General features: G+C 39.2%; 1 protein-coding gene across 2 annotated transcripts; it reads right to left on the bottom strand.

Moving 5' to 3' along the window:
* Positions 1 to 16,936: 16,936 nt before the first annotated feature.
* On the bottom strand, positions 16,937 to 34,217 carry LOC148027481 (uncharacterized). 2 transcript variants are annotated; one of them, XM_087689197.1, is made up of 5 exons: positions 34,061 to 34,217; positions 32,735 to 32,841; positions 18,121 to 18,199; positions 17,961 to 18,025; positions 16,937 to 17,284 (listed from the first exon to the last, which is right to left on the bottom strand). In XM_087689197.1, exons 1-4 carry the CDS (start codon positions 34,061 to 34,063, stop codon positions 17,978 to 17,980), a joined length of 237 nt encoding a protein of 78 aa, XP_087545323.1. In that variant the 5' UTR covers positions 34,064 to 34,217; the 3' UTR covers positions 16,937 to 17,284; positions 17,961 to 17,977. The 2 variants fall into 2 exon arrangements, with proteins under 2 accessions (XP_087545323.1, XP_087545322.1); XM_087689196.1 differs by lacking the exon at positions 16,937 to 17,284 and having other exon boundaries at positions 17,660 to 18,025.
* Positions 34,218 to 66,382: the final 32,165 nt, after the last annotated feature.

The raw sequence follows: 66,382 nt of genomic DNA, 5'->3' as shown, positions 1-66,382 counted from the left end.
TAAATGGTATAGTCTTGAAAGGAATAATTGATATATGTAACAAGCAATATAGAGTTGCATTTTACAGAGACTGTAAAGCATTTGCAAGGGTTATTATAAATGGATGCATAACTTCAATCCATATGCAATCATAATCAAATGAGGATGAGAGAGAGCAAGAGAAAGAGAGAGAGGAATGTATACATATATGTGGTTTTGCTCATGTGTACACAATTAAAGTATTAATACATCAGGATGTAAGTATAAAATACATGCAAAGAATTAAGAGAGGGAGGCGGGATGTGAATGCAATATCACTTGTGTATGTGCAATTGAATCACTAACATTATGATAATATGATAAAAAATAAGCATATAAGCTAAGTATAGTGATGTAAAGAAATTAAGGAGAGAGAACTACAAATGTGTTGAGAGAGAGAGAGAGAGAGAGAGAGAGAGAGAGAGAGAAGGAAAGAGATGTTATTGAGGGGGATGTAGGTGTGGTCCCCAACATATGAGAGAGAGAGAGAGAGAGAATTGGTACTTGATGTAGTTAAAAGGGGAAAAGAAAGAGACCAAGTGTTGGTGGTATTGTTGATTGTGATACTAATGTGACGAGGGGGTAAGTAAGATGTGCTGGTGGTGGAGAAGGTGATATAGTGGTGGCAGTGGAAGAATAGCATTGATGTTTGATATATACCCACAAGAAAAAGAGGATTAAGTGGACTATGTAGAATAAAATTGGAGGTTGCCAAAAAAAGCTCACTCCAAAGGCTCGCTTCTTGCACATACTCCCATAGATAAAAAGAATTTGCTATCACTTGTTGCACTAAGATTAGCTTGATTGTGAAGTTTGCTTATAATAGATATATAGTTCATGATCTCTCTTGTGTTGACACAATTATTGCATCTAGTTCACTATGCCATGGATTGTATAAGCTCAATAACTATGGGAAATGTGTGTAAGACATCACATATGATAGGGTTATACAAGTGAGGAGTTAGATAAGTATTAAGGATATTTTGAGCATGATTAGACATCCTCACACTTAAGACATAGGACATAAACCAATTGAACCAACTTATCGATGCATGCATGATTGGTCATCAATGGGCCAAAGAGTTTTTGATAGTGGATAACATGCCTCTTAGATCACCAAATGTGGTGGAAGGGATCATGAAACACTAGAATTGCCAATCAACAAAGAAAAATGGTTATATAAGAAGAACTATGTACTAAAAGCTACTCACCATACCTTATCATGCCTTTCATTCTATTATGAAATATGGGTATGACAAAATGAGTGTAGGGGACTAGTTAAGTTGTAAAACCCACATTGGATGTTCTTAAAGAGGAAAAATGAATTGCCAAAGGGAGCAAGGTTATGTATACTTCCTGTTAGAGAATCATTGTTGAAGTAAGTAGTGAAGACCTTTTGACCTTAGCTATCACTCATTGTGATGTAAGAATACGTATGCAACCCTCCCAATCATCGCTTATTGGAAATTTTATAGGGAACCCACTCTCATGCCTAAAAGAGGTCAACCAACATTGGGATAGGAGGAGTATGCCACTATGCATGATTGATAGTTCATCGATGTATGATACCCTAGTACCGGCACAAGTGCAAGTATTAGAAGGCAAGGGAGTATCATAATGTAGTGCATAGAATAAGAGGTGATGGCTTGTCTGTGTGTGTATAAGGATGTAAGAATATATATAACTCCATCGTCAAAATATCCCTTAGCCTCACCATGGTTGTTTGAAAAAGTATTAGTCATGCTCAACCCCCCATTGTCTTGCAATTTGTTTAAGAATATTGAAAGGTAACACAATTCATTACATATTGTTAACCTTATTCAAGGTCTAACACTACTCCAAGTGCAAAAGCATGTGAAGGTGGCAACAATATAAAGCTCAATGAAAATAAAAAACCAAGGTGCAATAGGAATCAAAGAGATCGAGAAGGAGGTAGTTGGGAGTTTTTCAAGAAAAAGCACTCTCAAATGACACAAAAAATTTCTCACCTCATATTTTTTTCACTTTTTTTGAAAATTTCAATTTTGATTTTTTTCCCTCTCACGAAATCAATTTGACCCAAAAGTTGAGCAACAAACCACTTGCCCTCTCTTCTCTATATTGGTGAACTTTCATCTCCATTGAAGCTCACTGGTGAGAGTAATTAGGGTTTTGAGCATTTTACTTACCTTTGCACTTTTATCTCCGTGCAGCTCTAGATTTTGGGCAAGACACAAGTGCCTCTCTCTCTTTGCATTTTCTCTTATTTGCTATTTTTTCAATAGGGCTTGATGTAATTTCTTACTGTTATTGTTATTTTATTGCAAATGTTGTTTTGGGCAGGACATATAGGTGCTCCTCTCTCTCTCTCTCTCTCTCTCTCTCTCTCTCTCTCTCTCTCCTTTCTTCCCCCACTCTCTCTCCTTTCTTCCCCCCTCTCTCTCTATTTGTTGTTTCTATTTTCTGTTGTGTTATCAATAGAATTTGATATTGGTTGTAATTGTTGTTTTCTTGCAAAGTTTATTTGGAGCAAGAGGCAAAGGTGTTAATCTCTATGTCTCTCTCTATTTGTTTTTTTTTGTTGCTATCTTTTCAATACATCATGATGTTAGTTTTAACCCTTGTTGTTTTATTGCAGAGATTATTTTGGGTGACGTTGCATATGTGCTTATCTCTCTCTCTTTATGTTTTTTCTTTTCTAATGTTTTTTTAGTATACATTCATATAAATACTAACTCTTACTATTGTCTTTTGCAAATATCAATTTAGGCAAGATTGGATAGATGCTCATTTCTTTCTCTCTCCCACATACTCATACACTCTCTTTCTTCCTCTCTGAGTTTTCCCTTTTCTACTATCTTTACAATAGCGTTTGATGTTAGTTCTAACTTAAGGATCAATTGTTGTTACATCACTTAACATAAGGTAAAGCAAAGATTTTGTAACTCAATTTACAAGTAAATCTACCATATTTTGTGATGCCAAAATTTATTCATTTAATTAGTGACTTTTATGTTTGATGGGATCGATGTTTTCTTTTGTCCATCATTTGCAATGGGTTTTGATTAGCAACGATTCAATCTTATCTTCAATAGATCAGCTTATAGGTAAATTGACAGTATTTTGTATTGCTTCATGCATTTTTTTATTAAAAGAGATTCATGCATGTATTTTTTTGTACATATAGATATTGTACAAGGTTTAGGTGAAGTACATAATTCTTGATCGACTATTTTGTTTTAGTGAGTGATTCCTTTGTGTTGGATGATATGGATTTGCTGAAAGTCGATGGTTCAAAAATCCTTTGCTTTATTAGTCCTATGTGTCCATTTGGATCTCCATGCCAATTGGTAATAATCCATGAAACTCTTGTATCATATCATCCATATAACGCACAATGTATTGAGTCATAGAATATCTCAAGTGTCAATCCAATGTGCCTATTAAGATTTGCATGCCATGTGGCTGCTATCCTTGTAGCAACTACTTTGTAATACCCACGTTTCATTCAATGTATTGAGTCAAATCATACTCCTATTCATTATAATGAAATTTATTTTGGCAAAATTCTCTGAGTATTCTTGTGCTATTCTTTCTATTATATTTCATGTAAATGGTATGATTAAAGTGATGCCTTGAAATTGAATCTATACTTCGTGTTGATGTACATATCACATGCATTTCGATATCGATGTTTATGTCTATTTACAAAAGTGTAAACATCTCTTAATGCCATGTTAATTTATATGACATATTAGTGATCACTAATATGTCATATTAGTAATCACTAATATGTCATACAAATCAACATTAATACATACTTAAAATGCTTATTGTTTAGGGATTAATACATACTTCTTTACATCTAATGCTTAGGTTATAATGTGTGAGAGAAGAACAAGAATTCTCTCGATAGAAGCACATAACATAAAAGATGAAAAAGGAAATTGGATCACTAATATGTATCATTGCTTGTCTTGGGTACATATGCATCCAAGTATGAAGGGAGCTTTCAAGGTAAAAGCATCTACAATTGCAGATGTATTAAAGCATTGGAAGCATAAAATTTTAGCTCTCAGTGGCTCCACATATTTTATAAATTGTAGAGTCTCCCTAACAATCCCAATACCACAAGTTGTAATATCCAACAATTGTAAATTTTTGATTTTTTTTCCAATGGAATATTGACACTTGCAAACTTATAATATTTAAAAATTAAGGTATTTATGTAAAATCATACACTTGATGTACACTTTTCACATTGATACATTTACATATGCATGTGAACTTTACAAAGACGTTAAGTAAAGCCATAACTAAATATCGTATACGAATAGTCCTTAATGGTTTAAAACTTAAGGTTTTTAAGATGGAACTAGTCTAGTTCTTGAAATATATCACACATGAGTAAAATTATGCTCAATAGTTTATACAATTCATATAATTTTAAAATATTGACTTAGTACTACGTACCATGTAATGTGTGTGATAGAGCTTTTGCCCCACGCTTCCACCATGTTTTTGTAGAAGCTGCTGGGAATAAAGGGCCATAGTGCCTTTTATATGTGCATGGGTGTGAACATACTCTTAGCACATTTGTACTTTCATATATATATATATATATATATATATATATATATATATATATATATATATATATATATATATATATATATATAAATTTAAAAACCTAAATTGGTAGACTTGAACATCAAGTGTCGTGCTCACTCTTTCTTTTCTATTCACTGCTCTCTCTCTACTCTGTGTGTGTGAGTTATCAGTCATATTCACTCTCAACTCCGCGTCAGGCTCCATCAAGCTGGTATTAGAGCTCATAGGTTGTGCATGCTTTCCAGAGTCAGTAACAATTGTTAGGCTGAGTGATAGATGAGTATGAGATTTAGGCACCAGTCGTCACTATTTGGCAGGTGCAGGAGAGGCAGTTTGGCATGTGCAGGAGAGGCAGTTGGACAGGCGAGCAGGAGTTGCAGATGTCCAGCAGGCGGGACCAATCTAGCGGGCGTGACAAGGCAGCAATCGTGGCACAGGGCAACAAGGCAGGGCATGTGTGATGGTGGCTGGCAACGGACCAGCGAGGTAGCAGTCGTGCAACAACACGTTGTAGGCGTGGGCGACAGCTGACGCGCGTGTGGCGACTTACACGATGAATCAATGGACCCCCCCCGTCCCCCGGTTACTTTTTTTTTTCAAAAAAATCAGTTTTTTTAAAAAAATCCCTTTTGCCCCCCTTTCCTTTGCGGGCGTTCGTGTGTGAGCACAATTTAGGTTTTTTGGGTAGATTTGTGCAAAAAATTTGAGGATTTGTCCAGATTTTATGCAAGCAAGACACAACAATGATATTTGTCTCAGAAATTGTACGGATTTGTGACATTTTGCCTTTGACATGTGGGGCTTTTCATGTACATGCAAGACTTGGACTGAAATTTACACAATTTCTCGACGTTGATGTACATTGGACCCTGTGCAATTCAGGGCTTTTGCTGTTGGGGGAAAATTTATGCACCATTTTGGTCATTTTATGTCTATACGGGTTTAATTTCATTCAATTTGGACATCTAACACTTGAAAAAATTTGAGATTTTACTAAAATTGCTTTATTTTGGCAAAATTGGTCTATTCTATGCATGTTAGAGATAATTCAGATGTATAATTGATGTTTTGAGCACAAAAATTTTGGGGCTTTTGACCCTGCTTGTCAAATTTTGTGCCCCCATGGTGCATGTACAACAGAAATTGCAGCTAAATTTTGAGACTTCTCATGTAATGTGATGTATTTGTTCTTGGAACATCTGTAATCAGTTGTGGAGTACTGTAGCATAAGGTTTAGTGCTTCTGAAAATTTATTTGTAGGTCTGAAATTTTTGCTTTTACGTGGTCATTTATTGATGGTTGATACTTGTTTGTACCTTAGTCACTTGTGTGACAGTTTGAGCCTATATTTGCTAAATTTTTTTGTCACATTTGGGTTGAAAATCATGGCTGGCAGCAGTGACAACAGTAATCTCATGCACATTAAGAAGCTTCAAGCAGCACATAACTTTGTAGTCTAGCAAAAATAGTACTATAATATCCTATTGCAGAAGAAACATGCAAAGCCGATTAAGACCAACGGGGCAAAGCCAGCAAATATGAAACATGAAGATTGGGATGAGCTAAATGAGCTTGCATGCTCAACCATTGAGCTATCGATTTTTTATGCCTTGTTGTTTAACATTGATGGTTTGGATTCTATCTATGCTATTTGGACTCTCGACTAGAACAACCGTATGCATAGAAGAGTGCTACAAGCAAAGTTTATTGGTCGAAAAAGCTTATGGATTTGCGTATGAAAGAGGATACAACAATGTTTACTCACTTGAGTGAGTTTAACTCCATTTTCAGCCAGCTGGTTTCCTTGAAGTTCACGATTGATGAAGAATTTAAGGCTACATTTTTGCTTTACACTCTGCCAGAAAGTTGGGATACATTCAAGACCGCTATGAGCAATTCTAATGTGATCCTCATGTATGTTGATGTAGAAAGTGCTCTACTCATGGAAGAAATGAATCGGCAAAACAATGCATCCAGTAGGTCTTTCAGTGGTTTGCATACTAGGGGCAGATCACAGCAGAAAGGCAAATTTGATAGCAAGGGACGTAGTAAATCACGTGGTAAGGATGTTGAATGCCATCGTTGTGGCAAGAAGGGTTACTTTAAACATGATTGCTACAAATTGAAGAAAGAGGAAGGAAAGGGCAAGAAGACAAATGATAGCAAGGAAGAGAAGAAAGTCAGCCTAAGAAGAGCAGTGTCAAAATTGAAGAGGTAAATGTAGTCACTCATGACAGTGATAGTGGAAATGACGTGCTCTTTGTTTCTTCATGTTTTAGTACACATGCTTTACTTGCAGATACGAATGATGACATGCATACTTGGATTCTAGATTCAGGTGCTTTCTTTGATGTCACCCCTCATCAAGAGTGGTCTTTTGGCTATACAGGGGGTCAAGAGGCTTTAGGTTTGCACCATGCTTATCATGTAGCCATCCTTCAAAAAGCTAGAATCTTCATTAGCTCTAGCTTCTTTGTAGATACATGGTAAGACATGCCAAGTACTACTTTAGTGTTTCTTGCCATCATCCCAATTAGGATTCTTGGCAAGTGTTTATCTAAGGAATTCCTCACCTATCTCAACTCTTTTTCTTTGCCCATTTTAACTACTACTTTTTTACAGTCTTTCTCATTGTCCACTAACAAGGGCAAGTTAATCATACCTAAGATATCTAGTCTCGCTCATCATAAGGGATATATTTTGTGAGCAGGTTATAATTGGGAGTAGTGTTCATATCACCTAAGTTATGATATTACAGGTATTGGCAGTGTGCAATTGCAGTTTGAGCATGGTTCTGTCTTCACACTTCAGCATATACAGCATGTACCTCAGCTCAAGAAGAGCTTGATTAGCATATAAGGCAACTAGACAGCGATGGGTTTCATACCACCTTTGGTAATGGGAAACGGAAGATCTGCAAGGGATCTAGAGTGATTGCCCGAGGTTGTAAAAGTGATACCTTGTATCCTCTCCATGTATCTAGTGTGTGTAACCATATTGTTGCCGTGACCGAGCATCTAAGTGTTTCTTTGTGGCATGGCCGATTGGAACACATGAGTCAAACAAGAATGAAAGTGCTCTCTTGTTTGGATTACTTGCCTTGTCTTCGCTATGTTGATTTTGAGCATTGTGATCATTGTGTTTATGGTAAACATGCACATACGTCTCATAAGAAGTGTCTTTCGCTGAAATCTTCTCCTCTAAAGTTAGTACATTCCTATGTATGTTAGATGCCAGGGTTATCTTTAGGGGGAAGGAGATACTTTGTCGCCTTTCTCGATGATGCTACACGGAAGGTATGGGTTTACCCTATTCGTAGCAAGGACGAAGTGCTTGACAAGTTTAAAATATTCTTAGCATTGGTTGAAAATCAGACTAATAAGACACTTAAGTGTCTTCGCTCTAACAATGGTGGGGTATATGTGTCCAATGCTTTTCATGCATTTTGTGACAACAAAGGGATAAAGAGGGAGCTCACTACCCCTCATAATCCACCCCAAAATGGAGTTGCAAAGTGTATGAATCCGACCATATAGGATAAGGTCCGTATGATGCTGTCTCATGCTGCATTACCCCATGGTTTTTTGGCAGAGGCTGTTATGACAGTCGTACACTTGATTAATCGGTCACCAAACAGGTCTTTGAGGGGGGGGGGGGGAGAGTTCCCCAAGAAGCGTGGTTGAGCAAGCCACCTTCGTATGCACACTTGAAAGTGTTTGGCTACGAAGCATTTGTGCACATACGTAAGGAAAACCACAGCAAACTTGAGCCAAATTCCTGTAAATATATTTTCCAAGGATATGGTGATGAAGGTGAAATGGGATATAGATTATGGGATCTTGAGAAAAGGAAAGTAGTATGTAGTAATGATGTTATCTTCTGGGAAGATTCCGGGAAAATCGCATATATAAATAGCTGGAGAAGACTGAGAAGGTCCGTAGGGTTGTATTCTGAGAAGAAATACCTTTTGGATAGCAAAATGTGCCTATTGTACAGTAGCAAATACCTACTGTAAATGAACTTGCAAATGCAAAAAATAATGCTGGAAATGATGAGCTACTGGATGTGCAGGAACAGCCAGGACAACAAGATGTTAATGTTGATTTGCAGGCTGAAATGCCAGGACAGCAAGCTGAAAATGGAAATTTGCAGGAACAGTCAGCAAACAATGATGATTGGGTTAGGAGATCGTCTAGGGCTACTAGATAACCTGATAGATTTGTTCATGGTGCAAACAATGTGGCTGATTATGTCATGTTGACAGACTGTGATGAACCGTCTTGCTTCAAAGAAGTAATGGACGGACATGACAACAAGAAATGGTATAAAGGCATGTTGTCTCTCTTGAGAAAAATGACACTTGGGATTTGGTGCAGTTGCCTAAGGGGCAGAAAACCCTTCCATGCAAATGGATTTACAAGATGAAGGTTACTTTTGGTTCCTTGCCAAAGTATAAAGCAAGATTGGTTGCAAAGGGGTATAAGCATGAATATGGAGTTGAATATGGAGTTGACTTTGATGAGATATTCTATCCTGTAGTCAAGATGACTACATTGAGAACCATTTTGGGCTTGGTTGCAGCTAAAGATATGGAGCTTATACAGATGGATATAAAGACTACATTCTTACATGGTGATCTGTATGAAGACATATAGATGCAGCAACCTGAAGGGTTTGTGGCAAAAGGGAAAGAGAAGATGGTATGTAAACTCAAAATGAGTTTGTATGGGTTGAAACAAGCACCAAGCGAATGATATCATAAGTTTGATACATTTATGCAGTCTCAAGGTTTTCATAGAAGTCAAGTGGATCACTATTTGTACACCAAGAAGGGCGCAGATGGTAGCCTGATTATCTTGGTTCTGTATGTTGATGACATGCTGATTGCTGGCAAGGATACTCATGCCTTGGAATCACTGAAGCAAAATGTTCATGGTGGCAGCTTTGACATGAAGGATCTTGGTGATGCAAATCACATTCTTGGCATGTGAATATTTAGAGATAGGTCAAAAGGATTACTCTATCTATCTCACAAGAGTATATCTCCAAGGTTTTGCAACGTTTCAATATGGAGGGGGGAAAAACAATTGGAGTTTCATTACCTCCATATGTGAAACTCAGTGTAGAGGACAACCCTACATCGGATGATGAGAAGGCTGAAATGGCCAAGATACCATATGCTTCATTTGATGTATGCTATGGTTGGTACACGTCCTGAAATTGCCTTTGCAATGGGAGTGATTAGCAAATACATGGCAAACCCTAGTAAAAAGCATTGGGAAGCAGTGAAAGGTATTATGAGATACCTCAAAGGCACAAAGGATTTGTGCATCTACTTTGGAAAGCAAAAGGCATCTGTCGTTGGCTTTACGAATGCAGACTATGCTGGTCAAGCGGACTGCAGAAAGTCCACTTCTAGGTATGTGTTTACCTTCATAGAAGGAGCAGACTCTTGGATCTCCATACTACAAAATTGTGTTGCATTGTCTACTATAGAGGCAAAGTATGTGACTGCCACTAAGGCATGCAAGGAGGCTTTATGGCTTTCACGTCTGGTGTGGGAGAGCTTGGTGTACAGAGTTACCTGTTCTCCATTATAATAGTCAGAGTGCTATCATGCTAGCACGGAATCCCATCTTTCATGCAAAGACGAAGCACATACAGGTGAAGTATCACTTCATTAGAGATGTATTTGACACCAAGAGCATTGAGCTTGTCAAAGTGCATACAGATGATAATCCTGCAGATCTTCTCACGGAGGGTCTTCCAACAGAGCGGTTTGCTCATTGCCGAGAGGTAATGGGAGTTGGATAGATATATGTATTTCAGCTTTGTACATACTTAGACTTAGCTGATTCTTTTCTCCCCTTAAGACACATTGCCTTTAGGTGGGAGGTTGTTGGGAATAAAGGGCCATCATGCCTTTTATATGTGTATGGGGATGAACAGACCCTTAGCACATTTGTACTTTTATATATATATCTATCTAAAAACCTAAAGTGGTATACTCGTCATTGTATCGAACATCAAGTGTTGTGCTCACTTTATCTTTGCTACTCACTGCTCTCTCTCTACTGTGTGTGTGTGAGTTATCCGTCACGTTCACTCTCAGCTTCGCGTCAGGCTCCATATCAGAAGTTATACATAACATCTATAAATTCTTATTTATCTTCATTGTTAAATACCATCTTGCGAAGTAAGGGAGCCAATTTGTTAAGACTAATCCAAACCTTAGCTTTGGCCAACCTTGTTTTTCTTCCATTACTTCGATCAGGAACTGCAAAATGCAACTTTTTCCACCCATTGTAGTCTTGCGGCCTACCCAAACCCAATCTTCACACTTTTGAATATTTTTGAGTAAGTCACTGTGCTAATACCAGCCTTGTCACAAGTGGATTGTGTATCCATAGCTAAGAAGTCATTTGACACATCTTTTAATGTGCACTCAATTACATTTTCCTTCACAACCTTAAACTTAGGATTGCTCAAAGCGTTTTTCAATGTACTTGCCTTCATCAATTTACTAATATATGATCCAACCTCACCCTCACCTAGGTTCTCATTCTGAGCTACCTTGCATGCTTTGATACGTCGCTTCCATTGGCTGCTTTTCACAATTAACTCATTGATTGGCTTCTTCTTTCGTTTGCGCTCCTGGGTTAGCTTGTTGTTGATCTTTCTCAAGTCGTCCAATTGTGCCTTTGCCTCCTCATATGAGATACCAATGTCATGGATAGTGTCCTGCATTGTAATAATTTGAATGTTTTGTTAAATTATAGTATCATTTAACTGTACTACTTATCCTATGAGCTATTGCATATGAAGTTGATGTGCAACAATCACATCATGACAATTTTTTATGGTTGCTTGGCAAGTTGTAAATACTTTGAATGACTGATCGTTGAGTCGCCTACTATAACCGAGCAACCCATTTTCACCCTTACATGCATACTTCAACAAATCTGTGATTCCTGAGAAAGTTAGAGTTCTGCTGTTTAAGGGATCAATTGGGTAGATTCCCCCATCAACCCATAAGTCCACATGTTTCAATCCATTTTTATGTAACTCTATAGAACCTGAGGGTTGACATTTGTACACTGGGTTCTTTTGAATAATAGGGCGTATTCAATCTCTACCTTAATATGCAACTCCTTTCATGTATTCATTTTACTTATTAATAGAAATGGGGAGCACTTGGTTGTCACAGGAGATAGAGTGGAGATGCAAGGAGAGGCACACAAAGGTGCCAAGGAAAAGGAGAGTGTAAGTAATTCACTTTGTTAATGAAGGTTGCATAAACACAGTGAAAGGTCACAATAGCACCATGAGAGAGTATGGATATGGGAGAAAATAGTTCAGAGAGTAGGGATGTCCAAGACCTTTCGTATTTTAGAAATTTCTATTTTACCTTTAAAAATATCTCCAAAAAATACAAAATTTAACCAATTGGTTAAAAAAAAAACAAATGCTAGAATATGAAAAATCCCCAAAATATCTTAAAATGAACTTTCAAAATTTCATTTTCCTTGTTCTTGATTTTTAAAAATCAATTAGCTCATATCTACTAATCCTTTTGCATTGGAAATGAAGCACCGCACTTCTGTAACTAACTCCTTTTAATATAAAATTTGGTTGAAAATGACTTCTTGAATTGTAGATAATATAAAAAAGGTAAAAAGAGATTGCAAAAGTGGAGAGAGAAGTATATTATTTTACTATTCTTCTCTCCTCTTTTCCTTGTTTTAAGGAGCAAAGGGGGGGGGGGACTAAAAGGCCCAATTGCGAGTCCTTTTTTTTCCTAATAAGAGTGGGATTTCAATAGAGAGAGAGAGAGAGTGAGTGAGTGAAAGTTACTCATGTCTAGCTTTAGAGAACGTAAGCGGATGAGTCAACTACTTGCACATGAGCTCTTAGAGACGAGAGTCCAAAGCATCGGCCAACAGGATCAATGGAGCTTGGGAGCACACTTGAATCACTTAGCCTACAACTCCACGAGTCCCCTTGCCTTGTCTAGTTTCTTTTTGCTTCATTTTGTTTGCCAGTGCATCCATAGAGTAGCTTCGTGGATAGACTAGGTGAGCAAGATAGGCACAACATGGATGTTTATGGTGTGAGAGGCCATAAGATATCGAAGAGTTGAGAACACAAGAACCATATCATGATTTTGTTTGAGTCTGGGATCTCATTGTTAGATCCTTACAATACCTTCTCCAAATTTTGTATGCCTTATGTGCACTTGAGGGTACAACAATGCGTCCCACTTAATGCCAACATACAAAGTGAAGACAAAAGGCCAAGGAGCCTTATAGTGCAATCTACACAACAAAGTAAGAGGATCATTTCATTGAGAGGCTCAACCCATGTATGCAAGGTTCATCATTCACACATCTTACATCTCATTGATTGAGCGAGAAATTGTATCTCAAACCCCCCACCCCCGATCCGCATATCTCTCACATCGATGAATATAGAGGATAATCCAATATGCACTACTCTATCCATTAGGGTGAAATTTCACATGATTCACTTGATTATCAATGTGGACATCATCATTGATGAGGGTAGGTGAGGGAAATAATCAAGGAGAAAAGGCGCATTCAAGGAGATGTTCTACACGTTAGGGAATCAAAGGGGTGGATTGTCATAGAGCTTTGTAGCATACAGAGGAACACTAGTCCATAAACAACATACGATGCAAAAAGGGAGATATAGAAGGATATATTTGGTTACAATCCGTATACATTACACTAAGGAAGATAGCTAAGGAACTATATACGCTTTTGCTACTAAATACTCACACCTAGGGAGGGTGATACACATGTTTGAAAGGAAGGTAACATGGGAGATTGCAAAAAGGGTTTGAACTAAGGGTATTCCTAGTGGAGTGAGACCTAATATGGCAAGTAATGACTTTCTTCCATAAGAATGTGTTGTTTTCTTTTTTTCTCTCTTTTTTATTCTTTTTGTTTTATCCCATGTCTTGAGGATGTTTCTACATTTTCTTAAAATAGGGGTCATTATGACAAGGATGGTAGTCATTTCCTTGCATGATTTTATTTTATTTTCTTTTAAGCAATACAAATCATCAAAGCCATCCATGCCATAATTACAACATTAAGGGAGGGGATGGTGTAACTACAATGGGTGTTGCAGATGAAGATCATGTGAAACTATGCTTCACAAAAATAAAGACAAAAATAGAAACCATTAGAAGGATCAACAATGTGTATTAGTTAACTAAGGATATAGAAGACTTTGATTGTTAAGAATCCTAGGGTAAGTTAATATTTCTTCAGGTATAGTTGTTCACTAGGAATGGATCTTCTCATAGACCAAGTAGTTGAACTTCAATTGAACCATTATGATTAGCTTTGAGCAAATATGGAGTACATTCGCAATGCCTAATCTTGTACACGTCATTGAGCCCTTCCATAAAATTGTTTGAGCAAATATGGAGTACATTTGCAATGCCTAATCTTGTACACGTCATTGAGCCCTTCCATAAAATTGTTTGGGGGGACTTGTGACCAACGACCACAATTGTATAGTCCTTCTCTTTGTCAATTAATTACCATATATGTATACACCATGAATCTTGATCATCCAATCAAAAGACTAGATAATCGATGTTGTGATGAGGTACTCTTTTAAGGTATGGAAGACATCTTTACATTCAAAAGACCATGTGAACTCTATGTATTTCCTTAAAAGCTTACGCAAGAGAGCTAATTTGGTTGCACAGGGAGCAATGAACATTCCATAGTATCCCATATGGCTTAGGAACTTCTTGACTACTTCAAAGTGGTTGGCGTTGTTGCAACAATCTTCTTTATTTTGGTTGAATCATACCTTGGGCAAATACAATGTGGCTAATAGTATACCTAACAAGACTCCAAAGACACGTGTAAAGGTTGAGAGAAATGCTATACTCCTAACATTGATCAGACCATTGTTGCATATACTTCTAATGCTTCGACTTTAAGTCGAAAATGCAAAAGCCATCCCCAATAGACTTTGAAAATTTCATGAACTTGATTTTGAAATGCATCCACCATTACTTGTTGAAAGTTATCATATGTATTGCACAACCCAAACATCATTTTTCAATAGGCATGCATTCTGGATTTAGTTGTGAAGATTGATTTGAACCATCCATTAAAAAATGCATGTCGCAGTGTACAATTGTATCAAGCAATTGACATGTAAAGGGGATAGGAAAATGTTTTTTGAAAGTCCATAAAAATGCAAAGCTTCCCATTCTTCTTGGGCACTATGACAATGTGGATGGAACCCATTCACAATCCCATTGGATAGATAAAATTAGCATCCAATAGTTTTAGCAAATTTGTTTTCACTAGACTAGAATAGCTTTGATACATCTAACATTGGTGTTGGTATACTAGCTTGACATCAAGCTCCAAATCAACATGGTATTAGCAAATGGTGGGATTAACTCCTACCTCCTTAAAGCTACGCAAACATACCTAGGTTCTCTTGCAATAGGTCACAAAAGACCATCAATTTATCTTCTGGTAGGCTACAACTCAATTTGAGGTATCAGACACTTCCAAATTGCTTCATTGTTTATTAATGCTACAACTAGCATAGACATTAACATCTATGACTCAAGGGAATCTACCTTATAATTAAATGACACAAGGGTGTCCCATTGCCCCACTAATGTTTGGTTTGGTAACTCAAGGACTTCTAAAGTACTTGGAAGATAAAGTAACAAAGAGCTCTATCAAAGCCTTGAGGCTATTTAAAGATACGGTTTGTCACCCAATGTTTGTGGATGACAATTTGAATATTGGGGTAGCAAAGGAGAAATCGACGAGAGCACTTTGAATATTTATAAGGAGTTTCCCAAGTTACATAACTCCCTGATTAGTAGTCAAAAGATAGAGTTGGCCTACATTGGCTTAGTTCTGAAATTGATGGTGAGGCTTTAAGGTGATAGACTCGAGAATGTTCTTTACATATTTGGGATGTTCCTTTGGCGGGGGGATCAATATAAAAGGGTGGTTTAACTAGAGTTGCAATAGATTGAATATCAATAAATGAGAAAATTTAATAGCTTGTCTTACTAGAAAATTAATGAATAAAATTTTCTAAGAGTACCTGAATAGATATGTAGATCTATGTATTCAAAGAATATGTTTTTTTGCTACCTCTATATATTCTTCTAAGAACACCATTTCAAGATAGTTTTAATGTGGATTCTCAGACAAGAAATACATTTGATGCTATGGCCATCGATACCACAGACCTTTCTTGCTCCATCATCAATGTACTCCTCAATATTTCCTTTCACCAAATTGAATGGAGGGAGCCTAAAGAGGATGATGCGAGACAATCTAAAAATCTAGATCATATACACAATGGCCAACAATCTTTTGCGACTAGATCTTTGCACTAAAGGAGATAGGAGGAATTTGGCTGGAACACTTGGAGAATAAAGCTCAAACATTTGTTCTATGTTGCTTTTGAAATCTTGCAAGTGTAGAACCATGAGCTCTGGTGCTCAAAAGTTGGATTGAGAAGGCAAACAACCCCAAACAAATGAAGGATCTAAGTTGAGCCAATAAGGTACTTGGTATTCTAAAGTTCAATGTTAAGTAGCCAAGCATAGCAAATAAAAGTTGAAATCTACCTTAGCTAAATCCACAATGGAGAAGTCAAGAAAGGAGGAAGGGAGAAGCATCACTAATGCAATGCATATGGCTACACAGAGCAACATAAAACAATAAAACTCTATTAGCAATGGACACAATTCTCAACCAAATGAAGGGCATTAAAAATGGATAAGACTTACGATCATAACTCGCTAAAACTAAAGAGTATAGTGGTTGCAAGTTGCCTCAAGGAGGAGCAAAGAAGATTTGCTAACCTCATGCTATGTAAGTGAGGATAATCCTTCCAAGAACTGGATTATTGGCTATGTGGAAATACTTACACAAAGAAGCTCCGTGACTTGTAATAGGTCCACTAGAGGTGAATCCTAAAAAAGTTTTTAACAAGTGGAAGGGTCATAATGTGGAGAAAGATATTTTAAAAAGTCTAGAAAGTGACACCTTCCTCCAAGTTAAACTTGATGTGGAGCATTGGCTTGTTGCACACACACACACACACACACACACACACACACACACACACACAGAGCATAGCCCACTTATTTTAAGGCTATCCAAAGGTCAAAACACTCTAGATCAAGTGTTCAAGGCTATGGACAAGGCAATTGTTCACCATCATCAAATATGTAACACATGCTTTTGTTTTTTTTTTTGGGGGGGGGGGGGGGGGGGGTGTATAGAGAAAGATGAATGAGGAAATTAAGAAAAATCTGGAGATGAGGACCGATAGTGCTCAAGCATATGTGGTACAACAGGAATGATATGCAAGTGGTTTGCATCAAAGGGGCAACCAGCATGCTCTCAAACAACAACTAACTAGCCTTAGAAACCTTAAAGATTAAAGAAGATGCCTAAAAGTGCTCTCCCAGGGAGAGCTGTCTATCATAAGGCCTCTAAAATTCTTTTTTATGGATGGCACCAAAGCAACCTCGTAAGTGCTTTTTAAAGTCCATTCCAATGGGTGCCCCCCCTCTCTCAAAACCGGGCCATTGATGTGCATTCTTTCCAAAGCTCGTGACTGTCACAATTTCTATGCGCAGGTTCTGGAACACAGACCACAATAACGGCCATGAGAAGGGTGCGAATACACATCTTTTTTTCTTTTGGGTAGCGTATTTTGATGATGCTAAGCCACCCATATTATTGCATTTCTCATCTTGCCATGAATGTGAGCAAATCAAGGCAGGCACCAGTAGACGTCACTGAACCACCCTAGCAGCTTAGAAGCAAACATTGAGCCAGCTCATCTCTCTCCTTGCAATCAACTCATATTTGATAAGATGAAGACAGGTGATGCATTCTATATTCCATGTAAAGCAATATGATACGGTTGGGAGTATCACACAGAAATCAGATTTGTTGCCACAAACTATGACCTACATTTGATGTTTGACAAAAACTAGCATCATAACAAGCAATGACTAAATATCAGTTATATAGATTTGCTTTTGTGGAGTCAACTCCACACAATATCACAACATTCCTGATTCTGTCTTGGGAGCACAATATCACTACAGAATCTGGTTGTGTACAGCAAGCTGGGAGTATGCTAGAAAGATTATCTGTTAAAAACATTACTTCCAAATATGGGGAAAGGCCCCATTAGAAATCTTCCGCTGATGTCTGTGTCTAACAAAAGTTGCCCTATTTAATCGGAAGTTGTAACCGCACATAGGGTCTTCTAAGTTTTTCAAGTTGGTGTGCATGAATAATTCTTACCAGCCTCATCTGAGCCTTTAGACGTACACCCCTGTCCACAAAAGTAGAAACAATGATCCAAATCCCTGCAACAAGAAAATTTTGTATCAGGACTCTCCAGTGCTATGTTTGTAATAGCCCACCTTCTAAGCCATTCATATCAAGTAGGAAGTACACTGACCAGGAAAAAAGAGGCAACAGTGCCTGTTATCAGCTCCCGAAGAAAACTGCGACTGAACTTTGATGTGGTAACTTCATATCTGCTCCAGTAACACATATGGTCGGTTTATAGCCATATGAAAAACTAAGTAATTAAACACCCTAAGCTGTGTTAATTCAAGAGCAAAGCAGAGAAATGAGCAAACTATGGCAGAGCCTGATTTAAATAATAACATGGGAAGCCAGCCAATACAGGATAATGCCCTAGTTAGCAGAAAATGGCAAGCAGCTGAAGCTAGCAGTAGATTAAACTTTTTGAAAGAGAGGTGTGTGCCTCCACATTAACAAAATCACAACTAAGCAGCCAACAGTGAACCTTTTTCTTTTGCTTATCCCCAGGCTTGAATGTGCGGATTGAATGCTGGGCTAAGTTATGACCACAACTGTCTCTAGTTCAATCACAGCTTCCTTATTGAAACTCAGAACTTAAATGGTGGCTAGATTCAATCTCACTTTTTCTAAGACCTTATAACCTATGCATAGGCTCTTGTTAAGTGCCAAAACAGATTGTCTGAAGACCAGGCCATGGACTGATGATCAAGGCCTTCATTGAAGAGGGAACATTCATAGCAAACTACATGATACACCTAGCCTGGTTATAACCAATGCCCTGATGCCTACCACATGGATACACCACCACATCCTCACCCTTGGGCAAGAGACGGCTATGCTGGAGTCAAGATTAGAACCCCTGGTTTAATGACAGCAGTGACCCCTTCCTAAGGACATCATCACTTAATGGAGGATCGTCTGAGTGCTGTCCGTCTGTCAATGCAGCCTCCATCAGCAGACAACCCTGACGGTGGACACACTCCTAGGCTAACATCTTCTTGGTCCCTTAGGATACACTAGGCTAGTACATCCTTAAGCTAGTCTAGCACTTCTTCCACTCTTAGCTCCTTAGGCTATTCAAATCTGGCCAGGTGCCCCAAAAAATCAAGGTTTTGGGGGACCACTGAAACTCCCTTGAAACATGCACCAAATTTGTGTTTTTCATTAATTAAGCATGTTTTGGGGTTGTGTACAATTGCTAATCAATTGTAAAGTATGTTAGCACAACAGCCTCAAATAATAGAAGAACTAACATTCAAACTCGTAGAAGCTTAGCAAGTGGGGCAACAAAATGATGTGCTACATAATGTGCAAGTGCTTTGGAGGCAACTTCTTTAAAAAAAATGTAACCTGATTGTCGTTTGACTCTAAGGAGCCATTAGTAGCAAACTTAGCATGTAACTACCTATATTTGGCCACCTTAACTTTCAAGTCCCAAAGACCCTAAGATTCCAGCACTTGTTGCATTAAGTTAGACCAAGTGGTAAAATTTGACCCACTAAAACGCGTCTTATCTGTGAAGGTATTCCTAGCCATAGCAACAAGAGTAGCAATGCTCAAGAAGGAATAGAATAAATAGGGTGGATAAAGTAGGGGAGTAGAGTACACTTGGGGATTAACCATAAAGTGCCCACCATGCACGCAGAATGTGCACACAATGGATCCAAAAGTGAATATGGACTTATTGGGCATTGGCATTGTCATGAGAATGTGAAATTTTATTGCTTTGCTTAGCATTCGATTAAAAGCTAATCACATGTGCAAATGTGACTTGTACATGTGAGGAGCGCGTCAATTATTTCACAATGTGGAACCCGAAACCCTAAGATATCACTTGGTACCAAAGGCAAAAGTTGTAATAAGTTATGCCTAAAAGGTACTAGGTGATACTTCGTGTTAAATTGGGGCCTAGATAAATCTATTGGCCACTAATGTTAGTGGTGACATTAGAGAATAGGCATTAATTAATTGATTAATACCAATCTAAGGGTCAATAATTACTCAAGGAAACTAGGGAGACAAATTGGCCTAGCTAATTTTATTATTGACTAGTGACATTATTGTTTTGGATACTTAAATAATTATTAAGAGCAAACCGCTCTACTGAAAGACCCTTCATGAGAAGGTCTGTAGGATTATCATCTGTATGCACTTTGAAAAGCTCAATGCTCTTACTATCAAGTACATCTCTAATAAAGTGGTACTTCACCTGTATGTGCTTTGTCTTTGCATGAAAGAAAGGATTCTATGCTAGCATGATAGCACTTTGACTATCACAATGGAGAATAGATAACTCTGTGACGCCAAGCTCTCCCACCAAACGTGAAAGCCATAAAGCCTCCTTGCATGCCTCAATGGTAGCCACATACTCTACCTCTGTAGTGGACAATGCAACACACTTTTGTAGCATGGAGATCCAAGAGACTGCTCCTCCTGTGAAAGTAAACACATACCCGAAAGTGGACTTTCTGCAATCCACATGACCAGCATAGTCTGCATCCGTAAAGCCAATAACATATGCATTCTGCTTTCCAAAGCAGATACACAACTCCTTTGTGCCTTTGAGGTATCTCATAATACCTTTCACTGCATCCCAATGCTTCTTGCCAGGGTTTGCTATGTATCTGCTAACCACTCCCATTGCAAAGGCAATGTCAGGATGTGTACCAACCATAGCATACATCAAACTGCCAACAACTGAAGCATAGGGTATCTTGGCCATTTCAACCTTCTCATCATCATATGTAGAACTATCCTCTGCACTGAGTTTCACATATGGAGGCAATGGAACCCCAATTGTTTTCCCCCCCTCCATATTAAAACGCTGCAAAACTTTGGGGATATACTCCTGCTGGATCCCATAGTCTATACCCCATTTCACCCTCATCGGCATATCCTAGAAAAATGCATTTACAGGACTTTGGCTCCAGCTTGCTATGTTTTTCTTTACGAATGTGCACAAAAGCCTCGTAGCCAAACACTTTCACACGAGCATATGAAGGTGGCTTGCCCGACCACGCTTCTTGGGGAACTTTCCCCTCCAAAGATCTGTTTGGTGACCGATTAATTAAGTGTACGACTGTCATAACAATCTTTGCCCAAAAACCATGGGGTAATGCAGCATGAGACAGTATCGTACGGACCTTATGCTCTATGGTCCGATTTATACACTTTGCAACTCCATTTTGGGATGGACTATAAGGGACAGTGAGCTCCCTCTTTATCCCTTTGTTGTCATAAAATGCCTAAAAGGCCTTGGATACATATTCCCCACCATTGTCAAAGTGAAGACACTTAAGTGTCTTATTTGTCTAATTTTCAAACAATGCCAAGAATTTTTTAAACTTGTCAAGCACTTCATCCTTGCCACGAATAGAATAAACCCATACTTTTCGTATAGCATCATTGACAAAGGTGACAAAATATTTCTTTCCTTCTAAAAATAATCCTGGCATCTGATATACATCTGAATGTACTAACTCTAGAGGAGAAGATTTCAGCGAAAGAGACTTTTTATGAGACGTCTATGTATGTTTGCCATAAATACAATGATCACAATGCTCAAAATCAGGATAACGAAGACAAGGCAAGTAACCCAAACGAGAAAGCACTTTCATTCATGTTTGACTCATGTGTCCCAAGCGGCCACGCCACAAGGAAACGTTTGGCTGCTCGGTCACGGCAACAACATGGTCACGTACACTAGATACATAAAGTTGATACAAAGTACCACTCTTGCAACCTCTCGCAATCACTCTAGATCCCTTACAGATCTTTCATTTTCCATCACCAAAGGTGATATGAAAACCATCATCATCTAGTTGCCCTGTGCTAATGAAGCTCTTCTTGAGTTGAGATACATGCCGTACATGCTGAAGTGTGAAGACAAAGCCCTACTCAAACTGTAACTACACACTGTCAATACCTGCAATGTCACATGCATAGTTGTTCCCAAGATGAACAACACCATGTCGACCTCCTGTATAGTCAGAGAACCACTCACGATGAGAGGTGACATGAAAGGTAACACCTGAATCAAGAATCCAGGTATGCATGTCATCATCTGTATCTCCAAGTAAAGTATGTGCACCAATCAAGAATCCAGGTATGCATGTCATCATCTGTATCTCCAAGTAAAGTATGTGCACCAAAGTGTGAACAAACAAAGAGTATGTCACTTCCACTATCACCGTCATGAGTGACTACATTCACCTCTTCAATTTTGACACTGCTCTTCTTAGGCTGACTTTCTTATCTTCCTTGCTATCATCTGTCTTCTTGCCCTTTCCTTCCTCTTTCTTCCATTTGTAGCAGTCATGTTTAAAGTAACCCTTCTTGCCACAATGATGGCATTCAACATCCTTACCACGTGATTTACTACGTCCCTTGCTATTAGATTTACCTTTCTGCTGTGATCTGCCCCTAGTATGCAAAGCACTAAAAGACTTACTGGATGCATTGTTCCGTCGATTCATTTCTTCCATGAGTAGAGCACTTTCTACATCAACATACATAAGGATCACATTAGAATTGCTCATAGTGATCCTGAATGTATCCCAAGTTTCTAGCAAAGTGCAAAGCAAGAACGTAGCCTTAAAATCTTCATCAATCGTGAACTTCAAGGCAACCAACTGGCTGAAAATGGAGTTAAACTCACTCAAGTGAGTAAACATTGTTGTACCCTCTTTCATACACAAATCCATAAGCTTTTTCAACCAATAAACTTTGCTTGCGGCACTCTTCTATGCATACGGTTCTTCTAGTTGAGAGTCCAAATAGCATAGATAGAATCCAAACCATCAATGTTAAACAACAAGGCATCAAAAATCAATAGCTCAATGGTTGAGTGTGCAAGCTCATTTAACTCATCCCAATCGTCATGTTTCATATCTGCGGGCTTTGCCCCTTGTGTTTTGATCGACTTTGCCTGCTTTTTTTGCAACAGAATATTGTACCACTACTTTTGCCAAACTGCAAAGTTATGTGCTCCTTCAAGCTTCTTTATGTACATGAGATTACTGCTGTCACTGCTGCCAGCCATGATTTTCAGCCCAAATGTGACAAAAAAATCAGCAAATGCAAACCTAAACTGTCACCCGAGTGACCAAGGTACAAAGAAGTACCAACTAGCAATAAATGACCACGGAGAAGCAGAGATTTCAGATCTGTAATTAAATTTTCAGAAGCACCAAACCATGTGCTAAGCATTCCACAACTGATTACAGCTGTTCCAAGGGCATATGCATCACATTACATGAGAAATCCCAAATTTTTAGCTGCAATTTCGATTGTACCACGGGCATAAAATTTGACACGCGATCAAAAGCCCCAAAATTTTTGTGCTCAAAGCATCAACCACACATCGGCATTTTCTTTGTCATGCATAGAACATGCCAATTTTTCCCAAATAGAGCAATTTCAGCAAAACTCCCAAATTTCACTGACCAATTGGTCCCAATTGCATTAATACATGTTCCGGAAAGTATAAAACGCGCAAAAATTTTCAAAATTTCACAAAATTTTGCAAAAGCCCCAAATTTTCCGGGTCCAAATGTGCACCAATGTTAGCCAATTTATCTCAGCTGAACAAAATTTCACCAATACAGCGAAAGCCCCAAATTTTATGGATCCAATGTGGAGAAATTTCACTCAAATGAGCAAAATTTCAATATTATTTCTTGGCTATTTATAGCCAGTTCCTGTGGCACACTTTATTATTCACTCTTCAATGATTTCAGATTCTGATCTTGAAGATCTGTTGGCTAAGACAGACTGTGCTTGGGCTGACGGAGATCAAGGTCATCAAGTCGGAGACATACGCAGATATTTCCTCTGCCTCCTTGTGTATTTCTGCACTCTTATACAGCATATTACACCACAGATTTTCTGTGTTTACACTGTCTCCTTTTCTCTCTCTCTCTCTCTCTCTCTCTCTCTCTCTTCTCTCTGTGTTCACTCTCTCTCAGTCTTTGTCGTATGCTTCCGCATCGCTGCACTCTGACACTATTAGCTCATCATGTCTACTATTCTTCACTACAACTTACCTTACAGGTTGAATACTCGGATTTCAAGGTTGATCTTCTCTCCTTTGCTCCTCTTTCGCTCCCTTTAGGGCTTAAGAGGAGGTGTTGAAAAACCAAGTCATTCAATACATTTTCCTACTTCATTTCTATTTTGGTTTCCATTTACAGCCCCAGAAAAGTTTTACTTGGATTATTATTATTAAGTGTCGAGGTGACACACAAGAGAGCCAAGGTATCATCCAAGAGACTTCAATGGGCACCACCCGAGAGAGTTGAGGCACCACTTGAGACAGTCTACGTCTATAAATACGGCATTGTTTCCCCTCATTCCTCACTCCACTACATCCCACACATTCATTTCTTCTAACAATCCGTCAACTCTCTTCCGAATTCTTCTCTCCTTTCTCCATCCTCTCCACCATTGTTCATACCCCACGAGAAGAACATTATGGTCCGTGGCTTCTGCATCCATCTCCACATGACGTTTTGCAGCCTACATCATCTAGTTTCAACCCTCCTCACCTAGTGTCATCATCACACTTGCATTTGCAACAGTTTCAAGCCATCTACAATAAGTTACACCCTCTTTACCAACCCTACATCAGAGACCTCCATTTTTTAGTTTTCTTTACTCCTAAAGGGCTATCCAACAATCGCCTATTTGCAACCACTTACACAGAGATCTTCATCAAATATTCGTGTTTTCTTCTCTAATCGATTGCCCATTAGTCGACTTGATAGCAACCATCATCTCTGAGAGATTTCAGCATATCCTTGATCTCTAATAGCTCAAGATGACTACATTTCACTCCCTCTACAACTGGCTGTCCTTTCCTTCACCATTCAGCATTACCTTCGATATCCCACTACCAGAGGATTGCATTTCGCTCCCTTCATTGTGTTGATTCCCTTAAGTACTGCCGCATAACCAAACAAGACAATGCAATCATCTTCAAAACTTCAACTCCACTATATCACCTTGATTCACATAGCACGGTTTAGTGATTCATGGTTCTTCTTCTTCGTCTTCTACATTTTCTTTGAGTTTCTCCTTCTCTCAATGTTTATCATACACTATTTCGCCACGCAAACCCTACTATCTCTCCAATATGGTATGAGTGCATACCATTCTATCACTATTTTGATATGGTATCAAAGTATACCTACTATTTTGACAAGCCCATACTAGATTTGGGACTTAATTTGTCTTTTAAGGAGCAAAGTGAAAGTCAATCCCCAAGCAAACCAAGGGGCAAATTGGCTTGAAGACTTGTTGGTCAATTTTTATAGCAAGAGACACCTGGATTAGCAAAGGAGATCAAAGAATCTCAGTTGTACTCCATCCATTTGCAATAAACGCTAAATAAATACCGCAAGGAACACCAATTTTGGGGCCAACAATCTATCCATTGTTCAAGATTAAAGTAGTAAAGTGTACATTTTCAATTTATGTGAATTTTATGCTTGTTGTAATTAGTTTAAATTAGGTTATTTACCACCCTCTCTGAGGACAAAGGCTAGTTTCACCACTGCCACGCAGCCAATGACTAGCTATTATACACGGCTGTCTCATTTTGGTATATGTCCTGAGCATATCTTTGAGTACTTCTCTTGCAATGTTCTTTTGTTTTCTTTGGTTCTCTCCTCTCTTGTGTTATGCAATCTATCACAATAGTTGACTATGCTTCCATTGCTACACCCACTTAACAATTCATTTTCTCTTGTATTGTACAATGTATTACAGTAGCCGTCTACACTTTCATCACTGCATCCACATTTGACAATCAGAGAGGTGGCCAACCTTACCGACCAATCTAGGTGTATTAGAAGCAAGGTTTTTAAGAGTTTAAGAGTAGTAGCAACAACCATACCTAATGCACAAGTATTCTTGAAACTCCTCTGTCACGAATCATGTATTTGGCCAAGAAGAAGGTGGAGGTGGAGCATCATCTTCCTCATTGAGTCCATAATGCCTCTTTAGGGTTTCTAATGATGGAGAAGCTTAAAAAGACATTGTGGAATACCGAGAAAAAGGAGCCTTAAACATTGTAAATTAGTAACCTATTGTTCATGTATCTTGCACAAAACCAAGCTCTCCACAATAGCCACAAGATACTCTTTACAAGAGCACCAACTCTAATATCATGTGAAGATATGCTAGGGTTTGTACTTAGAAAACACAAAATGTACAAATACAACTAAAACACAATAACTCGGACAATAACATAATAAATGCAAAACGCAAATACACAAACACAAACAAAGAAGAAAGAGGAAAGAGAACTTTTAAGTAAATAAATCAATGGTGTAAATGGTAGAGAGGATGTACAAGATGTTTAAAGGCACAGCAATGGGTTTAGTTGGAGTGTAACATCCACCAAAAATAGATCCTAAGTGCTATAACCACTAGCCAGAGCTGAAACAGTGCTGAATGTGGAAGGATAGAAAGCTAGAAACCAAAACACAGCAGCTTGGAAGCCAAATCTAGCAAAATGCAGCAATGTACCACCCGAATGTGCTGGCAGCTGATCATCAAAAGGGTGGCAAAAGTAAGGCAAGAGCTGAGAGAGGAAGTGTTGATAAAGGGTGGCCTGCTCACACTGAAAACGCCAGATGTGGCAGCAATCATGACAGCTAGACAGCCACTAGAGAGAAGGCTGATGGTAAAAATCTACAATGGAGAGTAATGACCTGCAAAACTGGGAAAGGCTGAATGGTGGGCAGCCTATCTATTTATAGATGTAGAAGAATCTTCCGTAATTAGGGTTTTGCTTATGGGATACCAAAAACTCTCTAGGAACACATTTCTTTTTAATGAAAGTTTGGTAACATTTGAGTTTTGGGTGTCAAAAGATGACATGCTAGCAAGACAGTAGGGTTTGCGGGGAGGAACACGGAGTGAACTCGGCAAACATGGAGAAGAGAAGAGAAGAGAAGAAACTCCAATGAATGGAATGAGGAAGTTTTGAATCATGGAGTGAATGTGATACAAGGGAACAAGGGTGCTGTAGCATAAGGAAGATGATAAAGACAGCCACGAACCACGAACCGCAATGTCCTCGTGAAGGGGTGTGAGGGTAGTGGAGAGGCTAGAGAAAAGAGGTGACGGACTGAATGAATCAACCGCGAGGAATGAATGAGAGAGTGGCCTATAAATAGGCACAATCAGTCTAGGATGGCGCCTCTTTTTGGGGCTGCAAACCCTAAACGCAAAATGCAAAAACGCAAAAACGCAAACTGCAGGTGAAGGGTGAAGGGTTTCTCAACACCCCCTCTCAGGCCCAAAAATGGAAACAAGAGAAGAGTGAGGTGGAGATGCAATGCTACATGCTGAAGAATGCTCATGGAGCAGGTGCCACTTGGACAGTGTCCCTCGTGGGGAAATTGTTCACTTGCCCAAGTGCCCTAGTACAAAGATGATGAAAACATACAATGAATAGGAGGAATGTCAAACTTTATGTGGTGCCGAGTACCATAAGGATATGCCCGTACTCAATCTTGGGAGTTGGCCCCATGCTGACCAAGTGACCAAGGCAAAAAGAAGAGGAGGAAGAAGATGTAGAGAATCCCAAAGATCCAAGATCTCCACCGGAAATGGAACCTGTAGTAAAGAACAGTAGATAGAGTGAACTAGAGAACCCGAAACTCAACCTTGGGAGAGAAGCCACTAGCTCCATGCATCCATGCTGGAAGGAATACGAAGACCTCGTCACCAAGTCGCGGCTGAACCTTCGAGGTCCCAATCTAGGTGCTACTTGAAGATCCTAGGTATCAGCAAAAGAGATGACTGGTCGAAGACAGCCACCCCAAGAAAGTAGAGGATGGGTGAAGAACATGTGGAGTAGGTTCCCCCTCTGAGGTGGGAGGTGGAGGGGCTCCTGTTGAAGTCGAAGAAGTAGATGCCCCCTCTGAGGGCAAAGAAATAACATCCCCCTCTGAAGTAGATAGGAAATCCAACAACTCATGGATCACGGACTCCAACATGTCTGATGATGAATAAAGTGTCGCCGGTGGTGTTGAAGAAGATATCTGGGGTGCCGAAGAGCTCCTAGAGGTAGCCTCTCAAACTTGAGTAGTGGGGAAGGGTGGGGCTCAAAATGAGCAAGAGGTGGGCAACAGTTGTTCTCTCAGTGGAGTGGACTGGGTAGCCGAAGAAGAGTACGGAGTCGAGCAGCCACTGTCTCTCGAAGGAGTTGATTGACGAGGAGACACTATCAAATAATCACTGTCTCTCGGTGGAGCGGATTGCTGATCCATAGGTCGTGGAAACCACTGTACTTGAAAATAAGTGGGAGAAGACTCCCGCTGGCATTGCAATGATCTCTAGGAGGTCGTAGCGCCGATCGATCCTCCATGTGCTCGAAAGGACTCAGTACGCATTGGATGCGTCTTATTGCCTTGAGCATAGTACTCTGATAGCCGATGCAAAACAATCTCTATGGCCCAAAAAGGAGAGGTGGCACAAGGAGTGCCTAGTGAAAGACGCATGCACTCCGGGGGGGTGGGGAACAAAAGTCGAAGTCGACAAGCATCGGTGGTGTGTCCGGTGATGCCACAGTAGGAGCACCCAGTAGTCTGGACATCTATTGGTAAAGAAGCCATGGATGTGCCTTGCTGAAAAAGGAAGAGATCAACCACCATGAATCACGAACTGCAATGTCCGCCTCAAGGGGTGTAAGGGCAATGTAAAGCACGAACCGCAATGTCCGCCTTAAGGGGTGGGAGGGCTAGAAGTGAGCTGCCAGTGGGAGGAGGATGTGACCAGCAATAAGAGGTTGCAACCAGTAGAAAAACACATGTGAGGAGAGAGAAAGACTAAAAGCGTAGGCAAGACAGCCTACAAGAGAGAGAAAGACTAAAAACGTAGATAGCAGGTGAGAAAGACTAAAAACGCAGACAGGACAGCCTGCAGGAGAGAGAAAGACTGAAAACATAGAGAGCAAGAATGTGATGACGTGGCAAGTTATACGGCAACAGGTCTGCATAGGAACAGCAGTCGCCTGACTGAAATCAGCTCCAAACTGCGTGAAGAGGGCTGGAAATCAGGCACCAACTGATGGAGACAGCAATGGACAGCTTCAACTGAGATGTCCTCCGCGAACGGGGTGTGGACAGCAAGTTAAAACACCTGAAATCTGCAAAACGAGATGTTGATGCAATGGAAGGAGAAGAGAAGTGGATGCCGAACCTACCACCGGTCTTTGCCTTCATTGGAGTGGAGGATCTTTGCCTCTGTTTGAGCAGATCCAGCTTTGATACCATGTCAAAAGACGACGTACCAGCGAGATAGTAGGGTTTGTGGGGAGAAACACAGAGTAAACTCGGCAAAAAAGAAGAAGAGAAGAGAAGAGAAAAGAAACTCTGATGAATGGAATGAGGAAGTTCTGAATCATGGAGTGAATGTCATACAAGGGAACAAGGGTGCCATAGTATAAGGAAGATGATGAAGACAGCCACGAAACACGAACCGCAATGTCCTCGTGAAGGGGTGTGAGGGTAGTGGAGAGGCTGGAGAGAAGAGGTGACGGACTGAATGAATCAGCCGTGAGGAATGAATGAGAGAGTGGCCTATAAATAGGCACAGTCAGTCTAGGATGACGCCCCTTTTTGGGACAGCAAACCCTAAACGCAAAATGCAAAAACGCAAAAACGCAAACTGCAGGTGAAGGGTGAAGGGTTTCTCAACATTGGGGATGTTCAATAGAGCTAATTAGTTTGTAATGCATTTTTAGCTCAACGATGAGAAGGTTAAGTATGCACTTCAAAGCATACTTAAGAGATCATAGAAAAAGCAAAAGAGGGCAGCTAATCACCTTGGACATGCTTTGCAATTTGCAAAGAGCGATTATGTATTGCTGCATTATAAAAAGGCAAGGCTAAAAAACAATGAAAGGCTTGTATCCAATACTATGTGTTATTTTGGGCCCTTCCAAGTGTTGAAGAAGATACGTAATGTTGCTTATAGGCTAAAATTGCCTCCACATTGGTAGATACATAATGCCTTTTGTGTGTGTTTGTTGAGGTCTATTCATGGTGATGTGCTAGAGGATGTATCTATTGAAATTTAGCCAAAGATTGAGGAGCTAGATGAGATATTGGTACCTAAGTAGATTTTGGCACATAAGGGGAGAGAAAGATTAGAGATCAAGTTTCCAAGAGATACTTGGTGAAGTTCCAAAATCACTCACCAATGGATGTTAAATGCATGGAAGAGAGTGATTTGCAAACCACTCTCAATTGTTACAACTTTACCTCAAAGCTTTTCAATTGGAACCAACTTTGGATTGGACTCTTTCAAGTTCACACTACCTAATGCACAAGGGGGAGGTAGCACTTCCACTATAGTAATGGATAGCTTAGTATGTAGTGGATCTCAAATGTATACAACATGCATCCAAGATACTGTTTGTTGACAATATATTTACCAAGAGGTCACTATTGAGAGTACTAGTTGTTGCAATTGATATAGGGATGGATATAGTTTTTATCATGGCTCTAAAACTAAACGTTTGCATTAGTTTATGATCATCAAAGATTGATTATATGTTGGTCGTTTTCAATGGATAATCATCAATAATTGGTGGTATTCAACTAATCTTTATGGACAACATAGTGTTATTGGATGCCATTAATAGTTCAGCCTGTTAGCCTACCATTTTATTCTGTCAACCTATCATCTCCTAATTATGAGCTCCATCAAAGTTTGATAGAGACATTGGAGCTCTAACTGCCATCTCCACTCAATTTAGTGCACATTCCCTTCTTCAATCAACTTTAGCTGTGCATTTCCTCAATCTACCAAGTGTCTATCAATTTGGGCAGCTCCTATAGGGTGCGATCAGCCATTGTGTGCTATGATTTCCCCTCTACCTCCCACATCAGCATTTTTCACTGCATTTATTACAATCGGCCAGCTTTTATGCGGTCCAACTACATATTTTTGGCCTATTTTGGCTTATCCCCGATCTTTGGGGATGTTGGCTATTTATAGCCCACTTGGCAGCAGACAAGTCATCATCTTCCATCTTTTGCCAGTTGCTACTAGCTGCACACTCCATCTCTATCTCTGATGTTGTCATCATTTTCAGCTTGATCCAGTGCCCTTACTAATGCTTGGGGCTGCGCATAGGGATTGGTTAGTTCATCATTGTATTTAGCTTTCTTTCCAAATTCAAGATAAATTTCTCTTCCATTCCTGTGGTCTTTTATCTTCTTCTTTTCTCTCCATGTTCATGTTCCTCTTTTGTTGCACACTCTCATGTAGCCATGATTTATGCTCAATTTATGCTTTACTATGGTTGCTTGGTCATAACACTTCTAGTTTAGAGTTAATGGATGTATCCCATGTGCTTTTTACAACAATTATGATTCATTTTTTGCTCAATTATGAATTAGTTATGTTGACTGGAAATTTCAGTATGAGTTTGGCTATACCATAGTATGAACAACATCGACTAATGTTTTTGACTATGATGCCTGTGCTTTTTCCAATTCAATGTTGCTTTGCTTTTGTCACCTTACTATGCAATCGAGAACAATTACAAGGATTTCAAGGGGGACACTTGTCAAAAGGACATGTATTTCTAATGCTTAGCGTTGGCATTATCAAGCTATGCACATGTGAAGTACAAGTCAATTAACTCACTGTGACAACATAAGCAACCCCAACGAACAATGGGCAAAATTGGCAAAAGTTGCAATATTATGCCGAGCAAGCACTTGTGGGTGCTTGGTGTCAATTTGGGATCTAGGCCATTAATTTGTCCATTAAATGTCCAATAGTGACATTGTGGGACTAGGCATTAATTTATAAATTAATGCTAGTCCAAGACCAATTAATGTTGGGACCATTAAATGTCCCATGGGGTTCCCACATTAATTATATTTGGAAAGGGTCAAATAGATAATAAATTAATTTTCAGAGCATTACTTAATTAATTTTCAGAATTTAAATACTGAAAGTTAATTAATTAATGCTGAAAATCATAATTAGAAGGCTGCCAACCACCACTTGTCAAAACTAACCATACAAGCTGAGAGAAGGCTGTTTGGGGGACTGCCTGCTGTAATTTGAGTTAAATAAGGTTAACACTAGCCTTGCCAAGAAGGAAGACTGGTTTCAAGAAAAGGGAATCATAAAGCTTTTAAGGGCTAATCTTCTTGATATGATTGTATTCTGTTGGTGCTCTATCAAGAGGGGAGTGTTAGAAACGTCCATGCTAATCTAGAACGTATTTTAGGGGTTTCTCTAGAGAAGTACTCCTAATGAATCCTCTCAACTCTCTTACATATAAACTCTCTCAAGGCTTGGACATTTGCAGGCTATATAAAGCATTCCACTTGGTACTCTCACACACATTGATACACACTGATACTCATTGTCACTCGCTCTTGGTTGATGCTACACCCTTGGCTCCTTCCTATTCTACAGGTACACTAGTGGCTCAATTTGGGGTAAGTCTTGCGCAATCATTATAAACATCACCTTGTTCTACATTGTCCTTTTTACTGTTGTTTATCCTCTACATTGTCTTGTTACTAAGTAAGTGCATGATTTTGTGATGTTGCAAACACACTCTCTCTCTCTACGTCTCCCAAGCCTCTCTTGAGCTCACCGCACTTCCCACATCTTTCCCCTAGGGCCCCAACTTAAAGTGGTGTTCAGTGAAAATTTACAACCAGTATGAGGAGTTGCTTCATTATCAAAGAGCAGACACTTACATAAAGAAGTGTGCAGTAATCATGAGACCAATGCTGAGAAGAACAATCGCCAGCACTGGATAAAATCCTTCAGACACAGGACTGTAAATGGCAGATGCTGCTTCAGCCTGTTCAAAGAGAAGATGTTAGTAGACAGGTATTGCAAGAAACTCATCAGAAAAGTAAATCTCATCAAACCCTCCTAAAGCCAATCAGACTAATCATGCAACAATAATGAAACAATTCAAAGATGTACTACAAGCCTTTGGAGGCAAATAATTCCAGCAGCTTCACACTTAGCTGTTTGCCCACAATAAAGATGATCTAAAGCTAATGATCCAGTCTCCCTGGGCCATTTGATGCAAGCCCTTATCGTTTCACGCATGGAAGACTGATAGTTCTGAATTAGTACTTCAGGAGTTACATGTAACAGAGAAGCCACAAAGTGGACATGTGACATACGGCCCACATAAGAACTCCAAGAAAAACCTTAAGCATAATGCAAATCCTCACTGCTCGAACAAACCAACATTCTGCACCAATATAATTAGCTAGATTCTGAAGCCATACTGGTTCACTATGTTCCCTAATCCCCCAATACACTTGATAATTATGAATGTATCGGACCTACTGTGAGACTTTTGGCTATTCAAACTCCAGAGCGTGCGCTCTGCTTGATTGGGCAGTCAAATACAGTCTACAACCCATGATTCACAGGTCCCAATGCTCCACTTCAAAAGTACTACACTGCTACCATCAAACCATGTGAATCAGGAATCAGACCTATCCTGACGAGGACAAAGCTTGGTAGCAATAACCTTCAGTCCTTTTGTGTTATACTCGGCCCTTGCCTTACCTTCTGATCCATAACTATGCATGTAACTGGTGAATCAGCCAAACGCAAATTGTAAACTTCCAACTGCCAAAATCATCTATTTCCTTATGAACAGATCTATAAAGCTTTACCTATGAAAGCCCTTCTTTTTTGCATGACATATTGAGGGAAGTTGGACCTAAAAACCTGGCATTGCACCCTTTGATGCTCCCACTAGCGCTTGAAGTATTAGATCTAACGACCAACGTGGCAGGCACAAACTTCCCTACTAATGCTCAAAGCAAACCTAGAATCTTTCACCACAAAATCTTCAAATTTCCACAAATATCCACCATTTCTGACAGGAAAACTTCCTCGACACAGAGATCATAAAAGTAAATCATAGTTGGCAAACTGCCAGTTAACTGTGACTATCTGCATTCATGATTTGCCCCTTTTAAATCTGCAATCAGCCAAACAGAGCTCCAAACCAAAGCGAGAAGGATGGATCTATACAAAAGCCAGCCTGTTACCATTCTGCGCGACGCTCGCCGTCGTCCCCGACCGAATGAATGGCGAATGCAAGCGATCGATTGACTAGCGGAAGTTAAGTTCTCTTCACACCGCGTTACTGTGGCCGTCTTTCTCTACCCTCAGCCACTTCTCACTATAAGAATAAAAGCCTAAGGTTTTATAATCCTGTCGAACATATCCTGCGCAAGAGATAAGAATACAAGCCTAAGATTTTGTGATGTTTTCTTAATAATGTTTTTTTAAAGCCTTCTCTTGGTAATTCAATATACCACGCATTATAAAGATTTTGTAATGTTGTTGAATATAACTTCTGGCATTTTACACTTAGTCACTAAACGATTTTCCATTACCAATATTAAATAAGGAATTACATGGGTGATGGTACTAGAAGATTTGTCAAAAGGTGCCCAAAAGCTTAACCAAATCCCAACTCCCCATCTTGCCAAGCATGGAAAAATATTTAACAATAAGATTTAGCTTGTGTACAACTAAATGCTTGGAGGTGTTGGGTAATTCTTTCATTCCTTGCTTCCCATAAAGACTTCGGCAATATGACTCAAATTATTGTAGACATGTTGGGGGTAAAGGTGCCTCTGCCTAGCCGCCCGTGTATTACTACACTGACAGTCATCGCCACTGCACACTGACGGGCGCCCGTCACCGTCACTTTATTCTTTATTCTTTTAGTGACAGTTTGAATAAAGGAAGGCCCGATCACACATTGTGACTGTTAGAGTTCCCTTTCTTGCTCTTGCTCTCCCGCCATGGCTCTCGAGTCCAACCTTCGATCCGTCGCTCCCTTTCAACTGGTATCAGAGCTTTGCTTTCCGACTCTTGAGCTTGGTTCGTGGCATTCTCAGAATCCCATCGACTCCCTACTTACATTGGGTCTTCTTCCCGGCAGCCATATCCGACTCCTTCGAGCTCCCGTCACTCCCCGGCTTCCCGAGCACCTTCCCGATATTGTTGGGCACCTTCAGGGCATTACATCAGAGGTATTTTCTTCAAGGTTTACTTCAGTTCTCAGGTCTCACAGGCTGTAAACAAGTTGCGAGCAGCCATAGCTCACACCTCTTGGAGCTTCCTTCACCTGGATCTTGCTTCTAGCCGATCAAGGCTTGCTGAGGCTTGGTGTAGGCCTTCTTTGGCCCTCATTTGTGCCCCCTTTGGGCCCCATTGTTGATACCTGGGACAGCAAACCCCCCAGCCAGCTCACGTTTATTTTGCGTCTGTTTCAAAATCTGGCCCAAAAATCACTCTTTTTGTCATATCTCGAGCATTCGGAACCCGATTCAGGCAAGATAAGAGCCTAAATTGGAGTTCTAGCATGCTCCGAACGCGATGGTGATGTCAAATTTGCCAAATTCTGATGATAGGATCTTCTACAATAGATTTCAGGTCTGAGACAGCATGTATTTGTATGCCTATGCTTGTTTGGAAATGACTACATAACCGGTTTGATGCCTATTGCATCCCGATTGATTGGGGGATTGAAGCTACATGTAATGCTATGATTTTGGCCTGATTTTGGGGCTAGAAATACACAGTTTATAACAATAAATGCATGCTGAATACTCTTGGACTGAAGCTATCTTTCATGCTTTGACATATGCCTATTGGTTCCGGATGTATGTTTTTGGTTATGCTATGATGTATTGACCATCGAGGGATGACTTTGAGCTTGTCATTGAATTTGGATGCTTTTGAAATCTTGAGCTTATTTCAGCCCGCACTTATTGACATTGGTATATGCTTTGATAGTGATGCTTCTTGGGTTTATACATACCTGTTGCCTACGGCTTGATGCTCATGTCACGGTTGATTACCCTATGCATACGTTGAGCTTGAGTGCTCATTGAAGCTCCACCTTGGATGCATTTTGGATTATCTGGAGTAGTCTTGGATGTTACTTGGCTTGTCAGAGTTTGGATTGGGATGCATATTAATGTCTTAAATGCTTACGGATGCTCTACCGCCTATATGTTCGGGATGTACTATTGATGTATTGTCTCGGACTTACGTCATTGCCATTGTGTCTTGCCTTGGCTTGAGCTCTTGAGCTCGTACATACGACTTTTGTGCCAGTGGGAGCATTCTTGAATGCTTATCAAACATTGAGCAGGCGGTACTTTTATGCATTGAGCCGTTACATGCCATTGAGCAGACAGACACTTGAGACTTTGGGACTTCTTACCTTTTGGGATGATACATCATATGTCTTGGTTCACTATATGCTTATGAGCTAAGTCTCAGTTTTGGATCCGTATCTTTGTGAACTGACACCTACTCGTGTCAAGTTTTGGTAGTGGCAGGAACACTTTGTCCTGTTGACTAGGGGGTGTGCCTACTCACTAGCAGATGTTTGTATGACATACTTGGGTGTTGGATTCATGCTTATCGACCGTCATATGCTTATGCTATGCCCACATGATGTGGCTTTGGTCTTGGTACTATTTGATTGCCTTGGGATCCGATTTTGGCACTGTTAGCTCCCTTTTACTGAAATCTGAAATTTATTACAACAAGCATATAAGTATGGACTAACATAGATTTTTCATGCTGAAACACTTTGAAATGATGTACTTTCACTAGTACTTGGTGGGCAGCAGCTTTGGTTCCACTTTCCTCGCCCTTTTTCCTCGATTTTGGTGATTTTTTGTCATTTTCTGCAATAAACAGCAAGCAGTTTTAATCTGTCTATAGTCTTCCAGCCTGCATTATGGCGAGTTCGTCCACTGATCATGCTATTTTCAACATCATTAAGCTTGATGGTATGAATTACTCTTATTGGAAGAGCTAGATTTGGCAGGTGTTGGTGCAGAAATCGCAGATCAAACCTTTGAGGTTAAGCGGGCATCCGCCTGCAACTATGCCAGATGAGGAATGGCTTGAGCTTGATGAGTTATGCAAGTCCACCATTGTATTGTCTCTCACAGAACAAGTTCACTGCAATGTATTTGAGGAAACACAGCGTGCATGGCAGTTGTGGGATAAAATCAAGAATCTCTATGACAAGAAAAGTCCAGCGAGTCAAATGTATTGGTTGAAGCAGCTTATGGATCCGCGCATGAAGGAGAATGTGACTATGTCTGCTCACTTAAGCCAGTTCCATGCTATACTCAAGAACTTGACTTTGCATGACATCACTTTTGCAGAGGATGTCACTCCTCTTTTCTTGCTTGGTACTCTTAATGAATCATGGGATGTATTCCGCACTGCATTATATGCCTCTACTGCTACCTTGAAATTATCTGATGTTGAGAGTGCTCTTCTGCAAGAAGAGGTTAACCGTAAGAATTTGGATGCCTCTCGTGTGTCTCATGCTATGACAGGTAGAGGCAGGAATGATGGATATGGAAAGCATGGCAGTGGCAGTGGCCGTGGACGGGATTCTCAAAAACCCCGATCCAAATCTCGTGGGAAGTCACGTAGCAAATCACGTGGCAGGAATGCAGATGTTACTTGTCACCATTGTGGTAAAAATGGCCATATTAGGCCACAATGCCATGAATTGCGCAATGAAAGGCGCAAAGATAAGGGGAAAGACAAAGTGCAAGATAAGTCTTCTGATTGCAGCATAGTGCCTGCAAAGTCCATTGTTAAAATTGAAGAGATCAATGTTATGCAACCTGAGAATGTTGATGATGATGATTATATCCTAGCAGCCTCTTCTAGTGCTTCGCAGATGACAGAGATACACTCTATGTATGCACAGTGTTGGCTCTTGGACTCAGGTGCGTCCTTTCATGTGACACCTTGCCGAGAGTGGTTTCATTCATACCGTATTGTTTCGGGTTCTGTGCGCTTGGGTGATGACAGCTCTCTTGATATTGTGGGCATTGGTGATGTTAGGCTGCAGTTTCCTTTTGGCAGCAATTTTGTTATGCAGGATGTACGTCATGTACCTGCTTTGACACGCAGTCTCATGTCAGCTGGACAGCTTGATGACACAGGTTATCATGTGTCTTTTGGAGACTCTGCATGGAAGATTACTCGTGGCAGACTTGTGATTGCAAGAGGTGCCAAGGCTGGCAGTCTCTACCCCTTGATTGTATCAGCTTCTTCCCTTGATCATGTTTTGTCTGTGGGTTCTATCCCACATGTATCTCTTTGGCATGCCCGTTTGGGCCATATGTCTTTGAAGGGAATGAAAATACTTTCTGGTTTGTAGTACTTACCGCCCCTTGATTATGCATGTTTTGATTCATGTGAGCATTGTCTTTATGGCAGGCAGACTAGGCCTATGCATAAGAAGTCTGGTAGGCCACGCATGAGTGAGCCCTTGGCATTGGTACATTCGGATGTCTGTGGGCCCATGCCTTGTTAGTCTATGGGTGGTGCAAAGTATATTGTTACGTTCATAGATGATTTTTCACGGAAAGTTTGGGCTTATCCCATTAAGCTAAAATTTGATGTCTTGGCTGTGTTTCAGAGATGGCTTGCATTGGTTGAGAACCAGTCTGGGTATAGGCTAAAATGTCTAAGGATAGATAATGGGGATGAGTATGTCTCACGTGCTTTTGAGCAGTTATGTGATGAGAGGGGTATTAAGCGTTAGTTGACCGCCCCCTACATCCCCCCCAGAATGGTTTGGCTGAGCGGATGAATAGAACCATCCAGGAGCGTGTACGCAGTATGCTTAGTCATGCAGGCCTACAACAAAGCTTTTGGGCTAAGGCAGTTAGTAAAGTTATGCATGTCATAAATAGATCACCTTCTAGTGGTTTGGATTTCCAGGTTGCAGAGGAGGTATGGACTGGAAAACCCCCCTCTTATGCGCATCTCCGTGTCTTTGTATGTGAGACATTTTGCCATGTGCCTAGGGACAAGAGAAGTAAGCTGGATCCCAAGAGTGTCAAATGCATTTTCCTTGGTTATGGGGATGCAGGTGAGATGGGTTACCGTCTCTGGGATCCGCAGGCGCGGAAACTCATCCGCAGTCACGATGTAGTCTTCCATGAAGACAAGATGCATAGGCAGCCTGAGAAAGTTGTTGAGATCCGCAGGGTCATATTTCAAGAGGAGCCAAGAGCTCCCGCACAGCCAGTTGGACAGCCTACAGCTGCCGCAGATGCTCATAGTCAAGGTGTTGGACAGGCAGCTGGGCAGGTAGCAGAGCTTACTGTGAGATGGTCTGCTAGAGACAGACGTCCACCAGATAGATTTCAGTCCCCGACGCATTATGTCTTGGTTACAGATGCAGGAGAGCCTTTCACTTATGATGATGTAGTGACAAGTTGCCATGGGGAATAAAGGCATGTTTTTCCTAGAAGATGATATTAGGCTGATTGCCTTGATTGTGCTTGATTCTTAATTGGATCAATTAAGAAGGATATTTTGCGTGGGTGGATCATCTCCAAGGTCACATTGCATTTCAACCCGAGAGGGCACTACTCGATTTGGTTTCCTTGCCTACGGGCAAGAAGGCTTTGCTATGTAAGTGGGTGTACAAGCTAAAAAGTACCCCTAGACACCCCAAGCTGGCACACAAGTCTAGATTGGTAGCAAAGGGTTTTAGGCAGGAGCATGGTGTGGACTTTGATGAGGTCTTTTCTCCTGTAGTTAAGATGACCACCCTGCGCTTAAGTCTTGGCTTTGGTTGCTCAGCTTGACTTGGATTTATACCAGATAGATGTCAAGACAGCTTTCTTACATGGGGACTTGCATGATGAGATTTATATGGAGCAGCCTAAGGGCTTTGCAGAACCTGGCAGGGAGCACCTAGTGTGCAAATTGAAGAAAAGTCTTTATGGCTTGAAACAGGCACCTAGGGAGTGGTATCATAAGTTTGATGCCTTTATGCAGTCACAGGGCTACAGCCGGAGTGCTATGGATCCGTGTCTTTACACGAAGAAAGCTCGTGATGGTTCTTTATTGATTTTGGTACTCTATGTGGATGATATGTTGATAGCAGGGAAAGCTCATGATGAGCTAGATGCTCTTAAGGCTCAGCTCAAGAAGAGATTTGAGATGAAAGATTTGGGACAGGCCGCTCACATATTTGGTATTTTTATTACACGCGACAAGCATCAAGGACTCCTCTACTTGTCACAGAGAGAGTACATTCATAAAGTCCTTGAGTGCTTCCGCATGCAGGACGTAAAGCCTATTGGCTGTCCATTGCCTTCTTATGTGAAGGTCCACAGACAGAAGAGCAGAAGGCCAAGATGGCCAAGATTCCCTATGCATCCACAGTGGGCAGTCTTATGTATGCCATGATAGCCACTCGTCCAGATATTGCCTTTGCAGTTGGTGTTGTGGCACGCTATATGGCTACACCTAGCAAGAAGCATTGGGATGCCGTGAAGGGTATCGTGAGGTACCTGAAGGGCACTGCAGATATGTGCATATGCTATGGTAGCTAGGATACAGGAGTCATGGGGTATAGTGACTCTGATTATGCAAGACATGCAGATAGTAGGAAGTCCACTTCCGGCTATGTATTCACCTATGCTGGAGGTGTTGTTTCTTGGATGTCCAGGATGCAGAAATGCACAGCTCTTTCTACTACAGAGGCCGAGTATGTTGCAGCCACTAAGGCTTGCAAGGAGTCCATTTGGTTGGGTCGTTCAGTTTGCTGACCTTGGTATTGATGCTATCCCTACACTACATTTGGATTCTATGAGTGCTATTCAGTTAGCCAAGAATCCGGTCTTCCATGCGAAGACGAAACACATTGAGGTGAGGTACTTCATACGTGGGGTCGATGAGGACAAGTCTATTGATCTTGTCAAGATCTCGACTGACCAGAATCCTGTAGATCTGCTCATGAAAAGCCTCTCTACAGAGCGCTTTGCCTTCCTCAGGAGGTTGATGGGCGTGGGATGAGATGACGTCTTTCCTCATCCTATTGTACATGTGTACATGTTGTATTGTCTTTTTTCTTTTTCTTTTCACTCCTCACTGGGGCAGATTCGCCTTTAAGTGGGAGGTTGTTGGGGGTAAAGGCACCTCTGCCTAGCCACTCGTGTATTACTACACTGACAGTCGTCGCCACTGCACACTGCAGGTGGCGGGTGCCCGTCACTTTCACTTTATTCTTTATTCTTTTAGTAACAGTTTGAATAAAGGAAGGCCCGGTCACACATTGTGACTATTGGAGTTTCCTTTATTGCTCGTGCTCTCCCGATAGCTCTCGAGTCCAACCTTTGATCCGTCGCTCCCTTTCAAGACAAACGTGCCTGCTTAAACCCTTCACTTTCTTCAAACCTTCCTACTCCCCTCCCAAAAGAAAGCCTCTAAGATTCTCAAAATATCCTACCAAAGAGGCTTAGCAATATATCCATACCACAATAGAGGACTGATAGTTTCTTGAGATCCACATCAACACAAACCGTCTGAAATTCCACTTTTAAGCAATTTGTCAAATGAACTTAGCACTCCCGTAATCACTTTCCAATAAAACTTTATCCTTTACTAGCATGTGTAGGAACCATGTTGGTCCCTATGCTTTGGCAAGCTCTTCAACTATGACATTAATACCCTAGATCTTTTGCACCCTCTATGTTTTGAAAATTCTATCTCTGTAGTTACTTTCAAAATTCTAACATTCAAGCAAACATCAAAAGGCTTTCTTGCAATCAAATTTTGTAGCAAGCATATTAGTCCTCCCTCTTTTTATCACCCCTTATATGTGTGTCTTGATTATCTCCCTTAAAAGTTTTAAAGACTTAAATAATGATATACTTCTTTGGTATTCTTCGAAGGAAGCAAACCTTCTAAATTGATTTAACTAGTGTGCTATTTTGAAAGCTCCTAACTTAGCTATGTTCCTAGCTCTTCTTCCCAATTTTGCTTGCAATAACAAGTCTAAAAGCCTAAGAACAATACACATTCTCAATTCCTACAGGGATTTTTAAGATGTTCCACTCCAAATTGTCAAGTATAGCTAGCCAATCTTTGACAATTTCAATGCAAAACCCAAGAGCTTAGATCTCTTTCAATGATTGCATTGTTAAGATGTCAAAACCCTCAAATCGTGAACTATGATAGAACTTCTTATTTTCTACAAGTAGAATCTCACCTAGTATACAAGCCCATGGTGCATCTTGATCCTATCATCTCCTAAGAAGTTTAGCTCTTGTCTTGATAACTTTGTCTCTTATCCTAATCAACTCTAAGCCCCCAACTTCCCAATCTCTTTTTATGTTCTACTTGGATATAGGTGCCTAGCATCTGCTCTTCCTCAACTTTCCCTAGAGAAGTCAACCCACCATAGGATTCCATGTCTTTTGCACCATGTAATTTCAAATGAAGAAGGGTAGATAAAATCTAAGCATAGGAAAAATAAAGACTGATATGATTTTGAGCTTGATATGGAATTGTCGACAACTGGTAGAGTTCTGATTGCTGACATTCACCTTGAGTTTATTAAGCACCCCCTTTGTTATATCCCCTTCATTGACTCTAGCTCTTATAGGAAATCCCAAATACTTGCATATGTTTCCTTCATTGGATAGTCTTCCCTTTCCATCTTAGATTTACTAGATCCTCTTCGATAACATTAATGAGAGATAGTTTGTTTATATTGATCTTGAATACTCAACCAATCCTTGTCCTACAAGCTGTTTCTTTTGATATTTTATTCCTTCTATCACACCATTCGAAGCCAATTTGTCTAGCAAGCAAAATAGTGGATGTGTTTGCCACTGCAAAAAGAAGGGGACTCATGGGGCGTCCTTGCCTCACTCCTCTCCTTACTTTAAATGGATATAGAACAACTCTATTAATCAAGATAGCAGCTTGTGCCTCCTCTCCCATCATGAATGGCAAGTTAGAAATCTTCTTACAAAATCCCATTTTCCTCAACACCTACCTCAATAGCTCCATCACACCTTATCAAACTCCTTTTCTATATTTAATTGTGCAGAAAGATAACTTATTGAGACTTGATTTGCTCGTCCATTCCATAGCCATCAAAACATCGAGGACATTATTAAATATGCTTTTTCCTTTTATAAATCCATACTTATGTTGATTAACATATTTTTGCAAAACAAGAGAAAGCCTAGCTATTAAGGTTTTTGCAAATAGTTTGTAAATGGCGCCTGTGAGTGTGATAGGTCTCCAATGTCTAGGTTTTGTGCATTGATTTTGTTTTGGCAATAGAACAATCATAATTTCTTTCCAACATGAATGGAGAAATCCCCTCTGCCAATATTACATTAACAAGATTAATGACATTGTTTTTACTGATGGCCAAAAGTGCTTGAAAAATTATGTAGTCACTCCATTCATGCTAGGAGATTTCCTTGTATGTAAGATACATTTATGAGATGTAGTGATATATATGTAGGTGTATATATATACACACCATGATGTAGTGACATCAAATACTATCCACTTGAACTTGATCGTAGATGATCACTCCTTCAAAGTGGAGGGAGAAGCCCGAGTGAGAGCACAAGCAAGCAAAAGCAATGGAGGAGTGAGGTACAGCAGCTGGTTCAAGAGAACAAGAGAGAGGGAGACTCAAGATGTGGGAACTCCAATAGTCACAATGTGTGATTGGCTTTCCCTTATTTAAATGTCACTAAAAGAATAAAAAATGAAATGACAGTAATGGGCATCTGCCACCTATAGTGTATAGATGTGCAGATATTGTTAGTGTAGTAATACATAGGCAGCATAGGCATAGGTGTCTTTAACCCCAACAACCTCCCACGTAAAGGAAAATATGCCCTTAGTGAGGAGAGAATAAAGAGGAGGAAAAAGTGACAAAGTACAAATATACATAAGGTACAAATGGACGAGGAAAGCTGTTATCTCATCTAATGCCCATCAGCTTCCTAAGGAGAGCAAACCGCACCACTACGGAACTTTTAGTGAGTAGATCTATAAGATTTTGGCCAATCAAAATCTTGACAAGTTCAATGGACTTATCCTCACAACCTCTCTGATAAAGTAGTAACACACCTCAATGTGCTTTGTCTTCACATGGAATATTGATTTCTTGGCTAATTAAATAGCACTCATAGAATATGAATGCAATGTAGGGATTGCATCAGTAATACCAAGGTTTACAACTAGATGGTCTAACCAAAGAGCCTCCCTATAAGCCTCACCAACTACAACATACTCTACCTCTATAATGAATAGGGTTGTGCATTTATGCACTCTAGACATCTAAGAAACAGCACCTTCAACAAAGGTAAAGACATAGTTAGAGATGGACTTCCTACTACCATCTGCATGTCTTGCATAATCAGAGTCAATGTACCCCACAACTCTTGTATCCTGGTCACCACAACGTATACACATAGATGTATTGCCCTTAACCTATCCCAAATGATAGCTAATAGATTTAACATTTTGCATATGAAACTACTTGAGGACCTTTTGGATGTGCTCCTTCTGTGACAAGTAACAAAGCCCCTTGGAGCAATCGCAGTGGTGTGCATCCCAAGAATATGTGAGACATGTCCCATGTCCTTCATCTCAAAGCTCTTATTAAGTTGACTTTTCAAGGCATCTAGCTCATCATGAGCGCTCTTAGCAATCAACATATCATCCACATAGAATACCAAAATCATAAGGCTACTATCACAAGCTTTCTTCCTATATAAACACAAATCCATATCAATGTGAATATATCCATGTGAATATATGAAGGCATCGAACTTGTAACATTCCCTAAGTACTTACTCAAGGCCATAAAGGCTCTTTCTTAAATTGCACATTAGGTATTCCTACCTTTTTCCTCAAAGCCCTTAGGCTATTGCATATAAATCTCATCTTGCAAGTCTCCATATAAGAAAGCTATCTTAACATCCATCTAATAGAGGTCCAGATCTAGTTGCACAACCAAAACCAAAACCAAGCATAAGCTATTCATCTTGACAACAAGACAAAAGACTTCATCAAAGTCAATACTATGCTCATGCTTTAAACCCATAGTAACCAATCTGGCCTTATAGGCTAGCTTGGGACATCCAGGTTCCTCTTCAACTCGTACACCCACTTGCATGGCAACGTACACTTTCCATTAGGCAAAGAAACCAAATTCCATGTATGATTTTTCTATAATGAGTTATACTTTGAGTGCACGATCCTCTTCCAAGAGTGACTATCACCTCTACACATGGCCTTATCATAAGTAAGAGGCTCACCAACATGTGTTATCATAATATGACACCGCCAAATATGTTGTGGGCCTATATGTCTTGTCTTATGTTAACCTCTTGGGCCACTAGAGCATCAATTGTTGTAGGGTGTCTAACTGATTGTACAATAACAAGAGGCTCCTCCTACAATATCACCTTGCGTACCTCAACAACCTACTTAGGCATTATGCATTTTCTTCTCATAGAAAATACAAAACATCATAGATGCAAATGACCTTTTGAGACTATGGATCCCATAGGTGATAGTCCATCTCACTTACATCCCCATAACCAAGAAAGATGCATTTCATAGGCTTAGGATCGAGCTTATTGTGCTTGTCCTTGGGGAACATGGTAGAAAGCCACACAACAAAAGACACGCAAATGAGCATATGATGGAGATTTTCTAGACCATACATCCATTGCAACCTGATAATCAAGAGCATTCCATAGGGATCGAATAACCAAATGAACAATAGTAGTAACTGCCTTAGCCCAAAAGTGGTGTGGTAAACCTGCCTACCTAAGCATACTACGGACTCACTCCTAAATCGTCCTATTCATGCACTCAGCCATACCATTATGGGGTGGCATGTACGAGGTAGTTAATGGATACTTAATATCCCCTCTCATCACAAAAATGCTCAAAGGCTTTAGATATATAGTCATCCCCATTATCAAATCATAGGCATTTCAACCTACATCCACTGGTTCTCAACAAAAGCAAGCCAATGCTGAAACGTAGACAAGCCTTTTGATTTTTTATTTATGGGATATACTAAAAGATGAAGCCCGAGTGGAAGCACACAAGCGAAAGCAAGAGCAAAGCAATAGCTATGGCGAATGGAGCAAGAGAGCAAGAGAGAGAAAAACACAATATGTGGGAACTCTATAGTCACAAAGTGTGACCGACCTTTCCTTATTCAAATGTCACACAAAGAATAAAGAATAAAGTGATTGATGGGTACTCGCCACCTGTAGTATACACATGTGCATGTACTATTAGTATAACAAACACATGGGTGATTAGACACATGTGCCTTTACCTCCAACAACCTTCCACTTAAAGGCAAATGTACCCTTGGTGAGGAGAGAACAAGAAAAAAGTGACAAAGTACAAATGTATATAAAGCACAATAAGATGAGAAATAGACACCATCTCATCCTACGCCCGTCATCTTTCTAAGGAAGGCAAAACGTTCCACTGAGAGACTTTTAATGAGCAGATCTGTAGGATTCTTGTAAGTCCAGATCTTAACAACATACTTGTTCATTACCACCTCCCCGATGAAAAGATAATGCACCTCAATGTGCTTTGTCTTTGCATGGAAGACCAGATTCTTGGCCAACTACTCGTAGAATTTGAATGCAATGTAGAGATCACATTAGTAATTCTAAGGTTTCCGAGACTATACAACCTAACTAGAGAGTCTCCTTGTAAGCCTCGATAGCTGCAACATACTCTACCTCTGTATAGTAGATAGGGCCATGCATTTTTGGACCCTAGACATCTAAGAAATAGCACCTTTAGCAAAGGTGAAGACATAGCCAGAGGTGGACTTCCTACTGTCTACATGTCCTACATAATCAATGTACCCCATGACTTCGGTATCTTGGCCACCATAACATGTGCACACATATATAATATCCTTAAGGTACCTCATGATACCCTGCATGGTATCCCAATGCCACCTGCTAGATATATCCATATAGCATAACACAACTCCCATTGCAAATGTTATGCTAAGACAAGTAGCTATCATGGCATATATCAAAGTGCCCATTGTAGATATATAAGGGATCTTAGCCATCTCGGCCTTTTGCTTATTAGACCGTGGACAATCAACCTGACTAACCTTCACATAAGAAGATAAAGGATGACCAATAGACTTAACATCTTGCATATGAAAATGCTCAAGAACCTTCTAGATGTACTCCTTTTGAGGCAAGTAAAAGAGACCCTTAGAGTGATCGCATGTGATGCACATCACAAGAATATGTGAGGCATATCCCATGTCCTTCATCTCAAAGCTCTTCTTGAGCTGATTTTTCAAAGATCTAGCTCATCGTGAGCGCTCCTAGCAATCAGCATATCATCCATATAGAGTACTAAAATCATAAGGTTGCCATCACGAGCCTTCTTTATGCATAAACACCGATCCATATCAATACGAAAATATCCTTGGGAATGTATGAGAACATGGAACTTGTGATACCATTCCCTAGGTGCCTGCCTAAGGCCATAAAGGCTTTTTCTTAACTTGCACACTAGGTGTATCCTACCATTTTCCTCAAAGTCCTTAAATTGCTACATATAAATCTCACCATGCAAGTCCCCATGTAAGAAAGTTGTATTGATATCCATCTAATAGAGGTCTAGATTGGGCTATGCAATCAAAGCTAAAACCATATGCAGGGTAGTCATCTTGATGATAGGAGAGAAGACTTCATCAAATTCAACACTATGCTCCTACTTAAAAACCTTTGCAATCAATCTAGCCTTATAGGCTACCTTGAGGCATCCAAGGGTACTTTCCAACTTATACATCCATTTGCATGGCAAAGCACATTTTTCACCAGGCAAAGGAGCCAAATCCCACCCATGATTTTTGTGCAATGAGGCATACTCTGACTATATGGCCCTCTCTCAAGAGTGACTATCACCTTTGTGCACGGTCTCATCATAGGTAAGAGGCTCGCCAATATCTAATACCATCACATATTCCATAGAGGGCGCAAACCATGGAGATTTTCCAAACCATATCTTCTCTGCAACCTCTATAACCATATTTGTCAAGAACAATGCATGCAGATCGATTAATCAAATGTATAGCAATATTAGCTACCTTAGCCCAAATGTGTTGTGATAAGCCTACTTGGCCAAGTATACTATGAACTTGCTCCTAAATCATCATATTCATGTGCTTAGCCATACCATTCTAGGGTGGGGTATGAAGGGAGGTGAGCCATGAAGTGGAAGCATGGATGGAAGCAAGAGCTATGGTGGAAGGAGCAATAACGTGAGAGAGAGAGAGAGAGAGAGAGAGAGAGAGAGAGAGAGAGAGAGAGAGAGAGAGAGAGAGAGAGAGAGAGAGAGAGAGAGAGAGAGAGAGAGAGAGAGAGAGAGAGAGAGAGAGATGTGGGAACTCCAATAGTCACAGTGTGTGACTGGCCTTCCCTTTATTCAAATGCCAGTAAAAGAATAAAGAATAAAGTGACAGTGATGGGTGCTCATCACTTATAGTGTACAAGTGTGCGGGATATGTGGGTATTGTTAGTGTAACTAATACAGGGGCAGCTAGGCACAAGTGCCTTTATCCCCAACAACCTCCCACTTAAAGGCAAATGTGCCCCTAGTGAGGAGATAACAAGAAAAAAGTGACAAAGTACAAATGTACATAAGTATAATAGGACGAGAAAAGACGTCACCTCATCCAATGCCCATCAACTTCCTAAAGAAGGCAACAAACTACTGACAAAGGTAAGGTGATGTCCAAAGAATATGAAATCAAATCATCCAACAATGAAGGTAATGGTCCAATAGTATATAAGAGTGCATATACAACCAAGAGTACCATTGTCTCAAAGAACCAAGATCTACCAAGTAAGTACAAGCATCTCTCATTGGAAGTGAATCTGGAATGCAAAGGGAGCGAGCAAAGATCAAGACATATACATCAAAGCATCCGGGAAGCCTAAGCATATCACAAATACATTCATGAGCATGTGTCTAATGAAGCTTCAAGTGAGTGAGTACAAAAGCTCAAAACAACTGGCCAAAACCCAAACACATCAAATATAGATTAAATCCAAGTGTTAAAGCATGTTATAATCATATCTAAGCTCATACATCAATGCTAGACATCACCTTAGACATGTAGCATAACCAAAATAATATATATGCACAATAGGCATTCAAAGCATGAAGCTCAATATTGTATGCTTGTTGTCTAAACTATTATTATGACAATACACACCTCAATAATTGAGGTAATCAAGCTCTAATTAGCCAAAAATCCTTTTTAGAGTGTTAACTCATCATTCAGGTGTTGTAAACACTCCTTATAAGTATCAATAGAGTATAAACCAATCAAATGTTTACTATCCAAATCAGAATTGTTCTATTCTATATAAAATAGAGAATTGAAAACTACACAAAATTAACTCCTTTAGTACTCAAATCTATAGCTCTCATTATGCTCTTTGTTTCTAGATATAATAAACCTAAATCCAATATTGTATGCAAATGTTATGTGGGCAAAATATGAAAGTGCTATCAAGTTGCCATTATTGTTCATTACTTTTGTAGCAGCCTTAGTATTCCACTTGAAATGGATAGAGTGGCTGCTTTGAGCTCAATAAGCACTCAACAAGGCTCAGTTGAGCCATGGGAAGCTCTTAAGAAGTTGAGAGCATGGTGGAACAAGCCAAAAGAAGGGAAGACTCAATGCATACCTTAGGAGGAAGTGTTTCGAGCAACGGATGCGTGGTTTGCATGTAGCGAATGGAAGAACCTCACTCTTTCTCTCTTTTGCTCATAAAATTGTATACAACTCATGAGAAATTAAAAATAGACTAAAAGAAAGGGTAAAGTAAGATGAAACGACACAAGATTGGGTACACTCTCCCCCCGACATGAAGTGGGCAGCTCCCTTCATGCCGTATTTATAATAATATTATAAAATCTTCTTTGCCCAACATTTAGGCCCTTTACAATCACTCTTTGCATAAAGAGTTTGAGTGTATTGGAAAAGAGATAAAGTAATCTGAATTAATGGATGCTAGCAGTTGTGCATCCCATAACTCTCTAGAACCATTAATATTTTATTGGACATATCTTCTAAAAATCTATTTTGCTAATAAATATTTACATAGAGGCTATGCGCATGCTTTATAAGAAATAGCGGTGCGTCTAATACAATAATCCAATTATTGCCAAATAAATTCTTGAGGAAATAATATTTAAAATGCTTGCGCGTGGTGCGCCTTTCCAATTCACCTTGCTCTACACATCAACTGCCAAAAATTTAGAAAATCATGTTAGAATAATAACCAACTGAATAATTGCAGCTAGCTACATAAATCAATTAATTTGGAATTCCATACAATAATTAATTCACGAAGTCATTAATACTCGTGTGGATAAAATGGTATCACCCACGTTCACACTTACATCGATGCCCGAAAAGGATAGGCATCCCCATCGACCTTTTGCCTAAGACAATTCTTAGGAACGTGTCCCACATTGACGGAGAACCATTTAAGGCGCTCATCTCTCCAATGTACACACAAAGGAGAACCATTTAAGGCACTCATCCCTTTGCATAGGTGCCACCTGGCAACATACCCTCGAGGTGGGATAGCAATTGTCCTAAATTGCTATTGACTGGATGTGGAGACAATAAATTGGAAAAAGGTCGCAAATCATAAGCATGCATCCATTGAGCTTCCTCAACAGGGTGATTGTGGAATTTGACAAGATAATAAGGATAAGTATTTCTAGTTTTAGTGGTCATATAGTCAACATCAATAATTGTTTCAGGGATTAGGATTTCATGGTCATCTGCAATCAAGGGTGGTGAGTCACAAACAGGGTGAACAGGAATAGAACCTTTGAAGGGACATAAAAGACTAATGTGAAAAGTGTTGTGGATTTTCCAATGATGAGGTAACTCTAATCTATAAGCATTAGGATTAATACAGTGGAGAATTTTAAAAGGTCCATAGAAACGAGGAGCTAATTTTACATTCGGGTTCTTTTCTACACTATGTAGTCTACGTTCTTCAACACATAACCAAACATAATCTCCTTCTTTATAAATCATGACTTGCCTCTTTTTATTTGCTTGTTTCACATATGATTGTTGGGCCTTTGCTAGCATTTGTTTAACTTGCTCATAAATACTTGAATGATTTTGAATCCAATCATCAATAAAATGTATTTTACGTGTTAGACGAAATGTGGGAGTTGGCAATTTGTGACCATAAACAATTTCAAAAGGTGCCTTTTGTGTAGCAGTGTGAGTGGTATTATTGTAAGCAAACTGTAGAAGATGCAAATGATTATCCCATGTGGCTGGAGAAGAAATTGTGTAAGCACGGATTAAATCCAAAATTGTGCTATTTGTGGCCTCTGTTTCACCATTAGTCTCTGGATGAAATGCAGAGCTAAAATCAATCTTAGTTCCTAAGTTAGTAAACAATCTAATCCAAAAATTATTACAGAATCGAGGATCTCGGTCGGACACAATAATTTTCAGCAATCCATGGTGCACAAAAATATGCTTGAGAAATAAGTTAGCCGCTTGTGTAGCACTTAAGGTCTTTTTACAAGCAATGAAGTAAGCTTGTTTACTAAATCTATCAACTATGGTCCATATCATATTATTCTGTGAAGAAGTTTGTGGTAAACCTGTAATGAAGTCCATAGAAATCTGCTCCCAAGGTGAATTAGGGATAGGTAATGGAAGTAATAAACCATATGACTTACCATGATGTCTTTTTATGCGTTGACATACAATGCATTCAGAAACAAAATTAGAGACATCACGTTGCATATTTGGCCAAAAAAAATATTTGTGTAAATTTCTAAGTGTGGAGATAATACCACGATGTCCCATATAAGGAGGCTCGTGTACTTCTTGCATAATGAAATGATGAAAAGGATTAGTAATACATAACCTTTTTTCATAAAATAGAAAACCATCGAAAATAGAAAAGTTATTAGTAGGGATCCATTGATTGTTAGACAAATTTACCCAAACATCATGAAAATCGGGATCTTGAAGATAAGTATTTTTCATTGTGTCTAACGAAGAAGTAGAAATGAAAGAAATATTGTTTAATGATGGCCTACAACTAAGTGCATCGGATATTACATTTTTCTTACCTGGTTGATATTGAATGAGTGGATGAAAGGATTGAATAAATGATGCCCACTATATGTGTCTATCAGATATTTGTGGTTGTGACAATAAATGTTTAATACTCTGCTGATCGGTTTTAATCATAAACTCCGAACCCATTAAATAGTGCTTCCATATGCGCAATGCATGAACTATGACTAATAATTATTTGTCATATGTACTATATTTAACTTCAGAAGGTTTTAGTTTACAACTAGAGTATGCTATAGGGTGATTGTCTTGCATCAATACTGCACTAATGCCAGAACCACTTGCATAAATAACACAAGAAAGAATGGTAAATTGAAATCAGGTAATTGCAAAACTGGTATGTGTGTGAGTGCATGCTTAAGTATTTCAAACGATCGTTGTTGGCTGTCGCCCCAATGATAAACAAGACCTTTCTTTAACAAAAGAGTTAACGGTAAAGCAAGCAATGAAAAGTTTCTAACAAATTTTTGATAAAAGCTAGCTAGTCCTAGAAATGAACGAACTTCATGTACATTTTTAGGTGTTGGCCAAGACTTAATTGCTTCAATTTTACGTGGATCTATGTGTATGCCTTTGGCAGACACGATATGACATAAATATTTTATTTTAGATTGAAAGAAAGAACTTTTGTTAGGATTAGCATATAGATGGTTTTGTTTTAATAAACTAAACACTAAAGATAAATGTTCTTCGTATTCTTTTTCAGTTTTGCTAAAAAAAAGAATGTCATTGAAAAACTATTACACAATGCTGAAAATGAAAAAATATTCTATTCATCATTCTACTAAATGTAGCTAGTGCATTAGTAAGTCCAAAGGGCATTACTAAGAATTCATAATGTCCAAATTGTGTATGAAAAGCTGTCATAAAAATGTCAGGAGTAGACATACGAACTTGGTGATATCCTGATTTTAAATTAATTTTACTAAACACTGTTGCTCCTTGTAATTTATCTAGAAGGTCGTCTACTCTAGGTATTGGATACCTATTTTTAACCATTATTTTATTAAGTGCTCTATAATCTATATACATGCGGTAAGTTTGATTTTTCTTTTTAACTAATAATACAGGAGCTCCAAAAGGCGAACTACTTGGACGAATTGATTTTCTACTTAGAAGTTCTTCAATTTGCTTCTGAATCTCTTTCTGTTCTAATTGGTTATGGTGATAGGGAGCTTTACAAGGTGGTTGACTACCAGGAAGTAAATCAATTTGGTGGTCTTCGGATCATGATGGAGGAAGTTGTAAAGGTAAATCATTAGAAAAACAATCAGAAAATTTAGCAATAAAATGCTGTTGCTTTGGAATTAGTTCAGTTTTTGCAACATCAACTGCATTAATCCATAAGCTTTTGATTGTTTATGCAAAGCTCGCTTCGCCTATGTATGACTAATAATTGGAAATAATTCGGTTTTTGTTAACCCTTCAAGTAAAATTTCTTTACCTTTGTGCTCAATGTGCATTGAGTGTGTGTTGTAATCTATATTGGGGTTGAATTGGTGATGCCATGGCATTCCTAGAATTACGTCAGCAGATTGCAAAGGTACTACTGAAAAATTTCACTTTTCCTTATAAGATCCAATACAAATTTCTAAATTATGAACTTCTTTAGTACCATTATATCATTGTCCTAGAAATGCAGCCTTAATTTTATAGGCAGATGGTATAGTTTTAAGTTGGAATTTTCTAACTACTTTTTCTAAAACGAAATCATGAGTACTTCCATCGTCATGCAAAACAGTCATATCATTATTATTGAATTTACATCGCATCTTTAATAAGGCATGCGTAGAAATTTTACTAGCAAGGTCTTCATGTTCATTAGAATTTTTGCCCATAAGTGTAGCCTTATCAAAGTCAGGCATTGCTTCAAGGTCTTCATTGGATTTTTCAGCTCCAAGAAAATTCAGATACGCTGTGGGTTTCTTCCAATCACAGGTGTTGCCCATGGGACAACGACTCGCAATATGACCAGGACGCTTACAATTATAACAAATTACATTTTTGAAAATGGCATTGGAGACACTTGGGTTAACATTCTTAAGTTCACCAGATTTAGGCAAATTTGAAGGTAGACTGGGAGGTTTAGAATTGGAAACTGATTGACCATGATTATTAAGAACATTTGCATCCATGGCCGTCGGTTAAAACGATTCTTTCCATATTGAGAATTGAAGTTACGGAAAGAATTAAAATGGAAGTTGTTACCCATGTTGTTACCTTTGGATGCCAAAAATTGCCTTCGGTCTTTAGACTGCTTCTTTTCAGCGTCGTGAGCTAGGGATATGGCTTCGTCTAGATTATTGGGCTTGAACATGTTGACTTCGGCTTGGATGGATGGAATTAAGCCAGACATATACTTTCTCTTGAAAGTAGACTCGGCCACTGGCTCCACCATTTGGAGCTGCAAGAGAGTGCTCCAAAATATTCATGTGTATTGAGGGATAGACTCGCGTTCTCGTTGCATGAATAGGTCCCATTGTTGTTGCATGCGGAGCTCGAATTGTGCAGGGAGAAAATTTGCAATAACCTTCTTGCGAAAGTCATTCCATGTGAGAGGACGATCAATGCTTTTACGCGTGATATCCTAGCATAATGCAACTTTCTCAATAAAATAATGAGATGCACATTTAATTTTATCACTTTCTGAGTATTTCTCATTGTCAAAATAAGCTTCGAACTGACTTAACCATGACAGAATTTTGTGACCATCTTTAAGACCATCAAAAGAATTGAATTTGAATATACGCTTGCTTATCTTGGACTCCTTTCGACTAGCGTGGACATCCAACGTAGCATTGATGGCACGAACTAGGTTGTCGTCGTTGGTAGAAATTTCAGTGGCAGGATGCTTGAGGGACTTCAGTTCTTGCTCTAGTTGTACGCGGTGTTGACGCTCTTCTTCAAGTTGCATGGATATTAAATCCATACGCTGCTCCAAGGTTGGCTTAGGTAGCAGTGATGCAGAGTCGAAATTGGTAGTGTCGGATGGCCCTTCGTGTGACATGATTGCTTGATGGAGAAATCCTGAGATTTAGGATGCCTTGCAAATGAAAAGACGCCTTGGTTGTCGTTGAAGAATTTTGGCATGTAAGACCAAAATTTTAAGCGGCCTTTGGACAAGAAATTATGGATGGAAGTAGGCAAGAAAGACGGGAATTTTTTATGGGAATTTTGTGAAATTTATGAAGCTGAAAAGAATTGCGCGAGAACTGCCTCTATGGAAGAGATAGTCAAATGTGACGTGTAGATTTGCAGAGTCTATGTATGACACGAAGTAAGAGAAGACGAAGTTGATTATGTAAGTTATAAAAGAGGTAATGTAGCTTGCTTAATAAGGCTTTAAGCCTTTAAAAAAAATTGACGATTTAGGACAAAAGGACGTCGTGGATGTTGCCATGACGGTAAAAAACACCCCCTCCCAACGAAATCAAAATTAAGCTTAAGCTCTTGATTAAGCTTAAGCAAAGCTTTTAATTACGATTTAATGAAGCTTGCTAATCACCTTGAAGCTCCAGTACTTCATGAAACATGGCGCCATGATGTGGGAGTGGGTCTTCTTCAATGTTTGAGAAAATAATAGAATTTCTTGATTGTGATAGAGGGGTTGGGGGTTTTGAAGGCCTGGGAATCCAACCATGTAGTCGGTTTGCGATGAGACAGACTGTAGAGCCCGTTTGCAGCAGAGGGCTCGCCTTTACGCCAGAGGGTATGTGATTGGAAGCCCCAAGAGGTAGGCTGGGCTCTGATACCACTGTTGTGAGCAACAGATGCGTGGTTTGCGCATAGCGAATGGAAGAAGCTCCCTCTTTCTCTCTTTTACTCATAAAATTGCATACGACTCATGAGAAATTAAAAATAGATTAAAAGAGAGGGTAAAGTAAGATGAAGCGACACAAGATTGGGTACAATCTCCCCCATACATGAAGTGGGTAGCTCCCTTCATGCCGTATTTATAATAATATTATAAAATCTTCTTTGCCCAAGATTTAGGCCCTTTACAAGCACTCTTTGCATAAAGAGTTTGAGTGTACTGGAAAAGAGATAGAGTAATCTGAATTAATGGATGCTAGCAATTGTGCATCCCACAACTCTCTAGAACCATTAATATTTTATTGGACATATATTCTAAAAATCTATTTTGCTAATAAATATTTACATAAAGGCTATGCGCACACTTTATAAGAAATAGCGGTGTGTCTAATAAATAATCCAATGATTGCCAAATAAATTTTTGAGGAAATAATCTTTAAAATGCTTGCGCGTGGCGCGCCTTTTCAATTCACCTTGCTCTACACATCAGCTGCCAAAAATTTAGAAAATCATGTTAGAATAATAACCAATAATATTGCAGCTAGCCACATAAATCAATTAATTTGGAATTTCACACACTAATTAATTCACGAAGATATTAATACTCGTGTGGATAAAATGGTATCACCCACGTTCACACTTACATCGACGCCCGGAAAGGATAGGCGTCCCCATCGACCTTCCGCCTAAGACAATTCTTAGGAACGTGCCCCGCATTGATGGAGAACCATTTAAGGCGCTCATCCTGCCAATGTACACACAAAGGAGAACCATTTAAGGCGCTCATCCCTTTGCGCAGGTGCCACCTGGCAACAAGAAGAAACAATGGTTGCCATGAAACCTTGAGCCGAAGCTTCTTCACGGGACGAAGCAAATGATTGATGAAGCTCCTCGAGTTCAAGCTTTGATACTAGTTGAAAGGTAGAACTTGAGTGGAAGCACACAAGTGGAAGCAAGAGTAAAGCAAGAGCTATGGCAAATGAAGCAAGAGAGTAAGAGAGAGAGAGACACCGTATGTGGAAACTCCAACAGTCACAATGTGTGATTAGCCTTTCCTTTTTTGATAGTCCCTGAAAAAATAAGGAATAAAGCGATAGTGATGGGTGCCCACCACCTACAATGTATAAGTGTGCAGGTACAATGTATTATGGATAAATATGGGTGGCTAGGCACGTGCACCTTTACTGCCAACAATATGAAAAAGGCTTGACAACTTGTATGAGAAAGAAAGGACAGCCTCCAAAGTTTATTGAGATTGGAAAAAATAATAATTGATATTTATGTGGAGGAGGGGAAGGGGGACTTCGATGTCTAATTATCTCAATGATCTCAATACTATTTTTAGCTAATTGACATATTAGAATATTGTCTTTCATGACATAGTGATGGCTATGTTCTTATTAGTTACCTTGCATGAGAGGTGCAACAATTTTAAAATTGTTATTAGTAGCTTTGTACCCATTGTCACAAGTAGTCTTATAAGTCCTAATGTCGAGAGAAGTTTTCTCATTGAAGAGGTGAACAAAAGGAATAACGTAGGGTCAAAGAGCTCTAGTTTACTCATGATGAGAGAAAGGCTAAATTCTTGGGAAAACTCTCATGAGAGAGGCAAATTAAGAAACAAGTCATGTAGAAAGGATTTGAAATATTTATTTTGTAATAAGAACAGTCACATAAAAAACAATTTCTTCAAGTGGAAGAACAAGCAAAAAGGTTTTCAAAAAAAAAAAAGAGGATGATGGCAAGAAGGAAGAGAAAAGTAAGACAAAGATAGAGGAGATGAATGCATACAACAATGAAGATGGTGGTGTTTTCTATGTATCCTCTTTTGGTGATGTATTCTTGGTTGCCATGGATAATGGCATGTCATAAAATTCGCTTTTGAATTGTGGAGCATCATTTCATGTAACTCTGCATAAAGATTAGTTTAGTACTTATGATGCTCACTTTCCATAAAGAGTGATTTAGTACTTATGATGATGGAAAAAGAAAATACATTTGTCTTGGTAGTAATAACTATGCATGTAGCATTTATTTTATTGGTGGGGATATACACTTGTCACTACCAAATGGATACTCTTTTGTCTTGCAAAATGTATAATGCATTCTAGACTTGACTAAAAGTTTGATTAGTATACGATAACTTGATAATTGTGGTTACATGATGATCTTTGTGATCATGTGTGAAAGATTTGCAAGGGATTCCTTATTGTGGCCAAAGGACCTAAATTTAGTATTTTGTGTAACCTTTACTTTCGTTTGGAGTTAAAGACCACATTGTAGCTGTCACTAAATAGTTATCTATTTATTTATGGCATGGCCTTTTGGGGTACATGTCAGATATTGAAATAAAAGATTTGTGCCATTTGAATTATTTTTTGTGTTTAGACGCCATTGATCTTGATTTTTGTGAGCATTTTATTTTTTGGAAAATAAACTAAATGATCACATAAGAGAGGTGATGGCGCTAGAAGATTAGAGTATTTGGACTTGGTTAAGTGATTTGTATGGGTCTATGCCCATGGTCTCATTGGGAAGAGCTTTGCAATTTGACACTTTTATAGATGATACTACTAGGAAGGTTTGGGCTTACCCTCTTCATAAGGAGAGTGACGTGCTAGGTGCATTTCAAAAAATATTGGCATTTGTAGATAATCATGCAAGCAAAAAACTTAAGTGCTTAAGAATTGATATTGGTGGTGAATACACTTCTTGTGCCTTTACAAAATGTTGTGCTAGTCACGGTATCAAAAGAGAGTTGATAGCTTCTAAGAATTTTGCTCAAAATGGTATGATTGAGAAGGTGAATAGGGCCATCCTAGAAATGGTATGATCAAGGATTGGACAACTAGCTGATGTTGAGATGGGAGTGCCACATATAGGTGGACAACCTCATGTTTTACAAGATGGAGAGATGGATAGCTATAAGCTCTCAGTAAGCTATTTTTACAAGGATCTATGAGAGTTTCTAGATTGCCAAATAAATACAATTTGTCTCTCAAGTATGTCATGGTTATGGATTGTAGTGAGCCTTCTTATTATGCCAATGCTATGACTAAGGATGATGGTGATGAGTGGAAGAGGGCTATGTAATCAAAGATGGATTCTTTGGTAAAAAATGCTACTTAGGAGTTAGTTACCTAAGGCTACCATGTAAGTGGGTTACGAGTTTAAGGTACCTCCATTTGATGCATTGCCTATCTAAAGGCAATTCTAGTGACCAAGGGATTTAAGTATGAGAAATGGGATCCAATTTGATAAGATATTTTTACAACTAGTCAAGATGACCACACTTCATACGATACTTGCATTGGTTGCTAAATAAGATATAGAGTTAGTTGAGAGGGATGTCAACAAAACTTTGTTGCACACTGAGACTTGCATGAGGATATTTATATATAGCAATGTAAAAGGTTTATTGTGGAAGGCAAGGAATAGTTGGTGTGTAAGCTACACAAGAGCTTATATGGTTTGAAATAGGCTCTCATGGAATGGTATCATAAGTTTGATGCCTTTATGCAGTCTAGGGGTACACTCGAAGGAGACTAACTACTATCTATATACTAAAAAGGCTAGGAATAGTAGCCTTATGATTTTGATTCATTATGTGGGTGACATGCTAATTATTGAGAAGTCAGTCTCATAGATGTGGATGCACTAAAGTAAAGATTGCATGAAATCTTTGACATGAAGGACTTGGAGAAATGCTAGTCACATTCTTGGCATGCATATTATGTGAGGTAGAGACAAAAGGATACTCTATTTATCTTTTAAAAAATATATTGGGAAAGTGCTTAAGTATTTCAATATGGAGAGGGAGAAGAGAGAGAATGTGTGTGTTGAGAGAAAAGAAAATACTACACAAACTATAAGCACAATAGAATTATAATATTGTTGATAGATTTGATCGAGTTACAATTTGGGATAGAGCATCTTTTGTAGGCATAGATAAGTTGTTCTTGCTTACATCATAGGTGATCTCATTGTTACATGGGAGTCCAACTAGCACTGCACATGGGTGTATTTCTCTCATGGGTCCAATACATCTCCCCTTTTCTACAAAATAAAGGATAATTCATATGAATTTGTTGAGGGGTATATTTCAACATCGATATGCTAGCCTCCATAACTTGCATTGCTATGTGCCCATATGATATGGATCATTATACAACCCCTTGAATACAATCCTCACTTTTTCAAATGGTTGTTACGAGAATTGTCAGTGGGAAATAAACAAAATTCCACATGGTTGCATGTAATAAATATTTCTTCTCTTGTTATTTATTTATTACATACTTATTTATAATTAATCAAACATTATTTTTTTAAAAAGCACCTTTTGAATATACTAGGATACCACCTTCTCAATAACTCCTACAATGCACGTAACACGATATGTCTATTGCGTGGGAGATGCAACATAAAAGTTCAAACTCTGCACAAGGAACAATGGTAGAAACTTCAAACTATCATCAATTTTTTAATCTTTGAGCTAGCATCAACTGCATGGTGCTCTCAAACCTTCATCAACCAGATGGAGGATAAAGCAAGTCAGAACATTGATGGATCAACACTTGTAGATGACAATGGATACAACTATTTCTCCCAAAGGATCGTAAGCTATAATACCATCCAAAGCAAAAAACTTGACTAGGAGTCAAAGCCATCAAAGACTACCATCTATGAAAATCCATATTCTTCAAGGAAGTGTACCTTAAACATCAACATCAACCAACTATTATCTTCCTCAAAAGAGGGTTGTGATGTAAGTGTAAGGACAAACCTTTGCCAACCATAATGGCTCTTTTCTACACTCTTCTTAGACAATAGTTATGTCAACAACTAGGCTTTGAGTTTCAAGTACCCTGACTCAATACTCCTTAGCCAAACATGAGTAAATTAATTATATCAACCAAACTTATTTTCTTCAAATTGCCTCCTACTACCTACATTTCCAAATCACTCTATGGGAGGTCAAAAGCCTAATTGTAAAGAATTATAATTATTTCATTAAAAAATGATTAGAATTAAAAAAAAGAAAAAGAAAAGGAGTATGCACCCATGAGTACCACATAGCACCTAGGGGTCCTCAAATTAGGTACACCCAATGACCTTGGTTGGCAAGTTTTCTTTGTAACCCTTTGGCTCATCTTAGTACCTTCTCCATATTTGCTCAAGGTCCATCAAGAGTAGAACACACCTAGGGAGTCTCAACTCACCTATGATTAAACCTATATCCTTGAGTCATGTGCACTATTTTCTTCTTTTCCTCTCACTTCACTAGTGCTAGTACACCATTATGATAAATACAAGGTCACCAAAGCATATCAATAGAGATTCACTAATTGCTATGGCTTATTCTAGGTGTTGCTTCATTGAAGAACCCTATCCTTCAAAATCTATTGGGATGCACTCTAGTGTATCCATTATATCTTATAATTTTCTTCATGGTCCTATCCGAACTTCATTTTCCTTTAGAACTTATGCTTTCCATCTTCATCCACCAACATGCACCTCACTTTTTTTTGAGAGGCAAGCAATGGTGGGATGTGAAGTAGGAGCTATGGAGAGAGAGAGAGAGAGAGAGAGAGAGAGAGAGAGAGAGAGAGAGAGAGAGAGAGAGAGAGAGAGAGAGAGAGAGAGAGAGAGAGAGAGAGAGAGAGAGAGAGAGAGAGAGAGAGAGAGAGAGAGAGAGAGAGAGAGAGAGAGAGAGATTAGTGGATACAATGAATGGTACTCTTGTTCTTTGTTATTTTCAGTTATGTATGATTGTACAATGTGTATTTATACAAGGGATGCCCTTTGGCTATTGGATATTGGCCTTTACCTCCCACTTAAAGGTTAACACACCTTTATGGGAGTATAAGAAGAAAGTGAAGATACTATCCCATGCCCATTAGCACTTTGTAGCATGCAAAGCACTCGGAAGGTAAACTCTATGAGAAGATTTACAAGGTTATTATCTATATGGACCTTGGCAAGTTCAATGCACTTGTCTTCAAAAATCTCCTTGATGAAGTGATACTTCACCTTAAGATGCTTTGCTTTTGTATGAAAGCTAGGTTTTCATGCCAACGTAATGGCACTCTAACTATCGTAGTGCAAGTAGGTAGCTCTCCTATAATATAGCTTCCTTGCAAGTCTCAATGGTCATAACATACTTTATCTTAATGGGTAGATAAAGCAGCACATGGCTGTATTTGAGAGACCCAAGAGATTGCAATACTTGTAAAAGTAAAGACAAAACATGTAGTAGACTTTCTAGAAGCTACACTTTCTACCAAATCAACATCTACATATCCAAAAATAGATGTGTGCTTCCTTCCAAAGTATATGCATATACCTCTTACTCTTCAGTGCCTCCCAATGCTTACCCACTAACCACACACACAGTATATTTTTAACTTGGAAGAAGGATTTCATCAATTTTTGTACCCGCAAAAAGAAAAAAGATTGCAAAAAAACCATTTAAAAAAATAAGCAAGCCTTGTAAACCCAACTTTGAGCTATGCTCATCCCGCTAACAAGATTACAAGTGTGTGAGGTTGTTTGAAATTTTGCAAGATGTCCGATCAAAATATGGAAGATTTTATGGCCGAATGTGATTTACTGAAACCAACAGTGGAGCAAAAACTGGACCTAATTATGATGCAGCTTCAAGAGGAACGAAGAGCATGTAAAACTTTGCAAGCTCAACTAGCTACTCTTCAACGATCTACTGCCAAACAAGTTGGACTGCAACCCGAAGATGTTATACGACGTACAATCGATGTGACACTAGAAGCACAATCTATCAGGAAAGAAGCTAATATAAGTTTTAAAAAAATTAACTTTCGTACTTTTAATGGGCTACGTGACGGAAAGACTGTTCTCGCTTTTATCAGGCAGTTGTTTGATGATTATTTCCATGAAGAATAGTATGCTGAAAAAGACAAACTCAAGTGTGTCACTAACCATTTAGTGGACAGAGCATCGCTATGGTGGACTGTTGTCTGCAAAAGTGTTGATTGTCCTACTACTTGGAAGGCTTTTCAAAAGAAATTTTTGCAGAATTTTCTTCCACCTCAATTTCACGAAAAAGCAATCAAATAGTGGGATCTTCTGGAACAAAGAGATCGTGAGCCTATTTCACAATATACGAGCGTTTCTGGAATGCCTTATTGCAACTTTGAATGCTCGAAGATGTACTGTGTTCCATTGTCTCCATATATACAAATTAGATAAGAAAACATATAAAAAAAAGATCAAAACGGCCAATGTTTCTTATGTATCTACAGATGGTAGCTTGATATATGCCATGGTTGCTACACATCCAAACATTTCAAGCTTTAAAAAAAACTTGACTTTTTGAAATCAAACGTGACAGGACAGTGGTATGCTGATGCCGGATTCGACGACAGTCAGTATGTCCTGCTGCCACAGATGTTTGGAATTGTGGGATTAAGCTTTCGTTAAAGCTTATTAAGTTTGATAATCTTCAATTCAATAATATTTATTCTCTATTCTCTTTTTAAAAAAAAGTGTGCTGATAAAGGAACTTCTCGGGTGGTCTTTTATTGACAGAGAGTGGTCATTCGCGATCCAACAACACAATAGGGGGTTCTTCACCGCCAGGAACACGTTGGTATTGACGGTTTGATTGTAGAGCCCATTCGTTCCAGGATATCCGCCTTCGAGTGAGATGGTAAGCGATTGGAAGCCCTTGATCTCAGCTTCGCTCTGATACCACTGGTGTGCAAATCGGATGCTAGATGTATACGTAGCGAGCATCGAAAGGTCCCCAAGAACAAAAGAACTCTACTTCAGTTCAAAAAGCAAGAAGATAGACTTGCACGACATGAGACAAAAAGACAAATTGGGTACAATCTCCCCCCATTGTCTTGTGTGAGCGCTTCACAAGGCATGTATTTATAAATTTATTCATCTCAAAGCTCAAAAATAGCCCAATTTTACAATAAGCATGCTTTAGCTTTTGTGTTTGCTTTTGTCCAAATAAAGAATAAAGTGGTTGGGCGGCCCAAAAGTCGGGGGCTGTGCCCAAACACAATGTCCAATAATGAAATATTTAAACCGTGCACCCATGCGCATACAAAATAATAAATATTTGTCAAGCGCTTCAACAAATAAGCACGCCTAAATAAATATTAGCACCACGCCCTTAATAATAAGACGTGCGTTCATAAAAAATGATAATTTTTTCTAGGTAATTTGGAGACATGCTATCGCCCAGTGCTTTCCAACGTCACTACCGCCTGCTCTACACATCAATTGAAGCATTCACAATTGTTAGAAAATTATAAAATTAAACAATACATAGCAGTCTTCAACTACAAAATAAATAAATAGGTTGGAACTCTATCCTAACCTTAATTTAATATGAGTGCACTCTAAACTCATAAACATCCATTAATTTAAATATGTATTTTGCGGAATCACCCGATGTGGAGTCACCTACGTGCACATTAAATTAACATGACGCCTGCAAATGATAGGCGTCCCCGTCAACTTCTCGCATAAGGAATCCACCTTGTGTACGAGCCCTCGCAAATAAATATAGTTTTACGGAATCCACCACAAAACTTCACAGAATCCACTGTGGAATAAAAACTCACAGAATCCACTGTGAATATGCCTCTTGGCATCAGTAAAAGAGCACAGGCCCCATCTTGTGCAATTTGTAAATAAAATGCAAATATGAAAAGAGGACCTAGGCTAAAATGGCCTATCATGTAAAAAGGGATGGGTGCCCAAAGGGGATTAGGGCTAGGGTTCTGTATAAAAGGCAAAAAGTAAATGAAGAAGCTCATTCTTGTGTGTGGCCAAAACTAGCTCTCCTCTTCTCTTCTTCTTCTTCTTCTTCTTCTTCTTCTTCTTGTTGCTTCCTTGAGCTTGTGCTTGAGAGAGGGAGTGTGAGGGAGCGAGTGTGTGAGGGAGAGGGACCGTGGTGGAAAAGCTCTCCATCTTCTCCTCTCTTCTTCTTCTTCTTCTCTTCTTTTCTCTCGTCTTGCATGTAGCCATGGAGCATGGAGCTTGGAGCTTGAGGGTTGAGCTTGCACCTTGGATTGTGAAGCTATTGGAGTGCTTGAGGGAGGAGGCAACTCGATCAAGCATGGAGGTAAGCTCACAAAACTCATAGGTGTGAGAGCCTACACAACTATGTGAGAGGTAGCCATTGCACTTGGCTTGAAACGCTTGAAACGATAAGCGGTCAGTGGGTCTTGGTGGTTGAGTGAAAAACTCCCATGTGTGGTGGCAAACAAGCAGCCCCATCGAGGCAAACTTGTGCATATTTGCATTTATACCTCATTGTATACTATACAACTAGGACGCCAGTATATTTCATGACATGTATTACATAAGGCTCTTCAAGCAACTGCATCTGGACAATATGATGCTAGCTATGCTCATACATATATTTATAGTAAGTAGGAAAGCATGATGCCAACTACTAACAAATATGTAGGCAGTTTCAAAGTTGTTCAAGTCGCTTGATTGCAAAAATGAGGCTCTATAGGTCAAGCAGTAGCCCTTTTTCTAGATCTTTGGCTTATATGTACCATGGATGTGCAAATAGAGTACAAGAAAGTACTATGAGGCAAAAATACATAGGCTAATGATCATGTCACAGTCCATGTAGTAGATACTATGTAGAATTTGCAGTAGAAGGCTTTGTTATTTTTGTGGTAATCTTCTACTCTGTTATGCATTGGCTCGACTATCATGCTTCTAACTTATATGTACCATGGATATGGTAACGAGGTCCAAACATGATCTAAAATAAATGCGAGATGAGGTTTAAATCAAGGTGTCCGTTCAATCCCTACAAGTTGGACCTTCTTGAGCTACAAACATTCTAATTCTAACAAGAGGGTGCTAGAGATGTGATGCAAGAAGGCCTTGGGAAGTTCTCAAGATTAGGATAATATTTGTTCATATAACAAATTGTGCCAATGTTAACAATGTTAGTGAGTTTCAACATCACCATCAAAGTTGATTCAATAATCTATATATTGAGTTCACAAAACAATGCCATCAGAGAAGAAACTCTTATTCAATCTATTATGAAGTAGGCACCATTTCTCAGCTAGTTGGTAGAAATTCTATATTGAAGTGCTTAGTTTCAAGAGCACCATCAAAGCTAATTCAAGAGCTTATAGGCTAAGTTCATAAACAATGCCATATGACAATAAACTTTGATACGATCTATTATGAAGTAGGCACAATTTTTTTGTTGGTTGGCAGAAATTTTATATTGAAGCTTGTAGAATGCGTGTGCAACTATGTCGTGAGAGCATGTGCTTAGTGACATGATACTTGGATTATAAGACCAAATAAAGTGTTAGTAAATTTAGAGCTACTAACATAGCAAAAGTAGCTATAATAAATCATTCAATTGCATGTTTGAAGGTAGTGCATTGTCATGGAATGCTTTCATTACGTTACATGGGAGACAAAGCTACAACCTAGAAGTAGCTGAATTTTTTCATTAGGCACAAGTTGAGGGTATTCT

This window comes from Lygodium microphyllum, chromosome 12, assembly GCF_053477565.2.
Source record: "Lygodium microphyllum isolate KBCC chromosome 12, Lygodium_microphyllum_v1.1.10, whole genome shotgun sequence".
Taxonomy (NCBI): Eukaryota; Viridiplantae; Streptophyta; class Polypodiopsida; order Schizaeales; family Lygodiaceae; genus Lygodium; species Lygodium microphyllum.
This window is presented reverse-complemented; position numbering and strand designations above follow the sequence as displayed.

Coding starts and splice junctions, on each gene's coding strand:
- LOC148027481 (XM_087689197.1), bottom strand. Junction 18,200..32,734: donor ATTACTGCACACTTCTTTAT/GTAAGTGTCTGC, acceptor TTACTGGAGCAG/ATATGAAGTTACCACATCAA. Junction 18,026..18,120: donor CTGTTGCCTCTTTTTTCCTG/GTCAGTGTACTT, acceptor TTCTTGTTGCAG/GGATTTGGATCATTGTTTCT.